The following is a 72,089-nucleotide window of genomic DNA, read 5'->3' on the forward strand; positions in this document are numbered from 1 at the left end:
CTAGATCTGGACGTGGTCGGTGACACTCCTCGTTTTCTGCCAGCGACGTCACAGACACCACCGGCTCGACGTTACCTAGTACAGTTCCACTAGGCACCTCCTTGTCCCGATTGGTGACATTCAGGACCCTCACCGGTACCACCTTCTGATTCGGGAGTAGGGATCTGGCCACATAAACCCCATCTATCGGAGTTGTTTGCGAATCGAGGAGCAGGTTTCTCTTAGGTTGTCCGTCCAGTCTTGCCGTCACCACCATCTCGCAGCCTGCTGGGATTGTCACTTGATTCTCGAAGGTGAGTCTGCCGGCCATGGGTTGGTCTTCGACGTCCCTCAGGAACACTTCATCCTGACCAAAACGGAGGATACGGCGCCGGACGTCCACCGTTGCATCGAAGATCCGCATGGCGTCGTGTCCCAGGATGACGTCTTCAGTGATGTTGGCGACGAACACCCACATCTCCAGTCTCCTCTTTCCCAAAGTCAAGTCCAGGAAAACCTCTTTTTGGATGGGCAGGTTCTCGCCTGAGGCAGTACGTAGCTCATACCGGCGCAGCGGCGTCCTCCCAGGTAGTCCACGCACGACTTCCGGTCTGGCGATAGTGAGCGACGCCCCGGTGTCTACCAGTACTCTGCATGGGCGGTCTCTTATCCATCCGTCAGCAATCAGCCCATCGTTGCATCTTCTGTTAACCGTCTTTAAAATCAGCCGAGGGGATGGTGATGACGGCGCCGACGTGCCCCTCATCGCATCGGCCCCTTTTAGTTTTCCTGTTTGTGACCAGATCGGGCACAGTCCCTCCTCAGGTGTCCAGGCTCGCCGCAGGACCAGCAGTTGGGCACTCCTCGTCTTCGTCGCTCGGGTGATTTCGGTTGACATTCCTCGACGTCTGCCGCCGCGACGCTCCTAATCCGGTGCGATGCCGAGACGTTCGCCGTCAACTTGGCTGCCTCCATCCTGAGGGCCGCCGCCAGAGCTGCATTGATGGTGCGATGCTCTGCCAAGAGTAGCTGTTGCTTTATTTCCGGGTCTCGAACTCCGCTGCCGAAGGTGTAGGCCGCCTCTCCGGCGATGAAGTCATTAGGTAGGCCCCTGAGCGCCTTATGGGCCAGTTGTTCCACCGCCATCGCGAATTCTTGCAGGGACTCGCCTGACTGTTGGACCCTCGTTTTTAGTTGGGTCCTAAATGCTGCAGCAAGTTGATGGTCACCATAACGTCCCTCCAAGGCCGCCATTATCTCAGCGGCTGTCCCATCTTCTGGAACGCTGTGAAGAATCTCCGACGCCTGTCCCTGAAGCGCGGCCAGCAGCTGAGTAGTTTTCTCTGCTGGCGTCCACCCATTGTGCTCTGCGATGGCCTCGAACTGGCGACGGAATATCGCCCAAGACGTCGTACCGTCGAACTTCGGCGTCTTGACGTTGTGATGTCTGGCTGAAGCCGATGGTTCCGCAGGGGCACTATATGGAGTCCTCAACTCTGTGGCCGCTTCTTGCATGGCACGTCGAACCTCCTCGGCAACTATCTGTTTATGTTCTCTAGCCTCGCGAGGATGTGCTTGTTTTCTTCAGCATGTTTTTCCATCACCTCACTCGTCTTGTCCAGCAATTCGCTCGTCTGCTCTTGACGGCGCTCGAGATCGCGGATTTTGCCGTCGAAATGGTCTACCTCCTGTCTCAATTCGGTTACTGTCTCGTTTATAGTTGTAAAATTCTTGTTTAGGTTGTCAAGGTCGGCTTTGAGTTCGTCTTTCACGATGGCGACAATTCCATCAACGTGGGCTGAAACGCTTTCAATTTGCGTAGTGACGTCATCTTTCACTCCGCTTATGTCACTTTTCATCTCCGTTTTCACTTCACTTATGTCGCCTTTCACTTCACTTATGTCCTTTTTCAGTTCCGCGATGGCTTGCAGGATCAGCTGCAGGTTCTCCATTGTCGATAATATCCCGATTCTGACACCAGTGTAAATTTTATTGGTAACAACAATGTAATTTATTCGTCACAACAATAATTCCTTTCTACAATTCACCTTAAACGCTCTCGTCAACAATTGGATCTTCACTCAACACAGTATTCGTTATAGCACTCCACCGACGACAATGACAATTTACTTGGACTATTACGCACAACAATGAACTGTGTTAATCTTAACTAATATTTACAAAGCACTATTTACAAATCAGAACTACCAGTTCTCAGTTCACAGTTCTTCTATCTCAGTCACTCGAGTTCACAGTATCTCGAACCACAGACCTTCAGAGACAGTTCACTGTACTCGAACTCGGGTCCCTCCAACTGCGGTCCACTGCACTCGAACTCAGGTCCCTCCAACTGCGGTCCACTGCACTCGAACTCAGGCCTTCGGATGCTGACGCAGATGCGGACGCACACTCGAGTCGAACTCCGGTACACAAGACTGGCTTGCTTTCTCACTGACTGGCTGACTAATCAACTGAAAACTGGAAACTGCTGTCGTTCCTTCGGGACCGTAATTTATAACCACAGTGACGTAATCTCGAGGGTTCCACCCGTCTCTAGAGATGGCATTCCAGAGAAATCCAGAGCCCTCTCCTCTCTACCAGCACCAGATGCGCGCGCAAACTCGTCGCGTGACGTAATACACCCTCTCTCTTCTCTCCACCGCGCGACGTCACTCAATGTTCCGTGCAGCCTGTGCGATCTGCTTTCATGTGGGACGCTGGTCGTGAGTTCGAATCTCACGTCGCTGTCACAATATATATATATATTTATTTTATTTTCTTTTCTTTTATTTTTTTTTATTTTAATGTACCGAAGTACATATGATATTTCCATGCAGATATTCTGCGTCATCATACGATAAAAGAGTAATGGAACGGAGAAAAATTCTCTCCGGCGCCGGGATTTGAACCCGGGTTTTCAGCTCTACGTGCTGATGCTTTATCCACTAAGCCACACCGGATACAACTCCGACGCCGGTTAGAATCGTCTCAGATTAAGCTCCAACTCTTGGGTTCCTTCTAGTGGCCGCCCTCTGCACTACGTCATAGATGTCTATGAACGCAGGACCGAAGTCCACACATGTGCTGAGGTGCACTCGATATGAGTGACTAGTTGGCCGGGATCCGACGGATTAAGCTTCATGAAACTTCATGTTCGGAATTTTTTACTTTGTTAATTGTGTTTTATCACACGCAAAAATAATATTTAATTACATAGGAGTCCGCTCCTTAGTTATCACTATCGATTGCAATGGTGTATTACAGTAACGGCTAGAGCGGTCTGCAGTTTGATCAGCTTTGTGTTGTGTGCACTTCGCAAGAGCCAAAAGGAGTCTGTGCTGGGGCATAATATACTTATGAGTCGTCACGTAGGCGGATTATGTCTGAGCTGAATTCGAACAAACAAGATTGCATGTTGTGACGCGGTTATAAAATTGACTTCTGTTATCAATCTGAACACTCGTGCATGTTATTGGTTTTCAGGCCATTTAGTTCTGCGGATCGAAAGCTGACATTCAAGAGAAACCCTTGCTGCCGGCTGGGGGTTTATAATGTCAAAAGAAACGTGCCCTTGTTAAACTATAAACGAAAGGAGAAATTGGAGCAGCAGTTCTGTTCGTTAGCAATAACAAGCAATGTGGGGCGGGCCCCGATCTAACGAAGGGTGTTTTCTGTTACTGTAGCATTCGTACAGAGATCACTGCGTCTGTAATGCTTGAATTGAAAGTAGATCACTTCAAACAATTTTACACTGCGATCATAATGTAGTTACAAGGGGAATTAACAGATTAGAAGTTATAAAATCATCAGATCATGTATGCACAGGATTACCATATTGTCTTCTTCATTTAATTATGGTTTCCCTTGTTTATTAGGTCTCATTCTGTAGAAGTGCTGAATCAGCTATTTTGATTTTTCCCTCAGTTGTCATATGAGTCGTATAGAGTCATGACTTCCATGCTCTAAATAATGAAAGATTGAGATAACGTTATATACCCATGCGATTATCTGCGAAGAATATGATTTAGAGCAGGCCTGCATAAGGTTTGCGCTCTCCGAGCCGGCTCACAGCTCATGAGCGGAATGCAGATATTAGCTGCGCTCTGTGTAGGGGTGGACTGGAAGAAGGGGCGATCTCGTACAAAATATAAACAAAAGGAAGTACTGTTACTAGTGTTTATGAAAAGAATTCCCATTCAGTGTTTGCAAAACACTCTTGGACTAATATTAATTAATAAAGAAATATTTCTTTGACAGAAATAATACAAATTCTATAGCTACTTAAATGTAAAATATCATTTTGTTATATTTGTATTTATCAGTACATCAAAACGAGGTTTTATGTTGTTGGCAGCTGAAAGGAACAGTAGCCTACTGATCGTAATGAAACACAGTTACAGATGTTCGATGTCTGCCTTTATTAAAGTTGATTATAGAAAACAATTGCTCACAAATATAAATGTTAAGCCAAACATAGCAATCATTTTCACAACCAGCCTGTGTAGTCGTGGATATTATTGCTAATGTTTTAGTCTTGTAAAACTCAACCAGGCTAGTAGTATTATTCAAACGATCCTTAGCCCTTAGGTCACATTGAAGATCAATAAGTTCGAACTGTAAATCGTTAAATGTTATGTTCCGTCTCTTAGATTCCTCCATGCTGTACTGTAGCAGTAGGTAAGCAACGTGAAACAGTTACTGAGAATAGTCCTACACTCTGCACTCCACTCTGCACTCCACTGAGTGGTCGTTTCCCTCTTCTCTACCTATTGCAAGTCTATGTCATTCTGACGTATCTTCCTCTCCGTTTCGGCGAGCGGTAAACACGGCTCTCCCGCTCTGTAGGAGCGCGCGCCCTCGTTGAGCGCTGTTTGTGCAAGTATGATTTAGAGGTTAATTTTTCACATTTCTTACATGATGCTTAATTAAACGGGCGACAAAGTTCCTGTTTCTGCCTCATGATCCACTGGATCTTGTGATTTCTGTTGTATAGCGCTTCTCGACCAATCACCGATCAGATTTTTCCTCCCGCTTCTCTACTTCTTGTTGTGTAGAATAGGGTTGTGGATGAGTATCTTGCATGTGCTGTGTTATTTTTATAAATATCAGTGAATTTAGATGCTGTAATTGAGCATTTTGTAAACGTAATATTATGGAAGAGACCTATCATGAGTTGGAGAGAGAGAGAACGACCACGGAAACGTACAAAAGTTCCAGAAATAATGAAAAGAAACCAAACCAAATTAGCAAGGTTGGTAGTCTTTTCTGATCCTGCCTGGGTCCTAGTTATTTATTGGTAAATTAATCTTGTGATATAAAGGAACGTAGTAAAGAAAATTTGAGTTTTGATAAAATTGTAAATACAGATTGTAAATTGAGGGGTCGACTCAAATAAGAGAGAACCCGCTTTTCTAAGAAAATTTAGTTTTATTCGTCTCTAGAAACCCGTAACAATGATAATGACCATCTAAATGCGGCCGCAGGCCATGTTTAACACAGTTTTACCGGACGATCAAAACTACATGGCTTAAAAATAAATAATGACTACTGATTTCTTTTAATTTTAATGTCTCCCTCCTGGAGAAAATATTGACTTCGGACCCTGATTATTGGTAACATACTACATCCTAAACCAGTCCACTCCTCCTGGACATAAAAACCTTAACTCTCCCTTCGGCATAGGCGGAGAGCGAACCGTTTGCTTGGAGGGAGGGGGGGCAAAGCAAAACCATAGAATTCCCATATAACGGGATTATGAGGGACATCATTTACCTCCTCTCCTCCCGTTATAGCTTGACCGTGGTGCAGTACAACGGAATATGATAATTTAATAAAGGTATTTTCGGGGGGTATGTTTCTTACAGTGTTACATACATATCCAAGATGTTTCGTACCGAGTTGTGTAGGGCTTTAACTCTAGGTATACTACTTACTTACTGGCTTTTAAGGAACCCGGAGGTTCATTGCCGCCCTTACATAAGCCAAATATTGTAGGTATACTACAAATTATAATAGGGCGTAACTTCAAACAATCTCCCTCTTTTTCTCTCGCGTACAGAAACACATGCATACATCAATAAAACTACGTAACAGTGCTGCATTATTGTGCAGTGTTATTCATATATAAAAAATTTGAAATTTATCCTTTGAAGAGGTAGAAATACCTGGTAGCAACAGTAACAAATATAAATGATACTCGGGAGGAAATTAAACGCAGAATAAATATGGGAAATGCCTGTTATTATTCGGTTGAGAAGCTTTTATCATCCAGTCTGCTGTCAAAAAATCTGAAAGTTAGAATTTATAAAACAGTTATATTACCGGTTGTTCTTTATAGTGGTGAAACTTGGACTCTCACTTTGAATGAGGAACATAGGTTAACGGTGTTTGAGAATAAGGTGCTTAGGGAAATATTTGGGGCTAAGAGGGACGAAGTTACAGGAGAATGGAGAAAGTTACACAACACACAACTGCACGCATTGTATTCTTCACCTGACATAATTAGGAACATTAAATACAGACGTTTGAGATGGGCAGGGCATGTAGCACGTATGGGCGAATCCAGAAATGCATATAGAGTATTAGTTGGGAGGCTGAGGGAAAAAGACCTTTGAGGAGGCCGAGACGTAGATGGGAAGATAATATTAAAGTGGATCTGAGGGAGGTGGGTATGATGGTAAAGAATGGATTAATTTTGCTCAGGATAGGGACCGATGGCGGGCTTATGTGAGGATGGCAATGAACCTGCGGGTTCCTTAAAGCCAGTAAATAAGTATGTTATTCATACTTCTCTAAGTGGCGGCCTGAACACCTGCGGACTTCTAACACTTGTGTACAGGCTGTTACAAAATCAACATTACAGTGGTGTCATTCCTCAAATGAGGTATAAGAATTCTTATACATTCAGAAATTTAAAATAAGTATTATATTCGGAATATGTATTATATGACTTTCTCGTGTTAAATTCTATCGTACCTGGTTTACATGTTTCGATCTGTTATTGGCCTTCTTCAGAACCAGGTACGATAGAATTTAACACGAGAAAGTCATATAATACAAATTCCTAAGTGATACAGTGTTAAAAGTTACCCCTCTTTGATTTGATTACCTGGTTGGGTTTTCCCCAACCAAAAGGCAAATGCTTGGTAATCGTTTGGCGAATCCTCGGACCTCACTTCATCTCGCTACATCTCGCCAAAATATTGTAAAAAATTGCACAAAATTGTAAAGATTGAAGAAAATTATTAAATTGCAAAACTGTAAAAATTTGTAAAAATTGTAATTGTAATATTGTAAAATTTTGACTTGTTCCACAACTTAAAGCTTCATTGCTCATGTAAGATCTATGGAATAAAATGAATGAATGAATGAAATGAATGTAATCAAGATGTATAAATATTATAGTCCAGACATGATCTGAAGACATTAATTCATCAATTTGAGCACAGAAACTTAATCATAAAGAAAAACAAAAAATATATTTTGAATTCAATATTTTCTAACGTTAATAAATAGAGAGTGCACACACGTTTGGTGCGCCAGTGCTCCCCATGCCCTCCCATAACTCCGCCTATGCCTGTCGGAGCCTACGTCATTATAATGAACTCCTTTTAAAGTCTGTTTGTTCACTTTAAATACGAACTATATTCACCCCAAGACTATAACTAGAATTCGAATAGAATTTAGTGTGTTTCCTAAAAATTCACAAAGTAACCCTACTTCAGCCATGGCGAGAACGTGGCCCGCGAGACATTGTGGCTCGCAGTGATAGCTGTGCATTTTGCTTGCTTCTAACCTCCGCCAACTCCCACCCTCTCACTCACTGGAGTCAAACTCCGTTCCATTTGTATTTGTCTCTGACCTGCGAGTGGCATATGTCTCTCTCGAAACCATGTACGAAAGTTCCAAGTAGGAAGGGAGGACGCATTTTTTTGCTGTCAATATGATGAGAATATTAAATGTATGGTTTGTTCACAAGTATTACGAGGAAAACGGTTGTATAACATAAAACGGCATTATACTACATGTTACTGATGAAACATTAAAAGGTTAAGTGTTATTATTGTTGTCGTTATCATCATCATTATCATCATCTCTGTACGTCGACCCTTTTTCAGCAGATGTACTGATAATGCGGTTAGCTCTTCAATTTGAACTCACTGATTTACTATGTGATATCAAATGAAAGCTAGATGTAAGGACTTGACAAATATTGAACTTCCAAATATTTGGCAAAAAATAAATATCCGAAGCTTCGTTCTTTCGCTTGCTCTGTTGTAGCCATGTTCGCTACAACTTACGTTTGTGAAAAATAATTTTCAACAATTAAAATAGTAAAAACCAAATTTAGATCACAACTGACAGACAAATACTTTCGTGATTAACTAAGTGACATAAATCCTGATTTTGAAACTTTGTCACAGAGACATTCTGAAGACAGTTAATTTTAGGTTGTGATATTGTTAATTTATTGTTCATTTCTTTCTTCGTTACACGTACTAAACATTAGTTTATGCTCGACCATGCCGAAATGTAATAATTATACACCTGGTAGCAGTCCTTTAATGCATGTCATTAAAGTACATCTATTAATTAAAGTTCAGGTTTTCGATCATTCTCGGATATGCAATCGAAAGACAACGAGGGAAATGTCACGGAGGCTGGAAATCCAATACTGTCGCAGAAGGTTATGTTCTGTTACTATAATAATTAGCGTTAATTGTAAATAATATTCAAATAAATTCAATTTGTCATCTCGTGTTTTAATGTCTAATTTAATTTCAAGGTTATATCAAGGTTAATATTTAGTTTACTCTGTAGGTTATAGGCTATCAAAGTCAATGTGGAGATCTGTTCCTGGGGAAAAAAATCAATACTTTCGCGTCTGCGCACATCTCACAATTTACGAGGTATTGCGCTCGTATGAAAATTATGAAACTCGCTTGCGCTCGTTTCATAAACATACTTGCGTCTTAATTACTATCATTATAGGGTCGTTGATAATGTACTATTGTAGCCTTGTACTGTATAAAATTATATTTAAGTACTTGACATAAGGAAAATGAAAATCCTTAATAAGTCAGACAGTTGCTTCACTTCACCTTGGGGTGTCCGCCTCCCTCCATAGGTGTTATGCACGTTGTAGGTTACACAGTGGCTCGGCGCACGATTACATTTTCGCCACCGCTGCCCTACTTGGATGATAAGCTTGAGTTGCACTGGCCTGCGCCAAAGACAATGCCGTGCACTTTAATAATAATTCTACAAATCAGTTTCAGTTCACTGAAGGAAAGTGACGTATTTTCAAGATGTTCTGTAAATACATTCATCCTCTGCGAATATAATGAAAAGGCTATTCTTGGATCCGTGCCTGTCACGTTGAACGTTTATTTCCAACATGAAATGAAACATATTGAGTAACAAAATTGAAAATTGAATACAGTTCAGATGGAATGAAAATAATGACTTTCTGTAACCTGTTAACACAAATGTGAGCGTCTAGTTTCACTGCCCCGTGTCTAAAATAAGCTTATATTTGAAGCAACGGATTGCTGTAATGACATTTATTTTATAGCGCTGGGATTTAATACCTTCATTGCCTTTCGTGATGCTAGAATTTTACTGCATTATAGAAGAGATGAAGGTGGAGTAATTTAACGGCATGAAACTAAGGCTTCTTAAGTTCCCCGTTACTTGTTCATTTATGAACTGCTACGTCTTAGAGCTCCGCATCATATCACGAGAGTTCAACTTCAAACTTCTGGCAAAATAAAATCGAGGAATATATATATATATATATATATATATATATGTATATATATATATATATATATATATATATATACATATTTTTACAACTCTTCCCTTCGTGTCTGTGTGGATGACATGATAATGTATAGAAAAGGGAGAGGGAAATGGAAGGTAGCAATCGTGATTTGTTGTCTTGTATTGTATTGTACAGGGACATAATTATATTTTTACTTCAATTTTTATTGTACCTGCGTTTCTGAATATACGGTACTTGACCCCCACCCCTTTCACTAATGTCCTTGCTAACGTCAGACACACAAACTTACGGCTGCTGTTGCTAGCAGTAAAACAGTACAGAGTACAGTGTGTTTCAGAAATATGTTGCATTGTCTATAGAAGAAAGTGCTTATATTATTGAAGTTTATTTTCACACAGGTATCGTGTGTAGCATAACTGAATTTATCTGTGTGGACTGAGCACAAGTGAAGATTAGAGTTACCGAAAGTACGTTACCCTATAATATGGTACGGTACTTAACAGCATTATTTAAACAAGAGTTTTGTTTTACTGTTTATAGGTATGAAGGGCGATGATGGAAACTGGAGTTACAATATAACCGAATGTGAATAACAGTTTTTTTCACAATTTCCTGATTATATCATTACGGAGTATTTTCGTAGAAATGTCACTAATCTGGTAGATACATTTAGAGTAACAGAGTGTACAGAAAGGAAGAAAAGTGTAAGATGGCCAGCAAAGGTCAATGTTCTGAAATTTGTGGGGCAAATCATAGATTTATACCTATCGTAATCCAAAGTATTTCAACAAATGGTTTTATTAACTGTGACAGAAGATGCTGTAGAGAAAGGATGCAGCGAGGTCCTAATAAGTCGGCCAGGAAGTTAGCTGTAGAAATTGGGGTTTCTTACGGAAGTGGTCACAAAATTCTCAGGAATAAATTAGGTTAGTAATATGCTGAATAAAGTAGACATTACATAATGAATATAGCTGTCTGAAGAGTTGAGTTTGTGAAAAAAAAAATACTATTCTACTGTTTTTTGATAAAATACTGTAAAAGTAATGATCAAACTGAAAATCGTAATATTGTATTTCCCTGTAACATAAATGGATACACTACTTTTCTCTCCTCCTATAGCTAGTAAATGATTTGTTTACATATTGCACTAGTAACACCAAACTCCTGTAATGGAAGGAGGTAACAGTGTTTTTGAGTATAACCAGGTTAATGTTAAAAATGTTGGTAAAAATAAAGTGATGTCCCTGTATTTATTAACATTCCATGGTATTCATACATTGCTTCACAGCTAGAATATGGAACAAGTCAAAAAGCTTAATACTATTATAAAGTCTTAATTTATAGTCACAGTCTAGATGAAATACAGGGTGATTCAGACCACCCGTAACAGTAATTTATTTCGGAAACTAGTGTATTCAAATTTTCGAGGCAAAAATATTTATCACTAAAGCACATGTGAACTTTCACTTGATCTTGATTTCATCAATCAATCTTAACAGGAAGTAGGTTCAGTGGCGTATCTCTTTAAAATTTCAAAGTCCACACCTGTGGAGTAACGGTCAGCGCGTCTGGCCGCAAAACCAGGTGGCCTGGGTTCGATTCCCGGTCGGGGCAAGTTACCTGCTTGAGGTTTTTTTCCGGGGTTTTCCCTCAACCCAATATGAGCAAATGCTGGGTAACTTTCGGTGCTGAACCCCGGACTCATTTCACCGGCATTATCACCGTCATCTCATTCAGACGCTAAATAACCTAAGCTGTTGATAAAGCGTCGTAAAATAACCTACTAAAAAAATTAAAATTTCAAATGGGAGTAGTGGTCATATATGGTACCAATTGATAGAGCTCTTCCAAACAAACAACTTTCAGAGGAAACATTTTTATTAATTCCTATTTTTTTTTTAAACGTGCGAAAAACAATGCCATCAATATAGAGAAATGTTACAATACGAAAAGGGGAAGGGGTAATTTACTTGTATTCACCCCTGCCGGCCCTCAGGTCTACAGTCAGCCAGGTAATTGTGCGTCTGTACTATGTTAATATTAAATGTACTTATCTAGTTTACATTTTCTTTTCGTAACATTACTCAGTGTTAATGACATTATCTTTTCGTACGTTTTCTCATTGAAAGAGTAGCAATTGTTAAAAACGTTTCCTATGAAAGTTGTTTGTTTTGAAGAGCTCTATCAAATGGTACCCTATTTGACCCGACTCCCAATTTAAATTTTAAAGTGATACGCCACTGACCTACTTACTTTTAAGGCTGAGTGATGAAATAAAGCTCAAGTGAAAGACCACGTGCTTTAGTTAAAAATATTTTTGTCTCGAAAGTTTTAATGCACTAGTTTCCGAAATAAATGACAACGTTGGTCCGAATCACCCATTGCTTTTTTGTACGTTTTCTCATTGAAAGAGTATGAATTAATAAAAACGTTTGCTTTGAAAGTTGTTTTGAAGCGCTCTACCAAATGGTACCATATTTGACCACTACTCCCATTTGAAATTTTAAAGTGATACGCCACTGACCCTACTTCCTGTTAAGATTGATTGATGAAATCAAGATCAAGTGAAAGTTCACATGTGCTTTAGTGATAAATATTTTTATCTCGAAAATTTTAATGCTCTAGTTTCCGAAATAAATGACTGTTACGAGTGGTCTGAATCACCCTGTATATACAGAAGAGATTTACAATATAGTCTACTAGTACAACACAAAGTTTTAGTATCAATTTCATGAAGCGTTATTGAATGTCATGAATTCACCTACAGAATAGAAGGCGTGAGAAATTAGGTACTTCTTTAATTTGGCCCTAAATAATCTTGTTTTGAGTTTCTTTTTTATATCGATAGGGAGGCTATTAAAAAATTTTACTGCCATATAACGCACTTCTTTTTGATAGCATGATAGACTTGCCGATGGAGTATGAAAGTCATTTTTTGACGTGTATTTATGCTATGAACTGTTGAATTAGTTACAAAGTTTTCACGATTACATAAGAGGAAGATTATTAATGAAAAGATATACTGACAAGCCATGGGCATTATTTGTAGTTTTCTGAAAATAGTCCTACAAGATTCCCTAGATTTGGCACCTACTATTATTCTAATTATTCTTTTTTGTAATAGGAATATACTGTTACTATCTGTGGAATTTCCCCAGAATATTATTCCAAAACTCATTACCGAGGTGAAAGTATGCAAAGTATATTGTTTTTAAAGTATTTATATTTACTATCTTTTGCATAGATCTAATAGCAAAACAAGCTGAATTTAGTTTGGGGGTAATTATTTTAATACGATTTTTCCAATTTAACACATTATTGATTTTTAAGCCAAGAAATAGTTATGCAAGTTATAGTAAGCTTACTGCTACTTGATTGGTCGATCAGATATTAAACCTTGAAAATGAAGGATGTAAATAACACACTATATACAGGGTGTCTCAGGAGGAATATAAATTAATGCATGATAATCTAGTTTTGGTTAACCTACATCGATCTAACCTAATATATCTATGTCTAAAATGTAACGGTTGAGAAGTTATTGATGGGCGAATTTTTAAATAGAGAGAGGTATTATAGATGTATATCTAAATTTTAGAACACTGTGATATGATGTATTATTAAAAATACTGCATGTTGTATTATTCCAATAAATTTATTTCATAATTAAATACAAACTCGGTAAGAAAATAAAATAATTACACAAGAAAAGTTACTTTTCTAATTAATTTATTTTTAATTTATTCAAACATAACGATTTAAAATAATGGAGATTGAGGTACAGAATGTGTGTTAGTAATAGTGTTATTTTGAATTTAGATCAAAATATGTAAAACAATCTTTAATGGAAATAGTTTAGTTTTATAAGAATTCATATTCTTTACTATTTTGTAATTACGTAAAAGTAAAAGAAATCAACAGATATTGTGGATATTAAGTAAGTTTCATGGTATTAAATTTAGAGTTAAAGTGGTTATAGCATAATAAAGAATGATTGAAACCAAACAAATTAAGTAACCAATTGTATGTATGTATTTATTTACACTGCAAGTGGGCAAGCACCCGGTGGCAGTGGTATACACAATATAAACAATACAAAATAAAATGATAAACAATACACAATAAAATCATAAACAATACACAATGAAATTTACAACACACAATACAATAAGTATACACAACACATTTTATCACAATAAATACAATTAATAATAAAACATAAATAAAATACCTAATTTTACAATACAACCTACATATGTATAGGCCCTACATAAGTCTCAATAGTCTTTCACTTTACTCTCATCTCACTCACTGTAGTGGCACTATGACGCATTTCACTGACACCTTAGGACACATTTCACTGAAACTCTATAATACATTTCACTGACACTATAGAACACATTTCATTGACGCTATAAATTATCACTGATCGGAACTATTCACTGCATTGTAAAACCATGACTTCACTGACTCACCACGCTTCACTGATACAACAGTTCAAATAAGTCAAATAATTACACCCCTATGCATACTTATAAACAGAACTACATTTAAGCTAAATATTTCTAATCTAAGGCCCTCTTACACGCTATTTTTAAATAATTTACAATTCAAACCAAGGAAGTAACTCGTCAGGCTAAATAAATACATGTCACCTTAAAAAATTAAATGTTAAATGTCACCTTAATTTTAATTTGCACTTTATACATAACTTTTAAAGTTATTCTTGAATCTCCTTAAGGAAGGACAGCCCTCAAAGACCGCTGCAGGTAGGTCATTCCAATCATTTATAGTTCTATTTAAAAATGAGAATTTACCTACATCCGTTTTCTGTTTCCTATATTTGATTTTAAAATCATGATCGTTCCTACCATAGTACGTTGGCTTTTCTAACCGAGCCGTTATGTCTACCCATGCTTTCTGACCTAGATGTGCTCTATACAATATTCAATAATTTATGTTCCTTCGTCTATAGCAACTTTATCGAAACGTATCTGATTAGACGTTTTTGTTTACATTCTCCTCTTAAAAGTTTTGCGGAGTGGATGATTGCAATTACATTCACCATCACTGCGAAGCAATGACAGCAAGTAACGTTGCAAAACTTTACATTTCGTTTGCTCAGAACTATTGGACATGTCAAAAAGCTTATTTGACAAAGCTCGTTAGCATTTATTTCATCTCTTACCACTCTGGATTAGTTTAATAGATTCCCTTGCATTCTGTATATTTCGAGACATTTTAAACTTTATTAGGAGTGTACAGACGTGTGTCTACGTAATATGGGGTCAACACTATGTCTCCACCTAAACTAACTTCTAGCATTACTTTCGTGACGCACAGACATTCATGAAATACGTCCCTGCAACCCAGTCTTCATGCAAATTCAGAACTGTGGCTTAAACTTCGCATACATTACGATCGGCTGTAAAAAGAATTACTTCAAGAACAGTATTCGAACTTATTGGCACTCGCAGGAGAAGCTTGATTCCGTTAGCTCGTTCTCCGACTACACATCAGTGTAATGTAGGGGGCCGTAACTTCCTTCGACTGCCACTACGATCGCTGTTTTGTTTAACGAGGTTTCTTGCTATTTCCGCTGTACGCACGCGTATTGTACGTACAATTTAGTTTAGAGGTGCAAAATTGTATTTCATTTTACTCTGCCAGCTAAATAACACAACTGGCGGAACTAAGGCAGGAGCATGTTTTAGATGAAGTGAAGGTTCTTCGGTTCCATCTTCTTCAACGATCTGAAAGTTTTTACGTTGACTATTTCGTTTATATGACGTCATTCCATTTTCGACCAATGGAGTGTAATGAAATTTTGAATTTCAACCAATCACAGTCAGACTTTGCGATAATTTCTGCAGCTAGATTTATCGCTATCAATTTATCGCATGGTCGTTCTTTTGTTTAGTCGTTGTCGCCAACTGTTTGCCCGTAAATTGATGATCATGAATACATTAAGATGAACTACACGGTTAAACTTTTCTTTCAATTTAAAGCAATGAATGCAAGATTGATATTTAATATTAATTAATATATTTACGCAGTGAAGACCACGTTCAAAACGGCGCACCATGTAGACACAAAATCTTTATGCATCTTAATTGAACGTACCTTTAAACTTGATTCTTTCAATAGTCTTTCCATAGTCATGAATACATTAAGATGAACTACACGGTTAAACTTTTCTTTCAACTTTAAAGCATGAATGCAAGATTGATATTTAATATTAATTAATATATTTACGCAGTGAAGACGACGTTCAAAACGGCGCACCATGTAGGCACAAAATCTTTATGCATCTTAATTGAACGTACCTTTTAAACTTGATTCTTTCAATAGTCTTTCCAGATTGCACGCATATGCGATGGAATATTGAACTGTGTAGATGCAGCTTTAGTTCCGTTAGACACTAAAGCGAGAATGCGTTTGTCGAGCTATGAAAAATGCTTTCGTGTAGCACTTATTGTAAGTAACGGTCGAAACAAGGCACAGCTGACATTGGTTCTGCTTCCACAGGTAGGCCCAACGTAACCTATAAAATTATAGCCTATAACATTTGTATTGAAATTAAACAATTAATAGACGTTCAAATTTATGTAACATCATCGCATATCAAACTCAAAGACCTTGCATAGTAATAATGTCTTTGATCAAACTGCCTTTCGTATGACGTAAAAAAATTCGTGTTTTAATTAGGCCTATCTATACAGAGATGGCTTCACTGCGTAGCAACATGTCTCGCTGTGAATACATAAGCATTGGTATATAGCTGTCCCCACTGTTACTGTTAAATTAAATTATGATTTCAGCAGATAATGAAAATGTATTTGTTATAATAATAAGAGAAAAGTGCAGTACATGCAATTAACATTGTTAAACCTGTATTTCGCTTTTCACAATTGGCATTACTTAATAATAACATCGAATTTCTTCATTGCAATAATCGATATTCATCTACGAGTATTTCAACTTCACAATGTCTGAATAGGTTAATATACAATTATTAACATTTTGTGATCGAAATTTAATGATATATTATTTAAATGTTGATTTTATTCACGAAATAGTCCTAATAAATGTCACTCGAGGTCTGAGATTTCCCAGATAAATCCACTCGCTTCGCTCGTGGATTTATCGGCAGATCTCAGGCCTCTCGTGACATTACTACGGATAGCATGCCAGTTTTATGTAACGAATGTAGAAAAGGTAAAGGTTTCGTCTATAGCAGGCCTGCACAAACAGCGCTCAACGAGCGCGCGCGCTCCTTCGGAGCGGGAGAGCGGTGTTTACCGCTCGCCGAAACAGAGAGGAAGATACATCAGAATGACATAGACTTGCTATAGGTAGAGGAAAGGGAAACGACCAGTCAGTTACCTAGTGGAGAGTGCAGTGTGTAGGCCTATTCTCAGTAACTGTTTCACGTTACTTACCTACTGCTACAGTACAGTATGGAGGAATCTAAAAGACGGAACGTAACATTTAACATTTAACGAATTACAGCTCGAACTTATTGATCTTCAATGTGACCTAAGGGCTAAAGATCGTTTGACTAATACTACTAGCCTGGTTCAGTTTTACAAGACTAAACATTAGCAATAATATCCACGACTAAACAGACTGGCTGTGAAAATGATTGCTATGTTTGGCTCAACATTTATATTTGTGAGCAACTGTTTTCTATAATCAACTTTAATAAAGGCAGACATCGAACATCTGAAACTGATGTTTGATTACGATCAGTAGGCTACTGTTCCTTTCAGCTGCCAACAGCATAAAACCTCGTTTTGATGTACTGATAAATACAAATATAACAAAATGAAATTGTACATTTAAGTAGCTATGGAATTTCTATTAGTTCTGTAAAATAAATATTTCTTTATTAGTTAATAATAGTCCAAGCTAGTTTTGCAAACACTGAACGGGAATTCATTTCATAAGCACTCGTAATAGTACTTCCTTTTGTGTATATTTTGTACGAGATCCACCCCTTCTTCCAGTCCACCCTCATACAGAGCGCAGCTAATATCTGCATTCCGCTCATGAGTTGAGAGCCGGCTAGGAGAGCGCAAACCTTGTGCGGGCCTGCTCTATAGAATCCACGAGAATGCATTGGGAGCAAGGATAGGGTGACCAAGTAATACAGCCCCTACAAACAGTTTAAGCACACCCCTCCGTAAGTGGTGTTTCACCCCTATCCTTATACTTATGTGTAGACAGTGGATGCTGGATGACTTAAGGAAAAGTGAAGTTGTTTCGTGTCAGAGTATATGGCACGTGCCGCGCTGTCCATCTTTTGTGTACCTGGCGCGTACAGCAGCGTACAGAACGAATGAACCCCGATCTGTTCATAGTAACATTGGAACGCAATGTGTGCAGTTGTGTTATCCTGCTCAAGTATTTAGTACGCGTTGAATATGTTGTGCTGATGCATTGATAATGGCAAAACGTTAAATTCGCTCAGAGATACGAAATGCAATTAAGAAGTATGAGGTCCACACCTGTGGAGTAACGGTCAGCGCGTCTGGCCGCGAAACCAGGTGGCCCGGGTTCGAATCCCGGTCGGGGCAAGTTACCTGGTTGAGGTATTTCGGGGGTTTCCCCTCAACCCAATACGAGCAAATGCTGGGTAACTTTCGGTGCTGGACCCCAGACTCATTTCACCGGCATTATCACCTTCATTTCATTCAGACGCTAAATAACCTAGATGTTGATACAGCGTCGTAAAATAACCAAATAAAAAAGTATGAGAGTGACATTTTATGTATTAACGAAGACAATATCGTGTGTAATGTATGTAAAATTGAAATAAAAACCAGAACAACTCAGGCTATAGAGAAACATTGCAACAGTACATCGCGTTGAAATGAAATCTGAGAAACCATCTACATCATCATCATCATCATCATCATCATCACCATCATCATCATTATCTACTTGTGCGGGTCTAACGACACGTGCAACATTATGCTCAGTACAAATATTCCTCTAAAGAAATTGAGTGATCCCCATTTTAGAGGTTTTCTTCAGAAATTCTCTCGATCCAAAAACTGTTTAAGCGATAGGCGAAGACGATTCAGCTTCGACAACTTACGAGAATATATCGTCGCTTACTGCAACGCTGGTAATTGCATCAATGATGACGAGGACTGAACCTTGCAAGGTACGTTATTTTTCTTTTCCTTCTGACTGTACGGAAATACAGTAGCATGTTGACGTCGTCTGTTGAGCCAATGGTCTGAATGAAAAAAATGTAACAAGTAAATGTGCACCTACATTCAACGATAACTGGATTGACTGGGGAGGTCCCACACCTTGGCCTGCTCATTCCTCAAATCTAAATCCCCTAGACGTTTGGTTATCAAGAACAACCAGGTCAATTTCAAAGAGTTCGTGATTCCTTACGCCGAAGGGCAGAGGAATTCATTGCCATAAATGGGTGACACATTGAGCACCTCCTATCAACAAGTGTTCAGATCTCACAAAGTATGTGTTGTAGGACCCATGTTTATTAGACATTTTTTCTTGTTTTGATGCATACTAGCATCTCCTAAAATATTGGATACTTTTTTCTTAATGCCCTGTATATGGTGGCGCACAAAAACGTAGCCAGGGTCAGTAAAGAGTAAATATACCAATTTTTAGTCAAGTAGTGGCTGCCGATGTACAATATAAGGGTTCTCAGTCGCCCAATGTTGATTTCTTAGAATTCTGAATAATCCTCGGCGAATGTCGTCAATAATTTCTGGCGTGCGAACTGAAGGGGCTCTTTGTTTTTTATGCGCACATCTCATAGAGCTCCACTTTTTAACCAAAGCCTGTATAGCTCTCTTCTTATTGGCTTCTGCCCGGAAACTTGTCCCTGAAAACTTGTTTCCTTAAACAAACCAGTTCTGACAATATGCTTCCACCACAATCCAGTATACAGTCACGAAGCTTGAGTTGTGAGGGTACTAGGAACAATAGACTGTGCCGATATCAGAGGTCTGCATCGGACGTTTTCGCTCGAGCTCCAAGTAGTTCATAGCGTAATTCGATAGGTAGCGCACATGCATGATGGGTAAAATTGTCACGAGCGATATATCCTCGACAGGTATAAGCCGAGCATTAGACATTCGTAGGTTATTTTACGACGTTTTATCAACATCTTAGGTTATTTAGCGTCTGAATGAGATGAAGGTGATAATGCCGGTGAAATGAGTCCGGGGTCCAACACTAGACATTCGTTCTTGTTACAGTGATGAACTGTGTAGTAACATCATAGATGTTTATCATTTCCAAACTTTGCAGTGTTTAACTAACCTCTCCATAGTACAACTACAAAACTTGCTTTAAAATGTAATATAAATGTTGTAGGTAAATGTTTTTTTTTCTTTTTTTTTCCACAGAGGAGTGATTTTGTTTTTGCCACATCTGATAGCTGATGTTATTGGATGTAAATGTAATTATTATAAACGGAGAACACAATCACGATAATGCAAGAACTGTATCAAGTTTTCTAGTAGTAATAATAATCTGTAATAATAATAATAATAATAATAATAATAATAATAATAATAATAATAATAATAATAATCTCTAATAATAGTGTATCAATCTTTGGGCAGCATGATTATTCGTTTTATTATATTTTCTGTGACGTTATCTCTTTACTAATATTGTTATTAACCCTCAACTGGTATCGCTTTTTAAATGTACATTACGATATCAAGCAATATAGGTCTATATTGACCCATAGCTACCAGTTGAGGGTTAATCTACTCTTATATCAATAATATTTTGTAAAACGCTTCTACATTGTCACAGTATAGGCGGAACAGTATGTATGGACCTATCATATTATACAGGGACATCATTTTATTTTTACTTCAATTTTTATTGTACCTGATTTTTTTAAGTACTTCACTCCCACCCCTTCTACTAAGGAAGTTCCAACTCCACACAGAACCAAGACCGCAGATAGTAAGCAGTACTGAGTTACTGAGTATAGTACGTTCCAGAAATATGTTCGCGTTTTCCAGTGACGAAAGAGCTTTCAATATTGAATCATATTTTCGCACAGGTACTGTACGTTTGCCTACGTCGCATCCCGATTTCCCCCACCTGCTTCTGCTCGCCCCTCTGTAATAGCTGGGCTGTCTTAGCTCTTTTCTGAAAACATTAATTTCTCTTAGGAATTGGACGTTTACGTAATATTATACAGCTGTTTAATTTAACTTAAATAAAAGGGCCTCGTTAAGTAATTAACTGTCACGTGATTTCCTCCCTTTCTACAATCCTGCGGGATAACCACTCGGACGGACAGTAGATAGCATGTCTGAGTAATTTTATATTTTCGGGTCGGGCAGAAGGGAAGATTGAATTTACAGTACGTAGATTAGGTACAGAATTATTTCAACATGAGTTACTAGTACGAAGGACGAAATTGGCAATTGGAATTAGATGCAATAGTATATAGTGCGATAATATGCGCAAAAGAACTGAAGCCTGTATCGAAATGAACGGCCACCGTTTTCAAAATTGTATTTAAATATTCATATTATGATTATTTTTCAATTTAACTTCTTTCTCTATATTGTACGCTAATGTGCTGTAGACAGTATAATATACACTGCAAAATGAATACGTTCGCATGGATAACTCACTTCGTGAGTAAAAATACTTATTCTTAACACAGTACTGTACTTTGATTAAAGAAAAACCTAATGAAAATTATCAAACTCAAAATCGCGATATTTCTTAGTTTACGTAAATGGGTGAACTAGTTTTCTTCCTTCCTATACCTAGTAGAGTGATTTGTGTTTTACGCCAGTATCATCGAACTCCAGTCTTGGAGGGGGGAACAAGCGGTGTTTCCGGTTCTCTATAGGTATAGACAGGTTAATATTAAAAATGTTAGTAAAAATAAAATGATGTCCCTGTATATGTGGTAAATCAAATATTGAATAATTATTAATTAGCAATAATAACTGTATATCGAAATTTTTCATGCTATTTTATTTATGACTTTATGTTCCTGTTTTTGTACGTTCCATTGACTGATCCATTAAACGTTTGTCATAAACGCAGAAAATAAAGCCTTATTTTTACCGAGTGAGCAAAACATATGTGTATCTTATCTGTCGCCTTCCATACAAGATAAGACATGTCGGTGAGATGACCTTGTACTGTGCTTCTATTTATTACGAGCGTATCACGACCGATCGTATCTCACTCGAAGGTGCGACACTCGACCGAGTTCAAGCGAGCTATTTAAACTCCAATGCAGCACTCTGACCGATACTATTTCGCATTGTCTGTGATGAGGCGATAGTAGCGATCCTAGTGGTTAGCAACTACGAGTATCTATGGATGCATATTTACTACGTATTGAGCTTCGTGACTGTATATACTAGTCTGTGCTTCCACAATTTGCACTCATTCTTCTATCGAGTAAGTCATCTTACAGAATTCGAATACAAACGCGTGATTCGACTAATGTAATGAAATAAACTACTGACAGAAGACTGCCAACTATCGATTATTGCATAAAACTGACCATTGCTGCAGCTGTTGACACAATACGATACGATAAAGAGATTTCCAGCTGTCAATTATATTCATTCAAATGAGAGGCGGAATACTTCTTCGTGCGCCGTCCAGTACAAATACGCACTTCTGTCCTTGTATCCTAATAGGAGAGTGCTTAGGGTTTGTTGCAAGGCTAACACCAGATAATGCTGCTCCAAGCTGGAGTTCCTTCCTGAAAATAAGCGGCGAGACATATTTTTAAAGTGGATCCATACAACACGGGTCTTCGTATTGATCCGTATGGCGTAAAGACGTAGGACGACCTGGAAGATGTTGCGAAAATCCTCTTTGAAGGCAAGTAGGCCTTCAAGCCACCTTTAAACAAATTATCGTAAATTTCAAAGGTTATACATACTTCATTGTCTTCATTTCCATACTGATTAATCCTGCATCGAATTCATCGTGTGAATAAGAATACTGCGCCTCAGTTTGGAAACTCTAATGGACAGTTCAGATACTTCGAAAAAAATGGAGTCCTTAATGAGATATTAATGGGTTAGGTGCAGCTTACAGCAGTACAATTTTGGAAATATTAAACATTTTTTCTTCATTACTGTATCTTGTACAATAATGAAAATTCATATTACTAACACAAGATTATTACAATACAATATTAATAATACAAGACGAAATGAAATTCTTAAATTAGTTGAACCTAAATGTTTCACATCTGCTGCTTTACTACACAGTACAAATTATGGTCCACGTCTATATACAGTAGCGTGCAAATTAATCCGAACACGACATATTTTTACATTTCCTGTCATTGTTGGCCTCACAGCTGCTCATACCGCTTTAATTGACATCTGTAGTACGTGTAATTCCATTGTTAAAGGTCTGTCGTTATTATTTTTTTATAATATGTGACATTTTGCCTGTCGTTTTGTACTTATAAGCATTTCAGTTGTGTTGAAGACTTAATACTGCAATCCTGTGTACATTCTGTCGTCTTCACAAATGGATACAACTCCACGAAAACGGTCTAAAATTATAACATTAGCAGAGCATTCTTCTATGACACAGAGGCAAGTTGCTGCAGAATGTCACATCGGTTTGGCTACTGTTAATTCGATCATAAAACGATACAGGGAGACTGGATCCATCACACCCCAGAAAAAAGGAAACTGTGGCCGGAATAGGAAGTCTTCACCTGCAGATGATCGTTTAATTGTCAGGAAAAGTAAATTAAATCCTAGACTAACTGCTGTCGACATAACCCGCGAGTTAATGGCTACCACTGGGGCGAATATTCACGTCACAACAGTGCGGCGTAGGCTTTTGGAAGCTGGACGAAGGGCACATAAGCCTATTAAGAAGCAACTGCTAACCCCTGGTAGTGGGCAAAATTACATCAACACTGGACAGTGAATGACTGCAAGAATGTACTTTTTTCCGATGAGTCTCATTTCGAGGTCCACGGCCACCGTGTTTCTTACATACGGAAAGGATCCGAAAAAGTAACAGCAGCTCATCTCCAACAAGCACCCAAATATCCCCCTAAAGTAATGTTTTGGTGTTGTTTTACACATGAAGGGCCTGGAGCATTAATACCTATCAAGGGAATGATGAATTCTGACAAATATATTCACTTATTGGAAACCAGAATCGTACCCCAGCTGCAAAAATCATTTCCGGATGGCAGAGGTGTGTTCCAACAAGACCTGGCACCATGCCATACGTCTCGAAGAACTACAGAATTCTTCAACAAGAAGAATATTCAGGTACTCCCCTGGCCAGGCAACTCACCCGACATCAACCCCATTGAGAACTTGTGGTCAATTTGCAAAAGAAGAATGCAAAAAATGGATTGTTCTACAAAGGAGAAGATGATTTCTGCTCTCATTGGTGTATGGTTTCGCGATGAAGAAATGAAGAATATTTGTGGGAAATTAGTGGAATCCATGCCAAATAGTCTCAGAGCTGTTATTAGGACCAAGGGAGGCCACATAGATTACTGAGGTATGTCTTAGATCCTTTTTTTTTTATCCCGTTTGAGTGTTTTTGCATAAGTAATTACGTTGTTCGGATTAATTTGCACGCTACTGTAATTCGATAATAAAATTTCATCCAGAATTGATTACTTTAAGCAATGAAATTTTCAGATCCAGGATTAGAAAAATTATATGACAGACTTCCCTATATTTATATTATGTACCATATATTGTAAAACAAGTTTATTTCTATCCTAACTATATTTTTTCTATCTTATCTTGGTTACTACAGCAACGTGACCTGCACTAATTATACTACTAATAATAATTTAATATTAATCCATCAATCTCAACATCGTCTCATTTTTCACTCAGTTATTACTAGTATTCTTATTTAGTAATTTTATTATCATCTTTATGTGGCCTTTTTTCTTAAGTATTTTGTCTATAAAGTATGTATATCTATGTAACGGAACTGTCCCCGAACACGAGCTTGGTATTTTAATGTAACGTTTTTATTTATATGTTATATGTTTAAAACACTGTCTTCTGCTGTATGAAAAAAATATATTTACATTTTTTTTTTCAATTCAGTTCACTGTGCAGTGATGAAGCGTTTCCCACATAACTCAAAACCTATCCAACATTCTGTGATGACATTTTTTGTGTGTATTCATAAATGTCATATCTACAATATGATGCAAGATCATTCTTCTACCTTTGATAGATTGTCGTATAAAAAATAAATTCTTTAAAAAATTGGTCAAATATCAGTATTTTCTTCTAACACAAAATAAAAAAAATATTATTTATTAAGGAATGTGGCTGAAAGAACATGATATTGTAAGAGGAATAAAATAAAAGAGAGAGAACATGAAAAAGTTCACAAGTTTATGAGTTATGAGGGAAACGCTTCATCACTGCAGAATAAACTGCCACCAATTTTAATTTTGAAAGTATTTGTAAGTATTTTTTAATCGTAAATATATTCTTTTTCATATTGCAGAAGGACAGGGTTTTACACATGCCAATTTTCATTATTGTACAAGATACAGTAATGGAGGAAAAAATTTTGAATATTTCTAAAAATTTTTGTGCTATAAGCTGTACCTAACCCCTTAAGGAACTAGCACGTGATCATAGAGAAGGAAATAATTACAAATTTATAATATTTATAATAAGTCCGTGGTCTGTTGGTCAGCATGCTGGCTTCCAGATCGGGAGGTCCCGGGTTCGATTCCCGGGCAGGGCTCACGGTGAATTTTTCTTGAAGAAGAATTCCCCTGGGTGTCTAGAGTCTGGAAATTTATATGAATTTGAGTGTGATTGTGAGTGTGCCGGGTTAATATTAATTAACCAATCATAACATATATAAAAATACATCAGGACTGTCGTTGTTCAGTAACCTGAACACGTTTCAGCGTCACATTGTTGGCAAGTAACTCCATCTGTTAGCACAACCATAAAGCATATAAATAGATGCTATAGAGTTACCAACAACGAAAAAAAAATAAAAACAAAGAAATAAGTTATTAATATGATTTGCTGTGTGATTGCGAGTGTGCCGGGTTAATATTAATTAACCAATCATCACATATATAAAAATACATCAGGACTGTCGTTGGGCAGTAACCTGAACACTCGTTTCAGCGTCACATTATTGGCAAGTAACTCCATCTGTTAGCACAACCATAAAGCATCTAAATAGATGCTATATAGTTACCAAGATCGAAAAAAAAAAAAAAAGTTATTGATATGATTTGATGTAACTTGCAGATGAAGGATATTGGGGGAAGTCAAGAAATGTCAATTTTTAGCGATTTTATAGTATACAGCGCACTCTGTAAGTGGAAACTGGGACTACAGAACTGTCCACTCACAGAAAAGAAAACATTAGAATTGGAAATATTAGTGTAACATAACGTTGGACATTTGATACACTGATTAAAAACCAGGAATGTTCAGGCATTACAACTTTTTTTTTTTCGATAATGTCTCTGGTTTTTCTGGTAGACCTACGACTTAAAATGATCTCAGAGATAAAAATCAAAGGGTGTGAGATCTGGGGAGCGGGTTGGACACATGGAGCACACTCTGTGATATTTTTATTTTTAACTTTCATCTATATATGGAGACTTTCGGGATATCCCGTAGAGTCATTCTAACGTGAAAACTGTAAGGGTGCTATTCATAGACATTTCGCTAGACCGCGCTACGAGCTTGCTAAACTAGCCTCGGCTATCAACTGATTACTTGTACAGGATTCATATCATATCACATCGCTAACACTGGTTTATGAATACGAAAAACGTTAGTTCGCTGATCATCCACCGGAAGCTCGCGCTAAGAATGTCTGTGAATATGACCATAAATGACTGTGAATGGATGATGTATGGCCACAATATTAGGTAAAAAAAAATTATCTTCTATCTATATTGACAATACATGATATACAGAGTGATTCATGGGGATTTACCGTCATTTACGGAGCTTATTTCTGAAGAAATTTTGAGCAAAAAATGTCATATAAACATAGTTCGTATTCTCAATATTTTCAGAGTTACACTAATTTAAAGTTGTTTGTAAAATACGTTTTTTCTTTAGTGTGAAGATAAAATAATAATACAAATAAAGAATGAACCATTCAGAAGTATCATTTCTTTAATTGGCAAATATTAGTCCCTCTAGTGGCTACCCTCTGCACTACGTCATAGATGTCTATGAACGTAGGACCGAAGTCCACACATGTGCTGAGGTGCACTCGTTATGAGGGAACCTAAGAGTTGGAGCTTAATCTGAGACGATTCTATCCGACGCCGGGGTGGTATCCGGTGTGGCTTAATGGATAAAGCATCAGCACGTAGAGCTGAAAACCCGGGTTCAAATCCCGGCGCCGGCCGGAGAGAATTTTTCTCCGTTCCATTACTCTTTCATCGTATGATGACGCAGAATATCTGCATGGAAATATCATATGTACTTCGGTACATTAAATTAATATATAAAATATTATGAAGCTGAAAATGTGCTGTGAAATCCTTAGTTGCTTCGTACAGGCATTTTTTCTGTTTTTAACTAGGAAAATTACATTATTCTTACACACTTATCACAACAATTATTACAAATCACACCACTTCCACCGACTTAATTATTTGCAGTTCAATTTCGTATCCTAATTTACAGTCTTGAAGAGTTTACAACACATTTGAAAAATTGTCGCCGTCCGCTAGAGTACACTTGGCCGCACGCTTGTGAACGGCACTCGTCGCTCTACGTAACTGCATACGGCTATCTTTGATTTCCGTAGCGCTCGCGCTGGCTGCTGACTGCACGCTGACCAAGATCACGCGTTCACAGCAATGCGTTCCAATAACGAAACGTAACTATGTAAATATTGAGAATAGAACCCATGTTTGTATGACATTTTTTTGCTCAGAATGTCTTCGGAAATAAGCTCCACAAAGGACAGTGAATCCTCGTGAATCACCCTGTAGAATACAATACGAAATTGTACACATAATGCAATTCAGTTTATAAAGGAAATCATATTGACCTTTTGAGCTGTAATGGGAGAATTCGCTTATGTTTTAAGTTCGTTAAATAGCTCTAAATTTGAATGTCATGTTATGTATTCTTTTGCGGATTTCCCGTTGATCATCAACGGATAATAGCCATTGCTTCATTGAATGATCACTAAGAAGGTGGAAAAGTTCTTTGTATTTCAGGATTTTAGTTTCATAAGCAAAATAATTTAACAGTATGCTGTTGGTTTATTTCTAACGTACTGTCGACAAGAAAATTGTATTTATAGACTCAACCGAAATTTTTCAGGGACCAGTGCTTTAGATATGTTTTCAGCACGTGACATTTTTGCTATACAGAACGTTAGGACAATAATAATTCTCATTTGCAACATCTGACTAGTAACGATTACTGCATTACGTAATGTTATAGAAGGCTTGCCGTTATTGACATTTTTATTTCTTGGAAACTGTGTGTTATTCCTCTTTGAAAAAATCGTATGCTACGGGAAATTATGTTGTTTTAGCTTATACATGGGTGAAAATAGTACACAATATTAGTAAAAAAAAGTTCTTGCCGCTGGATGAAGAGGGATGTAACTACATTGAATAGAATAATGTTTTGAGTAACATTGCTTACATAAAAGTAAGACAATAAGTACATACTCTGTATAAGTTATGAGTCTGTTAGAATCATAACTCGTTTCAAAAATGAAAATTTTTACAAATGAGGGAAAACATATTTGTAATACTTGGAGTCCATTTTCTTCACAAGAAGGATAATAAATGAAAGAGCAATGATTCAAAATTTCTATTCAGATTTGTAACCGTATTTATTTATACAGAAATAAAAGTTATTTAGCTTTAAATTATGGATCATACGAGTTTTGGCAATGACTAGGGATAGGATTTTGAGGAAATTACATATTTTTTTTAGTAAGCTAGAAACATAGCTGCTTTAGTATTTATATGTTATGTGATAAACTCAGTGTTTTAAGACATATTGGTCAGAGAATTTTTTGCATTTTTCAACTCATAAGAGCATCTTTTGTTTTATTCGGTCATTTTTTAGGCATTTTCATTTGATTTTGGCCATAAATCCCCATTATTAGTGTAAAATAATGTCTATTTCCTTTGATATTTTCTTTACATATTTTGTCCATTAATATTCATTATTTTGTATAATATTTTAATCGTTTTTCTACATAAATATTGCCATTTTGACGTAGTACACTCCATGCAATGGATCAGTCCAACCACTCCATCAATATAGACTCCTCTATATCTGCCAATTCCGGATAAGAGTGGCCTTGTGGTAGACTACACGGAAACTAAAAGTAAAGTAAATCCATGGTGCTACAGCCCATGAAGGGCCAAGACCGACCAGCCGACCTCACGTCAACATGCCCACACAGAGGTGAACGATCATATATGGAAACTACATCAGATAAAATAATTACAGTAATTAAAGTGTACTACTTAAAAAAATGTGAAATTTAATTTAATTACTAGTCTAAATATTAAGTAGTACAAAACCTCTTTTCCTACTAAGACAATTATGTAAGTTAAATTTTTAGGGCATTTTAAGGGCATTTTTGGAAGATTTTTAGGTCATAAATGCATTGTTTTTAGGACATTTTTTCATGATTTATAAGTCATCAAAATCCTAGCCCTAGCAATGACCTTTGGATCATGAGTGCTCCGTTTGAAACATGAGAGTTTAGAAAGTTACCAGTTGGGATCATGTGGGATTTGACAGTAACAAATTGAAATATTACACAAGAACATTACTCAAGCATAAATTCAATATAAAAAAATAGGTGTTCAATTATTAAATTCTTCAGATGAGTACATTTTACGAAATAACAAAGTATAATGTACAAGTCACAGAGAAGAATGCCACAAGTCTTGGAATAGAGAAATTAAGTATTCTGAGAACAGTCTGCGAATTCCAGTAAGGTAAACTATTGCCAGAGTTATTGAAATTATGACACATCATTCTAGAGACGAATGAATATCATCGAAATGATAGCTGTCCAAATCTTGGATTTAAAATATCGGCATCCTAATCAATTCAAGAGAACAAAAAATAAAATGTAAATTAATGTTAAAAAAATACATAACGAAATTTTAAACAAGAATATTCTGCGACAAGATTTGGTAGCTATCAAAACGATAAAAATTTGTTGAAAATAAATAATATACATTGAATATTGTAAAGATGAATAGAGATGATGATTGATGATGTTCAATGAAGATTTTAAAATGGTTGATGCAATTGTCTGAAGAGTCTTATCAGGAACCTTTAATTTTCTGAGGATCTCCAATGTAAATTTGGGAATTGTTCCTCGCGCACCAATTTTAATAAATTTTCTTACAAAAGCGGGTTCTCCTCTTATTTGAGTCGACCCGTCAATTGACAATCTACAAAAGAAATACTGATTATAAATTTTATCAAAACTCAAATTTTTCTTATTACAGTCTTGTATATCACAAGATTAACATCTGCTTCCATCAATTCGCACATATGTTCAGTATTGTCCAATTGATTATTATTCACGGCACCATCAATGAGGTTTTTTCCGAGGTTTTTTTCAAATCTTAAGGTGAATGCCAGATAATCTATGGCGAATCCTCGGCCTCATGTCGCCAAATATCATCTCGCTATCACCAATCTCATCGACGCTAAATAATTTTGTAGTTGATGAAGCGTCGTTAAATAACCAATTTAAAAAAGATCAATGATATACATGTAGGACTTGGATATATTATAATTGTGATAAAACACTCGGCCCTGCTTAATTTACCAATACATCAGTAGGAGCCAAGCAGAATCAGAAAAGAATATTAACCTTGCTAATTTGGCCTGGTTTCTTTTCGTTATTTCTGGAGCTGCTACACGTTTCCGTGGTCGTCCTCTTTCTCCAATCGGTAATACGTTCTCTTCTATAATATTACGCTTACAAAATGCTCAATTACAGCCGCTAATTTCACGGATATTTATAAAAATAACAAGGCACATGCAAGATACTCATCCACAACCCTATTCCACACAACAAGAAATGGAGAAACGGGAAGGAAATACTGATCGTTGATTGGTCGAGAAGCGCTATACAACAGAACTCACAAGATCCAGTAGATCATGAAACTTTTGACAAAAACCGGGAAGTTTGTCGCCTGTTTACACAAGCATCATGTAAGAAATGTGAAAAATTAAACCCTGAATCATGTTTTTCGCAGATAACAGTATGGGAATATAACGGTATATCAATTTTTTATATTTTTGGAGCATGTGAGTTATGACTCTAACCAACCCATATACTTATATACAGGGTGAAAGGGGTATAACTGCATTCATTTGAACTAATAAGACATCATCAAAAGTAGTAGATAAGTTCGAATAACTGTTTTTCTATCTATAATGATTATGGAAAAAATAGAGTTTCTCTTGAAACTCTTAGATTGGAAGTCAATATGTTGCAACAGCGCATTGCTTTGTTTAAAGCTGCGAAAGTACGAAGCCTAATGCAGTAGCAATAGCACAGTCTAGTATATACAGTCACGAAGCTCAATACGTAGTAAATATGCATCCATAGATAGTTGCTAACCACTAGGATCGCTATTATCGCCTCATTACAGACAATGTGAAATAGTACATGCACAGTCTATTGTTTCTAGTACCCTCATAAACTCAAGCTTCGTGACTGTATATACTAGACTGTGGTAATAGCTAGACTTCGGATTTTAGGTTACATGCCTATTTTTTCTGTAGTGATAAATTAAACTAGTTCAATATCTTCAAATTTTATATAAATTATGAACGTTTGAAAGCGGTTTTATAGTGCCTAAAAGTGCCTATTTTATCAATTGCTACCTATTTTTAAGGGTTTGGATCATAAAAGACCTATTTCCATTTGTTATTTATATATTTTTAAGTTTTCGTGTAACACTGAAAGAAAGTTTTGAATGTTATGGAATGGGTATGGTTCAAAATATCCTGTAATAGTTTCGTTTGTAAGAATAAAAAAAAATTCTGGAAGGTGTCTGGTTTTGTTTATATGTGATAAATCGGGAGGACGTAGTTCTCCCTAAAGAAATCAGCATGGAAAATATTGCTAGATTGAAATATATTTCAATTGCTTCGGTATCATTGGGAATATTTTTTTTCTCTTACAAAATAGTTCTTTTTAATAAAAGACTGAGTTTCACAATAGAAAATTAGAGAAACACCTTGTATATATTTTCATTAATAATCTTCCTCTTATCTAATCGTGAAAACTTTGTAACTAATTTAACAATTCACAGCATCAATACGCGTCAAAAAATGAGTTTCATACTCCATCGGCAAGTCTATCATGCTATCAAAAATGAGTGCGTTCTATGGCAGTAAAAATTTGTATTAGCCTCCCTACGGATATAAAAATGAAACTCAAAACATAAGATTATTTAGGGCAAAATTAAAGAAGTGCCTAATTTCTCACGCCTTCTATTTTGTAGGTGAATTTATGACATTCAACAACGCTTCATTAATATTCACGTGTTGTATTAAGTATTGATACTAAAACTTTGTGTTGTACTAGTAGACCATATTGTAAAACTCTTCTGTATATATTTCAACTAGACTGTAACTATAATCAAGACTTTATAGTAGTATTAAGATTTGCTTTTCTTTTCGTTTGACATGTTCCATATTCTATGTAGCTGTGAAGCGATGTACGAATGCCATGGAATGTAAATACAATACAATAAATTGAGGGAAAGGAGACGAAGGACGGACATTGGAAAGTTTTCTTTTCTCAATCGTACTATCAGAAACTGAAATGCTTTACCTGCAGACTTACTAAAGGCTTTACCAATAACCAAAAATGTATTTAAAAATAGGCTTAAGGACGTTACTAATAGACGGTAGTATATTATGCACACTATTTAAAGGGTGTGTTTGATGCTGTGTCAGTGAAGTGTGTTGTGTCAGTGAAGCGTGTTGTGTCAGTGAAGTTTTATAGTTTCTAGAGGTATAGCAAAGTATTTGAACAGTGAAATGTTTTTGAAGTGTTAGTTAAATCAGAAATGTGTCGTAGTACCAGTGAGTGAGTTGACAGCGAAATGAGTGTAGTGCTGAAAGGTACTTGTGCAGGTGTGAACATATCATACTTGTGGGTTTTAGTTCGAACTTAAGGGGAGAGGATGTTTTTTTTTAACTTTTTTCCTATTTGGAGTAAAATATTAATTTTTTGTACGTAGAGAGTTCATAGCTGTAGTAACTCAACCAAAAATAAATATTAAAAAAAATATTTGGGGCCCAGATTTGAAAAAAAAAAATTCCCAATGCAGGATTTTTCTAAAACCTATATATCTGAACCATTTTTAAAGGTAGATTCTTCCAGTTTTTTGCAATGTACTTGCAAAAGCATGTTCTACAAACTGTCTGTAACAGAATTTTGATATTGGTGCCTACGTTTGTAAAATAAACAATGAAAATTTAATAACACTTTTCTGATTTCCTTTCTTGCAAACAAACGGACGTAGTTTTAAAATGAAATCAATTTAAAAAAGTCTGTTACAGAGAAAAGTTTTCTAATAGTCTAAAGAATATGTGTTCTAAATTTCATGCATGTATCTTTAATAGTTCAGAAAGTATATCCATTTTTGTCTGGCAATGTAGCAAAAAAATGAAGTTACTGTAAACCGATAAAAGGGGACGAGTGATTTAAAAATCCATAGCGCAGGAAGTTTAAAAATGGCGCCTCAACATCCGATAAGGGAATAAATACACACGAAATGTTATACAATGCATTCCACACATATCAAAGGGTATTTTAAAGGAAAAAAAATTTTTTTTTAGAAAATTCGATTTACAGGAATCGACAATAAAAAGGGGCGAGTGATTTAAAAATCCATAACGCAGGAAGTTTAAAAAAGGCGTCTCAACATCTGATAAGGGCACAAATACCCACAAAATATTATGATATGCATTCCACACATATCACAGAGTATTTTAAAGATTATTTTTTTAAATTTACTCATTTTTTACCAAAAAATACTCCTTAAGGTTAAGATAGATTTACTTTAAATGTTATTTTAAGTGATCATGCTTCATTTAATTTAGGATGCTCTTTGTTAATTTTGTTATACTGTTGTTATCATTTATTATTATTATTGTTATTATTATTATTGTTATTATTATTATTATTATTATTACTAGCCGTACCCGTGCGCTCCGCTGCATCCGTTAGAAATAAATATAAAGTAATTACATAATTAAAATAGGACGTTTGAGCCAGGGAACATTCGTGTTTGATGGAAGGATAAATCGTTTAATATGTTACTTAATTTAAATTGCATCCAAATAATTAAAATGCGATCATTTTGGTCCAGAGACACTCATTTGGTGCAATGACAATTCCTTTAACATGTTTCTTAATTTTTATTACATGCAACCATAGTTTAATGAAGATTGACATCATTTAGATTTAATGTGTATATTTTATTTTACTTGTTATAGGTTTCCATTTAATTATGGTAATAACTTAATTTTAACCCTTCTTTTCTACGTATTCAGTAAATGGCGCTTGGCCCACTATGGTTCTGAACACTTCAAATAACTTAAATTATATTATATATTACATATTATATTATATTATATTATATTATATTATATTATATTATATTATATTATATTATATTATATCAGAATTTACTGTAATAACATTATAGCATTATGTCCATCTAGAGAAACTACACTTTCCAATGGTGAAATAATAATTAATTATACAAATCGGTTAATTTAGCTTCGGATATTACTTCATACAAACACAGAAACATTCTCTGTAGGCTATCTTTCATAGCTTTCGATTGTTGCTGTCCAAGGCCCCTTATAGACGAAGTCATTTGTTTTTTAATTCATTACACGGCCTTAGATGGCAGTTATTTTAATTTTAAAACTCATTTATCTCATTAAATATCAGTCATATCAAAATTTTTCAAGGAATAAAACTTATCGCAAATTAGTTTTAAAGAAACGTTTGTTATGTAACATATTTCACAGAAATCAATAATAAGCGAGATATTTCGATTTATTTAATTCAGGCCCCCTTATAACCCCCCTTTTAAATAATGTATTTTGAATGCCATATAGCCTAAAATCTAAGTTACAACGAACTTAATTTATATCCAATTTTCATCGAAATCCGTTTAGCCATTATCGCGTGGAAAGGTAACAAACATACAGACAGACAGACATACAAACAAAAATTTCAAAAAAGCGATTTTCGGTTTCAGGGTGGTTAATTATATATGTTAGGACCAATTATTTTTGGAAAATCGAAAATTACCAGAAAAATGTCGGCTACTGATTTATTATTAGTGTAGATTATTATTATTATTATTTATTATTATTATTATTATTTATTATTATTAGTCGTATTATTATTAATTTACTATTAATTAATTTATTATTAATTATGTTTAATTATTAATTGTCATTAATGAGTGTAATAGTTACCACTGCCACCTGGTATTCACCCATTTGCAGTGTGAATAAATACATACAATACAATATAATAGCATCGTTACCGTTTCGTTAACCTTTCGTTACATGAAATCCATTTGATATTTATCTTCGTACTTTAACTTTCGATATTGAATTTGTACACAATTCTCTAATAGCATAATAATGTTTGATTTTATTTCAGAGTTATAAATTTCATAAGTTTATAAGGTAGTTGTTCTTAGCAACGCTCGTAGCCAGTAGCCAGTGGTATGTGATATAAATTACTGCATAACATAAAGTTGTTAAATAGGTCGCCTCTCAGGGAAATGCAGTAAGGAAAGCCGATTGGCCTGATTGCAGTAGCCCTGCTACTTGGATGATTTCTCTTCACGTGAGTAGCGCACGGAATGCTAGGTAGTCACCTCGGGTGAGACGGCGCGTAGTGGTAGGGAGCACTCGGCAATCATCGGCTAGTTGCGAAGTCCGGCCGGAGAGGCACGAACAGGATACACCATACCTTGAGCATAGCGGCGTACACCAAACAGACGCCCGCCTGGTATTGCTTGGATCAGGTCAGTCAGTCTAGCGCCGGTGTCCGTTTGGTGGTTAAAACGACGTCCGGGACAATCACAATTACTTTCGTTGCGTTGCCTGGCGATTCGTATTTCGAAACAACAACACCTCTCTCCTGACATCTTCACAGTTATTTATTTTCCGACGTGCAAGCGTGGTTTTTAATTTGTTTTCGGAAATGAACGTTAAATTAACGTTGGTGATTATGATTTAAACAGGATGGAAACAGATTAACTGACGTTGTCAAGACAATGTAGTGATTTAGTGTCAAAATAGGTGGTTTATCGTTGTTATAGACGAACGTCAAATAGGTTTAGGTTAGGTTATTACAACTCTGATGGTTTTTGTGTTAATTTTAAGGTAAAGAACGTGGTGAGAAGAGGTACATTCTGAACTGAATACATTGGAAGACATCACTTGTGAAGAATCAGCTGTTTCCAACGCAGTCACCGGCTGCTGTCGTCATTCATCTTTAACGGTGAGTACTGCACCCCATTTGACATATAATTTAAACGAGTGTAAAGCGGATGTGACGATTTATATGAAGTGATTTAGGGGACTTTATCTGATTTAATGACATCGTATTATCTTGCCTATCGGGCGAAAACGTTAAAATGCGTAACTATGGCAGCTGGGGGGAAAATATGGTGCGGCATTATTTGACGAGTTTGATGGCGAACCTGAAAGTTTATGAAGCATATAAAGGTTATAAATTATTCATATTTTATATTTATTTCCATTTCATTTTGTATTTTATTGTCAATGACTGTTAAAGAGTTATAGGCATCTGTCACAAACGTCAGAATAGCAATTTATAATGCTCTTCTGTGGATTATCTTTTCGATAACAGCGTATGTATACTTTTTGTTAATTATTAAAATTAAATCAGTGCGCAGTGGTACGAAAATAGATACTACGTGTAAAGTGTTACTTCGATATCGTTCGTAAATTATATTTTTTCTTGTATCTTTGAACTTAATTGTACAAAATACGTAATAATACTCTGTGATTAATCTTTGCAATTATAATAATAGGTATACTTTTATTAAATATTTAAGTGATGTGAATTATATGAAATTTAATACCTTATTTTTATTATCCTATAACTAGCATAATTATTATTCTTCTTTATTCATTGAGCGTCATTGTACAACATAAAATCGAAGTAGATACAACAATATAGTGCAGACCGGTAATACTAATGATAATAATAATAATAATAATAATAATAATAATAATAATACTTTATTTGTAGAACAAAAATAGGCTACACATAGTTTTTATTACATAATAATCATTCTCGTACCCCCAGAAAGAATAAGTTAAATATTCGTGCTCAGGGGGCATTCCACATAATTTTAAGACATTTTATTAAATAACAGAATAAAAATAAAGATATAATAATTTTTGTTGATTATTACAATTAAGTGAGTTATTCGAAAATTAATACCATATTTTTAATTTCCAATTGCTGGCATATTTATTCTATTCATTGTAATTGAGGACCGTTTTTGCAAAAGTTGCCAACTGAAAAAACTAAATTTTATAGGAGAGACAAAAAACTGAATGAAGACAAGTAGGTTATAGGTGCAACTATCATACTTTGACACACTATAATGAAGAGAAATAATTCAATTTTACTAAGATAACTTTAACATCGTGTAGAGGCCTGCTTTATGTTAACGAATCCACCAAAATCTCAATTTTGCAAATTTTGCAGTTAGCATGTTTTGCAAAAACGGTCCTCAAGTTTTAACGACATTGTAGAAAATAAAATCTAAGTACAATATTATATACGTTTTGCTAAATATTAAAATGAAGTGAGTTATACGTTTATTTTTCTATCGTTGGCGTATTTATTCTTCTTCTTGTATCTTTGAACGTCATTGTACAAAATAAAATCGAAGTGCAACAGTATACATATACTTCTCGTTAATTATTAAAATGAATTGTGTTTTACGAAAATTAATACCATATTTTTAATTTTCTATCGCTGGCGTATTTATTCTTTTTATTGTAATTTTTAACGACATTGTACAAAATAAAATCGAAGTACAACAGTATACATATACTTTTCGTAAATTATTAAAATGAAGTGAGTTATAAGAAAATTAATAGGCCTACCATATTTTTATTTTCTTATCGCTGGCGTATTTATTCATTTTGTTGTATCTTTGAACGTCAATGCAGAAAAAAATCTAAGTACAACAATATACATATATTTTTTGTTAATTATTAAAAGAAGTCATTGGTACGAAAATGAACGATGTTTTGCTATCCTTAGAGTATTTATTCTTCTTATTGCATCTTGAAAGTCGTTGTACAATATGAATTTCAAATAATTATTATAACAAAATTGTTACTTGAGATAATAAATTACTCAGTTTTTCTCGTAAAATAACCCTTACTAATATGAAGTTATATAAAATCTTCTATTCGAGGATTCTAACGTGACTCAGTTAATAGTATTTGAGGTAATACATGTACCACTCAGGTGTCATAATGCGGAGGATTGCTACGGGTTACGAAAAAGGGAGGTGTTGTGATACAACATTCGTATAGTGATTTTCATTTGTTACATTTAATTTCTGACGAAATCACGTCCATGCTGACTTCGCAAATACCCGGCACAGTTGCGAATATATACAGATTTTGTTTCAAAACCGCTTGTAGCATAAGTGATTCAATTTTGTACCAAGAGCTGCTGGTTTTATGAATTAACTTTCAAAACTAATTTTTATTTTCACGTGCTCAACGCTGTAAATAAATGAGAGAGACGCCAGAATATAAAATAACATAAAATTGTTTGCGAAAGTAGTATTATAAAATATTAAATTCATTTCTGTTATGCATTTCACGTTTCCTGGACGTGGCTAGAACATGTAGCAAGCCTGTCATTTGTACTACAGACATTTAAATATTCTTCATTAAAATCGCAATCAAATTTACTTTGATGAAAGCACACACATTTCAGTTGCGACATTTAGCTACTGCACAGTTGACTGATTTTATTTTGAGCACCACAATTCGTTTGTCATGTGGCGGAATATGTTTTGCTCTCTGTAATTATGCTTGTTTGTAATTACCTTTCATAGTTTCACGACCGGGTTGTATCCCCATGGTTATAATTTCGGTTACCTGTCAGGGTCTGTCATTAGTCCATCAAATATTCTTCAAACACGTCCGTAAGAGTGCGACGCTTCTATCGTAAGTAACCACAGAGCATTCATTAGCATTGCATGTAACAATTCCATTACAGAACACGTTGTTGCGAAAGCTATGCTTCGTTGAAAGTAGTAACAGAAAATTATTTCTGCAGAAATACATAAATAAATAACAATATCTTCCGTACAGCATTACTTCATGGGAACCTAGACTTGAGTTTCGAATCCACTACAACATTTTGTCACCGATTCAGTTTTGTCACCAAATCACTTTTGCCACCAATTTAATTTCCTCATCACTATTCGCCACCACATTTTTTCCCCCTTCGTACCGCTTCTTTTGGTGATACCTATATAAAATTATACTTAATATGAAACCTCGTACTTCATTGTTTATTTCATTTCCAAGGATACATTCATTTTTTGGTTTCGAAATCTTCAAGTTAGAGAATTCATTGTGTTCATATTGTTCATTTCATTTCCAAGGATAAATTATTTTTTTGGTTTCGAAATATTCAAGTTAGAGGATTCATTGTGTTCATATTGTTCATTTCGTTTCCAAGGATATATATATTTTTTTTTGGTTTCGAAATCTTCAAGTTACAGGATTCATTGTGTTCATATTGTTCATTTCGTTTCCAAGGATACATTCGCTTTTTGGTTTCGAAATCTTCAAGTTACAGGATTCATTGTGTTCATATTGTTCATTTCGTTTCCAAAGATACATTCATTTTTTGGTTTCGAAATCTTCAAGTTACAGGATTCATTGTGTTCATATTGTTCATTTCGTTTCCAAGGATACATTCATTTTTTGGTTTCGAAATCTTCAAGTTACAGGATTCATTGTGTTCATATTGTTCATTTCGTTTCCAAGGATACATTCATTTTTTGGTTTCGAAATCTTCAAGTTACAGGATTCATTGTGTTCATATTGTTCATTTCGTTTCCAAAGATACATTCATTTTTTGGTTTCGAAATCTTCAAGTTACAGGATTCATTGTGTTCATATTGTTCATTTCGTTTCCAAGGATACATTCATTTTTTGGTTTCGAAATCTTCAAGTTACAGGATTCATTGTGTTCATATTGTTCATTTCGTTTCCAAGGATACATTCATTTTTTGGTTTCGAAATCTTCAAGTTACAGGATTCATTGTGTTCATATTGTTCATTTCGTTTCCAAGGATACATTCGCTTTTTGGTTTCGAAATCTTCAAGTTACAGGATTCATTGTGTTCATATTGTTCATTTCGTTTCCAAAGATACATTCATTTTTTGGTTTCGAAATCTTCAAGTTACAGGATTCATTGTGTTCATATTGTTCATTTCGTTTCCAAGGATAAGCTTATATTTATTTTTTGGTTTCGAAATCTTCAAGTTGCAGGATTCATCGTGTTCATATTTTTCATTTCGTTTCCAAGGATACATTCATTTTTTGGTTTCGAAATCTTCAAGTTGCAGGATTCATTGTGTTCATATTGTTCATTCCGTTTCCAAGGATACATTCATTTTTTGGTTTCGAAATCAAGTTGCAGGATTCATTGTGTCCATATTGTTCATTTCGTTTCCAAAGATACATTGATTGTTTGGATTCGAAATCTTCAAGTTACAGGATTCATTGTGTTCATATTGTTCATTTCGTTTCCAAGGATACATTGATTGTTTGGATTCGAAATCTTCAATTTACAGGATTCATTGGTTTCAAAATCTTGAAGGTGAGGTATGGCGAAATTATTTCGATTCGTAAAAAGTAATAGATGAAAAGATAAGTTAATCGACATATAATGGACACATGTATACATAGCACAAAGTTACGAAGACCGGGATTGTATGGAGATGTGATCAGCGCAACATTTGTAATTCGCTGATGACTATTTCCTCAGATAAGAAAACCATTATAAAAAAACCTACAAAGCTCAACTTCAGTGGAAATTTTGGTTGGAACTCCATAAGAACAGGATGAATGTATGCAATTCAAAAGCCATGTTAATACAGAGTATTATAATAATTATACAGTGATAGTTTTGGTCTCATAATAAAACAGTCTAAATGTAATTTTCTTTATTATTTTGGTGACGGAAGCCCCTCAGTATAAAAGAAAATGATGACAAGATGTAGTTATATGACGACGAAATATGTTCGATGACAAAATCTCCTAAGTGAAAAAAACATAATGTCAAAATCTATTTTATGACCAAAAAAACTAATGACGAAAAATAGTTGATAAACTATAACAGTGACGAAATTTCCGGTTACGGAATACCCTAGACCCCGTGAGTTTTCTACATTTTCAACATACTGTATATAATTCTTACTTTTTTTTTTCATTTATATCTACATACCATTTTTCATGTAAATTTAACATAATAAAGTGAATAAATGTTGAAGAGTACATTGAAATTGGTTAAATAGTTTCATCACAGTGAAGATCTCAATTCTAGACAAGAATTTAAATTGAATTAAAATAATGTTGCTTTAAAGTACCAATATCTCTGGATATATTAATCACATGGGAGAATTTCTCATTTCCTTGTATCAAGAATGAGGAGAAAATTAGGATTATACCTAAAATTATTATTACTGATATCATTTTACATGAAAAATTAATTAATGAAATTGTATAATTATTAATTAATAAATTTAATAAACAGTTCTGGAATGCAAATTTTTACAGCTACATTTTATAAAACTGACGAGAAATGAAAATTTTATCATTCTCAAACGTCATGCAAAATTTTTTAGCTGTAGATCCATGGATTTTTGAGATATTGGTACTTAAATGTAACGTTGTTTTAATTTTTGTATACATTTTTATCCAAATTTCAAATTTATTTATTTAATACACAAGGTTTACACAACATTAGGCATTGCAGACCGAAAGAGCAGAAACTCATGCTCGGGCGCAGTTCAGTCTACTTATATAAAATTGAAGAGTCTTAATTCAGCACAATAATATTAATATATAGCAAAATACAGACCATATAATGACGTATACAAATATAGAAAATACAAAGTACACGTATATTAGATTACAATTTTAAACTCATATGCCTTAAGAAAAGACAAAACACTGAACTAATTAATCTAATTTGTCTCTTAAATCTATGTGTGTTGAGTGTACTTAGTTCAGGGTAAGCTCTAATTGATGGCATTATATATTCTGGGTCCAAAATTTCTGCCGTGTTTTAATCCAGCAGTTCTGTGGCATTTGGGAGTGTTTAGAAAGAAACTGTAGTTTTGTCTCGTATGGTATTCATGAGGATCAAATTTAAATTTATTGTGATTTTTATGGAAGTAAATCAGCAATGTTTGTTTGTAAATTTGTTCTATATTTGATACATCAAATTCCTGAAACATTAATTTCGTTGGGTAATCAAAAGGTTTATATAGACAAATTTTGACAATTCCGTTTTGGAGCAATTATAAAGAATGGAGAGTCGATTTTGCCTTTCCTCCCCAACCTAAAATACCATACTGAATTATTGATTGAAACAGAGCTAAGTACACAGTACGCAGAACATAAACAGGTAAATAAGAACGTAGAATTGAAAATTTGTGGATTGTTTTATGCAATCTGTTACATAGGAAGGAGATATGCTTGTCCCATTTTAAATGTTGGTCAATAATAATGCCTAAATATTTAACTTGTGAGGTTATACTCAAAGCGTTACATGAGCAAGTAGGTAGGTTACAATCCTGTATTGTTATAATTAAGGTTTTTAATGTAATCGAACTATTTGACCAATTCCAATCTACATTTCAATATTTATTCGTAATACTATGATAAATTTGTGTGAAAATTTTCATAAAGATTTCTTTAATATTTCCAGAGAAAAATAAGAAAGTATGTATTATATTATATGTGTTTAAAATGTAGAAAACCCACGTCTGTGTCCCCTTTAACATCATCTCAAGTTCGTTTTACATGGTATAGTCTTTATTTAACAAAAGTTTGGGATTTCAGAAAATATCCAATAATTTTTAAAGTTGAACTAAATGAAATAAAACATTTAAATTCATAGTACGTGTAACTTATATGTTGTTGATAAGCATATAGCAGACAATTTTTGTTTTACTTTATTTAACAACGCTGTATCAACTACTAGGTTATTTAGCGTCGAGGGAATTGGTGATAAGATGGAATTTGACGAGATGAGACCTAGGATTCGGCGTAGATTACTTGACATTCGTTCTACGGTTGGAAAAAAAAAACCTCGGAAAAAACCCAACCAGGTAATCAGTCCAAGCAGGAATCGAACCTATGCCTGAGCGCAACTTCGAATCAGCAGGCAAACACGCAACTGCCTGAGTTGCTTTATTTAGAGTGGGATTTATTCTTTAATATGTTATGAACTAGCAGTAGTCAGCAAGACTTTTATGCAGCACAGTTCATATGAACTAAAAAGGAAATTGTGATATGAAGAAGGAAGGTGATTAAATGTTAATTTATTATTACTCAAATTGCTGAATCCCAAACTCCTGGTGCCAGTAATGAATTAATATCATCGCTAAATGTATTATTAATGCTTGAACAGGACTCTGGTCGCATTGCTTGATGAAGCGGAATGATAAAATTTCCAGCGTCGAAGGAATTTAATTTGATAGATCCATCTCGAAATCTGACCGACATAGAAATTATTCTTGGCAGATATTTATCCAGTGGAGTGAGGAAAAGGTCGAAGAGCAGCAGAGAAAACGGTGCGGATGTTCCATTTCACCCTGCCACGACAAATTAATTTTCAGTTATTAGATGCAGTCGGTGCCGTCTCGCCAATATCGTAAAATTAAATCGTGTCTTTAAAGCTTTAATCAGCACTAATCTTATAAATAAATCCCTCAATGAAATGTATAAGTATATTATATTTCAAAACTTCGCGGTAATTAAGTTGACTTAAGATTTTAGTTATTGGGAATTTAATTTCTTCACTTTTCCGGAAATATTTATTGGTTCGTCCCCAGGATAGTTTTGTTAGAGTTGTAGATAGTAATTGTAATTGATTTCGGTTGTTTAAATTATAATATTTTAATATCAGCTTCGACTTTTAGGGTGCTATTCACAGACATTTCGCTAGCCCGCGCTACGAGCGTGCTAAACATGATTCATATCATATCATATCATATCATATCATATCATATCATATCATATCATATCATATCATATCATATCATATCATATCATATCATATCATGTCATATATCATATCATATCATACCATACCATATCTCATATATCATATCATATATCATATCATATCATATCATATCATATCATATCATATCATATCATATCATATCATATCATATCATATCATATCATATCATATCATATCATATCATATCGCTGACACTGGTTTATGAATACGAAAAACGTTAGTTCGCTGGTCAACCATCGAAAGCCCACGCTAACAATATCTAAGAATACGGCCCTTGATTATTATACTAAGATTTAAACATGTAACTTGTCGATTTTTGTTATTCTATGATATGTTATGTTGGTTGTATCCAGAGTTGTTGGATTTTCTTGTAAGGAATCCAGGATAGGTGATGATATTTTCGTACCTTGACATGACTAGATATTTGAATTAATTAAATTTGATTTATCTAATTTATTTAACTAGCTAGCTAAATGACATTTCATACAAGTTGAGAGGATGCGAAGGCATTTCTTTCCCCTTCTACTTGCCCTGAGTCCGTCAGTATAACAGACTGGTAGCTGATACCTCTTATACCTGCACCCTCCAAGTTGTACACACAAGAAAATAAAATATTAAATAAAATACATAAATGGATATAAAATACAGTAACACAGATGTGTGACAATTACGTATTTCAGTATATTTAATGTCGTTCTTACAATATTTTCAACTAATAATTAATTGAATAAAGGGATGCTAGTTTGTATTATGAAGTCGGGGGGGGGGGGGAGTGACATAGTGCAGATTGTTCCGTCGTTTATGCTGTAGAGTAGCAACTAGCAGTGAAGAAAACATTTATCATCTGCTGTCGGTAGCTTTTTAATGTGCCATTTGGTATAAACAACAATAAAATTAAATATAAGCGCTTAGTATAGATTTTCGAAATATAGATTACCGGTAAACGTTTTCAATAATAAGAATTTTCACTATGTTCAAAGTCAATTAGTCGAATGTTAGTAAGATAGCCAGTAGCATCTTCCCCGTCACGGATGGTAAAGAGTGTGAGTAGAGGGGAAAGCCTATCAACCAAACTGAAATGGGGATTAGTGAGTACAATTTAAAATTATAAAACAAAAATGTTTCTAGCCACTACCGTCAGAGCCAGGCTCGTGTACGGTGTGCTCTTAGCCAATAATATAACATAAAATTTACAAGGGCAGTTTACTAAATACAGTAACTTAATTCAAACCAATAAATAACACACGAAGTACGTACCTTAAGTGGGATTACTACTAAAATGAAATGGTCTGTCCAGCTACTTTTTAACCACATCAACACACTAAAACTTTAATCTAGCGCTCTACAAAATATTAGTGCTACATATGACAGAAAATATTATTAGATAATAATACTGGACTAGTATATATTGTATTATAATATAATAGTAAATATGATACATATTAACTATATATACTCTATATACAATATATGCTATTAATTCATGTAACAAAATCAGTGCCATTACGGTGAACAAAACATATATTCTGAGATTGTGAAATTCTTATCTTTTACTATAATTGTCAGTAAGATATTTGTGTAAGCTAAGAAAATGTTTTTCCTACGTTACATGACGTTACAGTGATACAATTATAACACAATCAGTATACAAATTACACAATATATATAAATAATTCATTTATCATAACCTATACCCGTTGCAGTGAACGAAAACGTACATTCAGAGGTTATGAAATGCAAATCTTTTACGAACGTCACATAAAATTTGCTTAAACTGAGAGAATATTCTTTCTACGTCACATGAAATTACAGGGCATAGACCTATTTATAATACATCACAGCACAGCAAAGATAATCATTTCACATAAATCACAGTATGTTTCCATTTCTTATGCTGAAATAGTCCTTCCGAAATTCGAATATAACCAACTGTAACGTAGATGTTGATGGAGGTATTCTTTTGAAACAAAGAAAATAAAGAAGAAATAAATATTGTATATTTTACAAATTAAGTTAATTTAGGCTCTAGCGACATTGCAATGGGACAAACGTATATTCAGAAACGAGCTCGCTTAGAAAGTTATTTAAAAAATACACATCAAAATTAAACACAATATAACATAGGAGAAAATCCACAAACGATTAGGGAAAACACGAAAATTCTACTTGAAGCAAGTAAAGCGATAGGTTTGGAAGTAAATCTCGAAAAGACTAAATATATGATTATGTCTCGTGACCAGAATATTGTACGAAATGGAACTATAAAAATTGGAGACATCCTTCGAAGAGTGGAAAAATTCAAAATCTTTGAGCAACAGTAACAAATATAAATGACACTCGGGAGGAAATTAAACACAGAATAAATATGGGAAATGCCTGTTATTATTCGGTTGAGAAGCTTTTGTCATCTAGTCTACTGTCAAAAAATCTTAGAAAAATATTTGAGGCTCAAGCGGATGAAGTTACAGGAGAATGGAGAAAGTTACACAACACAAAACTACACGCATTGTATCCTTCACCTGACATAATTAGGAACATTAAATCCAGACGTTTGAGTTGGGCAGGGAATGTAGCAGGTATGGGCGAATCCAGAAATACATATAGAGTGTTAGTTGGGAGGCCAGAGGGAATGAGACCTTTGGGGAAGTCGAGGCGTAGATGGGAAGATAATATAGAAATGGATTTGAGGGAGGTGGGATATGATGATAGAGACTGGATTAATCTTGCACAGGATAGGGATCGATTGCGGGGTTATGTGATGGCGGCAATGAACCTCCCGGTTCCTTAAAAGCCAGAAGTAAGTAAGTATAACATAGACTTATAAATTAAAATAATATTAACACAAAAGTCTGAATTAAAATTAAACTTACTCAGTTTATTAGAATCAGATGACAGTGTAGTCGTAACTTGATGTTTTACATAAACATCATTGACGATGGAGCGTCTGTATTGTACCACAGTCTAGTATATACAGTCGCGAAGCTCAATAGCTAGTAAATATGCAAACATTAGATAGTTGCTCACCACTAGGATCGCTAATATCGCCTCATTACAGGTAATGCAAAATAGAACCGTCACAGTCTATTGTTTCTAGCACCCTTAAAACTCAAGCTTCGTGACTGTTTATAGTAGACTGTGATTGTACTATGATTTACAGTCTATGCGTACCTGTTGGCAATTCTACCTTGCTTATGAATCCACGTGACGTAATAGATACACAAGAAGAAACTACTCGATCCGCTGTACGTTTGGGAACACAAAAGCCTGGTTTTTGGCATGAAATATTAAAATAAATACTCTCCGGTGCAAAAAGAAGGCAGCTCCAACAATTTTATTGTGATTTTGACACAATTGTGTAAATGAAGAAATTAAAACACATCGTGAGAGGATTGCGTTTCTTGCTGAATTACCTCAAACCAATGCAAGAAATTTGGTTAAAATATCACATCCTTTCACATTTACTTTTTTGTTAGTCCTGAAAAGTTTATTAAAAATGGAGTACCCCCTTTTTTTGCACCGGTGTCTTCAATTCGTCATCGTATTAAAATTCAGAAAATGTATTGTCATATCGCCCATTATTATAGTTTTGAAGTATTCACTTTATGAAGAACTTTGGTGGCAGACGAATGGGCTTTTAAAATGCGGCGTAATTTTATTCCAGACACTTGGAGGCATTCCAATCGTCGTCGTAAATAAAATTAATGCGTCGCCCTGTCTCTCAAGGGTTGTAATAGGTAAATTTAATTTGTTCTTTTGGTTCACCACGACAGTTTTAAAGTCTTGAATTGAAAAGGAGGTGAAGCTGTACAAATTATTCATATCTCTACGAGGCTGCAGTGCTATAAAGTTGTAATCGGAGGCCGTAGGACGTTTTTAGTGTTGTGAGAACCTAGAAAGCACGCCTGTGCCGGTATGAATGCGCACATTATTTTGGTGATGTTTTTATAAAAATTGCTTAATCTTAAATTACTGCCAATTATGGTCTGCTACGTTTAGTCTATCAGAGCTATTAGCGTTTTTGTAGCTATTAATTAATTAATTTACCATATATATTCATTTGGGCACAATTAAACTCCCGCGTAATTAAAGTTACACTAGAACACGCGGTTTTATAACAGCTGCCATTAAAAATAATACCTGAAACGTTACTTGGGAAATCTATATTAACTATAAGAGAAAACAGTAAAGGGATAGTTGTTAACGGCTTTTTATATAATGAAGTCCGTAAAATTGAGTTTGCTTCAAAATTAACTGTTGATCCTACCCGTAAATACATTTACTTTGTAACTAACGAGCTGTTAATGATAATGTATTACCTAATATCAAGTTTTGTTCCGTATGAACGGAAAATAGTTTTGCTTGGCTTTTCGGCCGCATGCTATCTGGGACCGTGAAACAAGCTAGTCCGTGTTCAAATCCTGGTTGGGGCAAGTTACCTGGTTGAGGTTTTTCCGGTGTTCTCCCTCAACCCATTGAGAGCAAATGCTGGGTAACATTCGGCGTTGGACCCTGGACTCATTTCGCTGACATCACCTTCATCTCACTCAGGCGCTAGGTAACTATAGCAGTTGATAAAACGTCGTAAAATAACCAATAAAAAGCAACACTAACACCGTAAACACTACCACCAACACTATCATTATAATAATCATTCAGGATTGACACCTGTCGTTTGTAATGAATTACGTAATGACCCTTAATGAAGGCTTATAATTCAAGCATAGCGCTTCGTGTCCATTAGCAGGCTATTTCGTTAATGCATATGCGTATATCTACTAGAGTTGTCTAGCGGACACAATGCTGACCGTTGGATTCAAGAGTTCAAACCAAGACTAGATCGATTGATTTTGGACGATAAAATTCTACCATGCCTTCCTCAAGGACGGAAATTAAACTTGATGGACCATATCGTGAATTCAGGTACTTACAGTTGTATATAACTTTTATTATACGTATTGCTGTCGAAAGTATTTTGTGAAATTCCTTCAGATATTGGTGTGTATGAATATCAAATCTACGATCAAGGCTTCGAGATGTGCCTCTCCTTTTAAGAACTATGCCAGTGTAGATTTGTTCCTTTGATATTTTTATTATTATGTCATTGAGTTCAAAAGACTATCGACAGAGTAAAGAGTAACAAGTAAAACACAAGGAATGCAGTCACAATATTAAAACGCTAGTCTAAATCACAACATTCATTAATGCTGGAATATGCCTTCTAGGTCAGCCAATCAGAAACAAGTCGTTTAACGGCATTGTTTTAAAAATAAACAAAATTCACTAGGCAACTTATTGCAAATTCTAAGAGCATTACTCGAATAATTATTCATTTCTCTGACAGTCTGCATTTAGTAATGTCAAAGTAATCCTTCTTTCTGAGATCATTAAGAATGTGAACAGCTTGTAGCCTCATTATAATTTCTCATTTCTTAGTCATATATAACTGCTTCAAGAATATATAATCCAGTTACAGCCATATTTTTTTTCTTTTGTAAATAATAGTTTACGGTGAGCCGTAGAGAGCGAAATATTTATGGCTCTTATTGACCTTTTTTGAATTAAAAACGTCTTCTGTATGTGACAACTATTACCCCAGATTAATAAAACATATTTCATAATGCTCTGAAAATATGCAAAGTAAGCTTTCTAAGTTGGTTACGAAACTTGAACTCTTACTCTGAGAGAGGAACAGAGGTTAAGGTTGTTTGAGAATAAGGTGCTTAGGAAAGTATTTGGGGATAAGAGGGATGAAGTTACAGGAGAATGGAGAAAGTTACACAATGCAGTGCTGCACTCATTGTATTGTTCACCTGACATAATTAGGAACATTAAATCCAGACGTTTGAGATGGGCAGGGCATGTAGCACGTGTGAGCGAATCCAGAAATGTATATAGAGTTTTATTTGGGAGGCCGGAGGTGAAAAGACCTGTGGGTATGTCGAGACGTAGATGGGAGGATAATATTAAAATGGATTTGAGAGAGGTGGGATATGATGATAGAGACTGGATTAATCTTGCTCAGGATAGGGACCGCTGGCGGGCTTATGTGAGGGCGGCAATGGACCTCCGGGTTCCTCAAAAGCCATTTGTATGTAAGTTCTAAGATATTGATGTGGAACATAACGTTTTAAATTTTTCAGTAAATAAATCATCCTTGATAATTTGACAGAAGTATAGTTAATATGTTCTTTCCAGATTAGTTTGGGGTCAAGAACAATCCCCACCACCTTCACTCAATCCTTCACCCTGATTACATTCATGAATCAGCACCGAACTCACTTTATCACCCAAGACGACTGATAACATACAGGATGTTAAAAAAATTCAGTATTCTCAGAAGTGGTAAAAGATGTCTAATAAATATGGGCCTTAAAATTAAAACAACAGTAGTGGATGACTGATGTAGACAGCAGGACGTTTGCTTTCCTTGACGTCAGGTTTTTGAAAACTGGATAGAGTGCCATGTATCTTTGAAATGCTTTGTCTCTTATATTTTGAATGCGATGCCTGTAAGATAAACGTTTGTGTAGAAGTTTTTATTTATTTATTTTTTATTTTATTGGGTTATTTTACGACGCTGTATCAACATCTAGGTTATTTAGCGTCTGAATGAAATGAAGGTGATAATGCCGGTGAAATGAGTCCGGGGTCCAGCACCGAAAGTTACCCAGCATTTGCTCGTATTGGGTTGAGGGAAAACCCCGGAAAAAACCTCAACCAGGTAACTTGCCCCTACCGGGATTCGAACTCGGGCCACCTGATTTCGCGGCCAGACGCGCTGACCGTTACTTCACAGGTGTGGACTTGTGTAGAAGTACTCCAAGATATTTAACTGATGTGGTAAAAAGTATTTTTGGTTTTGAATAGTCAGGTGGTTTATAATCCGGGGAAAACGTTTAAACTTATGCAAATTTGCTTGGTGCTGATTATTATCAGGGGTTTTCTGCACTAGAGGGAGACAGGGTAATGGACCGAAGTTAGCATAAGGTTTTCAGTTGGCCTATATTGTTAATACTGGACTGTAATGACGATTGACATTTATTGAAAGAAAAGAGCTAGAACTTTAAGATACTTTATTGTTACTTTCACAGCCATTTAGCATGCCTCACTTTCTTGTGTTTTCTCTAGACCATACGTGCACAAACAGCGCTCAACGAGCGCGCGCGCTCCTTCGGAGCGGGAGAGCGGTGTTTACCGCTCGGGGAAATGCAGAGGAAGATACCTCAGAATGACATAGACTTGCTATAGTTGGAGGAGAGGGAAAGGACCACTCAGTTATCTAGTGGAGTGCAGTGTGTAGGCCTATTCTCAGTAACTGTTTCACGTTGCTTACCTACTGCTACAGTACAGTATGGAGGAATCTAAAAGACGGAACATAACATTTAACATTTAACGATTTACAGCTCGAACTTATTGATCTTCAATATGACCTAAGGGCTAAAGATCGTTTGAATAATACTACTAGACTGGTTGAGTTTTACAAGACTAAACATTAGCAATAATATCCACGACTACACAGGCTGGCTGTGAAAATGATTGCTATGTTTGGCTCAACATTTATATTTGTGCGCAACTGTTTTCTATAATCAACTTTAATAAAGGCAGACATCGAACTTCTTGTAACTGATGTTTCATTACGATCAGTAGGCTACTGTTCCTTTCAGCTGCCAACAGCATAAAACCTCGTTTTGACGTACTTATAAATAAAAATATAACAAAATGATATTGTACATTTAAGTAGCTATAGAATTTCTATTATTTCTGTAAAATAAATATTTCTTTATTAATTAATAATAGTTCAAGGTAGTTTTGCAAACACTGAACGGGAATTCATTTCATAAACACTCGTAATAGTACTTCCTCTTGTGTACATTTTGTACGATATCAACCATTCTTCCAGTCCACCCGTATACAGGGCGCAGATAATATCTGCATTCCGCTCATGAGCTGTGAGCCGGCTCGGAGAGCGGAAACCTTGTGCAGGCGTGCTCTAGATGATGATGATGATTATGATGATGATATGATTTATTCTGATACTAATCTATTTGGTCGTGCTGGCCCTTCATATTTCTGTATTTGGGCTAGCATTCCTGTTCTTACACTATTTTACAACCTTTACACATGAAGACAGTGACAGACGCAGATTCATCACTTTCTTTACTCATCAGCTATGTCCTTCCATGTCCATTCATTGTATATTTCTACATTTATTATCTACCCTTATTAATACCTTAGTTCTATCTTATTCAATTTCATGTATCTTCTGAGATGTAATTGTTCATCAACACCATAGGATATGCTCAATGCGTCTTCAGTTCATTGTATTATATCCTTCTGCCTTACATCTTAAGGACTCATACTTTGTTTTCCTTTTGTTTAGGCCTACTGCATTTTCGATATGATAGTACTGTACCCCACAAATATTGATGAAATGACTTCAAAATGCAGTGTTGCAAGAAACCACAGTAGTGATAGGCCCTGGAAACTCAGGATAAATATAATATGAAATTAATTTTATCGCAGTATCAGGCATAATAGTACATTATGCAACGAGCCTATAATGAAGGTAATTAAGAAGTGAGTATGGATATTTATGAAACGAGCGCAAGCGAGTTTCATAATTTTCATACGAGCTTCTTAATTACCATTATAGGCGAGTTTCATACGACTTTTTATGCTCGACCATATTTCTAACTTGATATTATTAATTTTTTAGCAATGTCCCGTATGTTGTGAGATGTGCGCAGACGCGAAAGTATTGATTTTTTCCGAGGAACAGATGTCCACATTGACCTTGCTAGGCCATAAGAACCTACAGAGATAACATTGAAATAAAATTAGACATTGAAAAACGAGATGACAAATTGAATTTATTTGAATATTATTTACAATTAACGCTAATTATTATAGTAACAGAACATAACCTTCTGCGACAGTATTGGATTTCCAGCCTCCGTGACTTTTCGCTAATTCTCTTTCGATTGAATATCCGAGAATAATCGATACTTGCGGTTTTATAACGGTAGAAAGCTGACCTGTCATTGGCTGAACAGTTGTAACCTGAGTCGTCATTGGCTGAAAGACCTGACCTTTAATGAGTAGGTGTACTTTAATGACATGCATTAGAGGTCTGCTACCACGTGTATAATTACTACATTTCGGCATGGTCGAGCATAAAACATATTAATTTTCATTCTTTCTAAACGTTCCGCCTATAATGTCATTTATCATTTGCCACAGAGTGAATTTCAGTTTTGTTCCTACTGTACAGACATGAGCGGAGTTCCTTTCAAGTTAATTGCGTCTCAGATTCACTCTACCCATCCCCAAAATTACCTAAATATGCCGTTTGATAAAACGTCGGTTCACGTGCGGTACATACCTACTCACTTTAACGCTCACGGTTTATGACTAAACACATTAATCATTAAATGTGCGTGTCCAATTACATGTAGCAGAGATCAAACTGAAATGTTGCAATTATATGGGTTTGGACTCTTAGTCAAAACCCGTTTTTATGCAGGAACGAAATGACATTTTTTTTCTTTGAATATAAATTTCTTTTTTAGGTCATAATTTCTGCCCTCAGAAAAAAATAGCGTGTGTTAAGTGAGCTAATATCTATCTGAGAGCAGTTCCCATATTCGTGAGATTACCGAAACGAATGTAATTTCATCAGATTGCATTGCTCGGTTGTTCTTTTGTTCCTTATTTTTTTACTGGAAGCTGAATTAAACACTTGAACCTCTACGTACAGTAGAAAGAAATAAAAAGATTTCTTTATGTATTGCTACGACTTACATTTCGTTGTAACAAGTTACAAATCTTCTCACCCTCGTAGTAAGACATGAAACCCCAGACATTGAATTATTGCTAACACTCCTTGGTATTACTTGAAATATTACAGTAATATATATCAAGTTTGGCTTAAGCACGTTATAGATTGTAGCGTTTGATGCAAAGACTGATAAAGGTTCCATATTTTAAATGCCGTAAATATTGACTTGTCCATACATCATACAATACTCTACAAATGGTAAGTCTATGTGTGAAATAAAATGTTAATATTAGATGTTATAAATTTCAGACGTCTATTTTTCATTTATATCCGTTGTCCATACTACGTAAAATATTCTAAATTCATGATTAATTCGACAGTGTTCGGGAAAAGGAGGTTAAGTCATTTTTTTGTACAAATGGAGTTTTGTTCCCCAGGTGAATACACAAGTTGAATTATATAAGTGGGTGTGGAAAAAACAAAATAATACTAGCATTTGATGTGTTTTATATGTGAATCCTACAGATTCAAAACCCCCTATGGATGTATTAGAAATATTTGAGTAGGCCTAACATGTCGTAAATAATACTTTATTTTTAAATTTAGCAATGGAACATACTTAAGAGGTTAGATACAGCTTAAAGCAGTAAAATTTTGGAAATATTCAACATTTTTTTCCCTCTATTACTCTATTTTGTACAATAATGAAAATTCGTATGTGTAATACACTGTACTTCTGCTATATGAAAAAAAATATTTTTACAATTAAAAAAATATTTACGTATTTTTTTTAAATTCAAAATGATTGCAGTTCACTGTGCAGTGATGAAGCATTTCCTTCATAACTCAGAAACGTTTTAACTTTCTCATGTTATCGCTTTTATTTTATTGCTGAAACTCGTGTTTACAATATGATGCATTTTCAACTACATTCCCTAATAAATAATATATATATTTTTTTATTTTGTGTAGAAGAAAATACTGATATTTGACTATTTTTTTAAAATGAATTTATTTTTTGTCAGATAATCTATCAAAGGTAGAGAAATGATTTTGGATCATATTGTAGATATGACATGCATAAGTAGCCTACACACAAAAAAGTTCATCACTGGATGTTGGATAATTTTTCAGTTATGAGTGAAACGCTTCATCACTGCACAGTGAATTGCCACCATTTTGAATTTACAAAAAATGTATTTTTTTTTTAAATTGTAAAAATATATATATATTTTTTCATATAGCAGGAGGACAGTGTTTTACACATACCGATTTTCATTATTGTACAAGATACAGTAATGGAGGAAAAATGTTGAATACTTCGAAAAATTTTACTGCTGTAAGCTGTACCTAACCCCTTAAGTAAGTAAGGGTTTTCTTCTTAACTAACGTAAAAAATTGAATAACAGTATTAAGAAGAATAAAAGTTGTTGCAATGCAACGGTTAGCTCTTAATAATAATAAATTATAAATATTGTTAATTAGGGCAGGGGTTTGGTACTAAAAATTACATATAAAATTAGGAATTAATAAATAAATAGGACTGAAGGAAATATGTGTGAACTCAGTAACAGTAATCGTAATCTTTTTTAATTATTATTAGAATTTTCCTACAATACAGTAGTTATCCTTCACCCAAAGAAACTTTTCTTCTCTATATACAGCAGCGGCCACCAAAACACTGCACGCTCGGGCTAGCGTCCCTTACCCACGGACAAGACACAGCCCTAGCGTGCAATCGTCGCTGCTGTCGGGTATCCTGTCTCTCTATCCCTTGTGCACGACGGAGCATAGTTCCTCACCCTCCATGCACTCTACTCAATTCAGCGAGTGCTGACGACCACTGATCTACAGCATCATATTCAACTGGATGTTCATTTCAAAATGTGTCATGACGTCACTGTTGTGAGTCAGCGATTTGAAGCGAGTTTCAGCTTTTATGTCCGAGAAGTTGCCTATTAATCAAGGCGTTCAATCTGAACTTGAGAACGTGTACGGTATAACTTGAACGTCGTAGCGACAGATGGCGGTCTGTAAAGTCTGTGTGCTACCATAACCTCTTTCGAACTATGTTTTGCGCGGGCAAGTTGTACGCAGGGTATTTGTTATCATCCGTTGCATACCGCAATATTCTACAACCCAAATCAAATACTCCGTGTCCATGTTGACCGTCGAAGTTAATGTCAACAAATACGTAAGTAATCGTCTTAACCCTCTCGCCATATCCCGACAGTAAGAAAAAAACTCACCTCAGTACATGTTTCCAAACAGTTCACATTCCTGTCACTAGGCGTTACCGCACCTATCGGTACGTACTTCCAGAGTCCGTGGGTACCCACGGACTCTGCGTACTTCAGAATGAACGCCGCACTTGCTAGGCAACTTCTCTCGCATTTAGGTAATACGCCTCTGCGGGAGTGTAGGAAGATTGAATTCTCTAGGCTCACTGGCTAGCCACATGACGATATATAGCGAGCCATGACACACTTTGAACTGAACACGCAGTAGTCATACTCCATGTGACACCATTCATTCGTTATTCTCTTGGTTTCCTCTTTTTCACCTTTCCTCCGCGGTTCACTCCAGCATCGTCTTCGGTATTCTTACTTTTATCATCCTCTTCACTTTTCAAAACAGTTTTATCTCCTTTCTTCAGTTGCTTCTAAAACGTTTCCTACCTCCATACGTTCTCTAATTCTTTGATATGTAGTTTTTTTCCCTTCTTTATTTTCTTGTTGTTCTCTGTCAGACATACAGAGTTTGGTGCAGAGGTCCTAAATCACCCTGTATGTGTAGAAGAGCTAATTTGTTTCTTAAAGGGTATATTCAGTATTATTACAACGAAACTGTTTACGCAAAACAAAATATATATATAATAATTTCCAGCATCTTGTAGTGTATTATGTGTATAAATGAAAAACAATATTGCAAGCAGGTCTCTGCTCTCGATTTATTACGATCAATATACTGTACTTACAACTTACAAATGGCTTTCAACCACTTCCCTGGGTTAACTCGGGTTGCTACCTTGTGTCAAAATTTATTAACCCGAGTTAACTCGTTTGAGTCCCATTTTCGCTGCTAAGGATTATATCCGGAATATATAAGTTTCCATTCTTTCATTACGCTTTTCCTCAATAGATGGTTACAGAAGTTAGTGATATTGCTATATCTGGTGATGTTTTTTGTACTTCTTCCTTGCGAGTGGAATTCTATGCTCATATAGGGCTAGCATTCACACACAGTAGTGAGTAGATGCTAGTTATTTTTGGCGGTTTCTGTTTGTGTTTAGTGTTTTTGTGCTGTTTTGTGTAAAGATGGATCAAGTTAGTGATTCCGAAACTTTTGATCAGGAATATATTCCTGTAGAAGATTAGGAAATGAAACATCGGTATCAGAAGACGAAGTTATAGACTAACAAACAAATTCAGATCAGTTGATGTCGCGTCTTTTGGACAGTGGTTTGAATAGAAGGCATCTGGTACCATTTCTTCTGCACCTCCGAGGTCCCCATTACCTGAAATTTTAACATTGTTTCTGATAACGATAATTCTCAATTTTTTACATTATTCTTTAATAATGACCTCATCAACATTATATTCGAGGAGACGATTCGGCATGCTAATAAGTGTTCACAGAATGCTGAAAATAATTCGTGGCGGCCTACTACAGACTCTGAAGTACGTGTACTTTTGGGCATAGTGATACTGCAGAACATTATTCACAAACCTGAAGAACAGATGTACTGGTACAAATATTCAATGCCTGCTACACCATTCTTCCCAAAACGCTCTCATACAGGAGAGCAGATACTACTGTCCGGAATGCAATGTGCCACTGTGCGTAATACCCTGCTTTCGAGTCTATCACACGACAAACAACATTTAACGCCTTGATAACAGCACTGGTATTGTACCTCATAAATTAATCCATAAAAAAAATAATTCAGGAGAAAATCAAAGTGGGACAACTACCAGAGCTGGAATCAAGGTGCACGAGATAATTCGGGATAATAATTCAGGTATGAATGTATATCTAATTCATAGTGATTTTTAGGCATGTAAGAAAATTAGTGATGTACAGTGATTCTGCAATATTAAATGACCTCTTTACGAAAATAAAATATATGATACTTTTTTTCACAAAATTGGTAAAATATATAGTAAGGGAAGAGGTTAAGGAACTCAGAGGTTCACTACCGCCCTCACATAAGCTCGCCATTGGTCCCTAGCGTGAGCAAAATTAGTCCAGACTCTACCATCATATCCCACTCCCTCAAATCCATTTTTATATTATCCTCCTATCTACGTCTTGGCCTCCGCAAAGGTTTTTTCCCCTTTGGCCTCCAAACTAAGACTGTATATGGATGTCTGAATTGGTCCATACGTGCTACATGCCCTGCCCATCTCAAACGTCCGGACATTACGATCAATATACTCCACACAGATAATTGCATAAAAGTCTCTAAGTCAATTTATATGAATACATTTAATAGTGATAATCTACATAAGAAACACGCTGCTATTTTCTATGTTGCCATATGTGTACCATTTATAAGCATTCATTACATTATAGTCTATGTAATGTTATGGAAGCATAATTTTAACTGGCATTAAATTGAATTTTTTTCTATTGAAGTACAGGCTGAGTTACCAATACAGCTCTAATTTCAAGTTTGATGGCATGTGCTTCTTTATTTCGATGACAAGCTCGCGAAAACGTGAAAAGAAGTCGTCGAGCTTTAATGAGTGTACTTAGCTATATTCCGTCAGTATATAGAAGGAAAAAAAAAGTAAAAGCGGACGCTAAACACAACGAATGTATAAATAAAGAAAACCTCGTTATACCCTTAAAATTCACGTATATACTCACATCTAGAAAGCAAAGTATGTTTGGCTTGAAACGGAGTGCAATTATTTCACTACAATTTTAACTGATTTCATTGGTCTTAATCCTTCTTATAAGTCATAATTACCCAGTGTTGCAACCCTGTGACACATTCTTCTGAACACTTTTAAAACAGTGCTACTCTCAATACACCAAAATTCTTTATTTTATTGCAATTTACTCTATATCATCCAAATTTTCGTTTTATTCTCCATCATCTGTCGCCAAACTCTTCAAATAAGGAAGTTACTTTGGAAAATTAAAACAACAATCTGGATCTGAATAGTCAGCTTATCTGTCAGGCAGATGTCTCTCTTTCTTTGTGAGAAACTACTTCACATACAATAACAAATATTACACAAAAAACCGAAGGCCTACCCATGGGATCACCCATTTCCAGCATACTAGTAGAAATATTCTTACACCACATAGAACAGACATACATACTAAACAAAGACAACAACAAACACGCAGACAACATCATATATTGGCACAGATATGTAGATGACATACTAATACTATATAAAGGAAACAAAAGACAGATCCAATACCTACATCAACACATAAACAAAATACACCCAAAGCTACACTACACATTAGAAATTGAAAACAACAAATCCATAAATTTTCTAGACATCACAATAACAAAATTAGACAACAAACACAGATTCAAAGTATTCAGAAAACCCACAACAACAACAACACACGTACACAACACATCCAACCACCCTACACAACACAAATAAGCTGCATTCCGAACAATGGTACACAGACTACTCAACATACCAATGAACCAACAGGAATACAACGAAGAACTAAACACAGTCAAATACATAGCACAAGAAAACAGATACAACCCCAACATAATAGACAACATAATACGTAAGACAAAACAAAACCACAAAAAACAGAAGAATACAACACAAACACAAGAAAACAAAAAAATACATCACACTAACATACGAAAACAAAAGCATACATAAGATTACAAGCTCATTCAAGAAATTAAACTACAACATCGCATATAGAACAAGCAACACTCTACAAAAACATCTCAACACACAAACAACACAAACAAACAAATAAAACCACACAGGCATATACAAACTCAAATGTAACACCTGCAACAACTTCTACATAGGACAGACAGGCAGATCATTTCAAACACGTTACAAAGAACACATCACAGCCATAACAAAATTACAAAATACCTCCACATATGCAGAACACATCACAAATGCCAACCACACCTACAGAGACATCAACACAGACATGGAAATACTGCACATCCAACCAAAAAGCCAGAAACTCAACACACTAGAACAATATGAAATATACAGACACACGAAAACACACCCCAACGATATTCTCAACACACAACTCAATTTCAAAACACATACACTCTTTGACTCTACACTACGAACGCACCCACACAGGAAACAAGAGGCGCCAAGACCAACAATGACCAGTTCCGAAGATGACCGAAAATAGGTCGAAGCATGTTAACAAGGTACGTTAATAATATTTAACACAAGAATGTTCTTATCAACATATTCCGAAGTGATGCAGTGTGAAAAGTTGTGTAATCAAGATGTAAAATTATTATTATTGTTATTATTATTGTTATTATTATTATTATTATTATTATTATTATTATTGACGATTTTCTAGTTGTTAATTTCTCAAATGTTTAGGATCTCCTTCAAATTATCCAAATATCTAAGCCTAGGTCTTTCCAAAGATCTTTTCCCTAAAGGAGTTTCTATGAATACCCTTTTTACTCTTAATCTCCTGCAGCTCTTAGTATATGTCCAATCTATCACAGTGTTCCTGCTTTAATTCTGACCATATTATCATATTCATTATAAAAATGGTTATTTTCTTTATTTTATAGTTTCCTCTGTCTGTTCCAAATTTTCGTTGCATCTCAGAATGCTCCTAATATACACACAATTGCATGGCATACAATTTTTGTGCACCTTCATTGTTTTTAGAACATCAAATACTGTATGATTTTTACGATAATGTTTGCATTGAAAATGTCGAGTAGTCTTATTTTTGAAGGGATTTGCGTGTTGTTTCATTGTAGGCCAATAGGTAATTATTTGTTGATGTTCGGCCATTCTTTAAGGTGGTATTATTTTGCTAAAAAGATTGGTAAAAGTTGGTGTTACAATATATCTGGTATAGCAGCTAAGATGTTTGAAGACGATGATCCCGATTTATCCATTGACATAGATATTACAGTTATTGAAAACTAGCTACATGCAATTCATTGTCACTGCTATGCCCAGTGCGGGTATTTAGGGAGATCGCGAAAATCACGACTTAATAGGTATAAAATAGTAATATGCGTTACAAGAGCGGTATGTTGAAGTTTTCATGTTCGAGGAAAAGTTTGAAAAAGGGAAACGTAGTTGAGCTTTTTTAATTTCCGAGAATTGAAAGAAAACATAACGCTCGTGTATCGTACATTATTTTGTGCGAAGATCGTTTATTACATACCTGAAAGAGGAATTTCTAATTAGTTGCAATGAAATCTCCATCTTGGTTTCTGTTCAGTGACGGCAAATTTGCAAAACAAAAATATCTATCTTCAACATTGTTGCTTTAAAATGTTTCCTGTATTTACTATACTCCAGCAGGCCGTGATATTTCTGTCTTCCCCCCCCCCCCAGTCTATAAATGCGAACTTAAACAAACGGTAAGGTTATGTAATGATTTATTTTTCATTTAAATATTTTAACAATATTATTTATATAACATATTGCAGTAATAACATCGGCGTCTGGAATCTTGTTGATCTTTTCACGGCTTCCTTAATGTTACTTGCATCACGAATCCAGTAACTTTTGTGGTGTTGTAGAGTTTACTTAATTTTTGCAAATATTTAAAAACTATAATTAACAGAGCAATTTAGGTGAAATTGCAGTGGTAAGTTTGCAATTTATAATTATTACTATATTGAACATCTCTAAAAATAATATGTTAGAAGCCTAAAGCAGTAAAATCAATATGTCACTTAAGCGATAAGAAGAGGGAAATTCTTATGTGTGTTAGGTTGGGAATATTGAATGTGGAATTTTAGACTTACCGCGGATTGGTTTTTTGCGGAAACCAAGCAAATACGCACGATCTCGTTCAATAGATTTTTACTAATCTTTACGGATTAAGTGATTCTGATTAATAATATGCGGATAAAATAATCGCGACAAATCGCGAAATAGAGTTACAATAGTGAAATATGAAGACACTCGCGAATTATTATTAATGCGTCGTTTTATAGCGAATTTCATATTCTGAGTTTTTTCCGGATTTTTTTTCACTTGAATTTGTTATATATCCAAGTAGGCTACATTACATGCTATTCCAGATGTTCTGATTACATCAGTGAACTCAAAAGAGGGAGAATTCAATATTTCACTAATAAATTTGAAAGTGTTAATTTGAGGGCTGCAAGTTTGTTTCGTTTTTAATGAATGTGTCTTAAATACAGTCTCAATCCAACAAATATTATCTATTGGCCATACCGCACCTTTATCAGAATCCAACAAGGCTTTAACATTAATTATTTGGAAAGTAATATTCATACTGAGTTAATACTCCTATTCTAATATAATTGTATTTTCCAAAATTTCCATTAATCTCCACCAAGAGTACGAACCAATCTCCAATAATCTCCGCCGAAACCAGTATTAAGAAACATAAATGATAAAATTAATCTTCATAAATACCTGCTTCTGTCTATGTCCTATAACAACACTAGTGCTGTTATGGGTTGTAACTAGTGCTCTTTCACTAGTAATCAATTTCCGTGCCGTAAATACAACTAAAAAGAACTGTTACAATAGCGGTAATCAAAACAAAAAAGCACTATCTGGCAAACAATAGTTTTCATTGCCTTAATCTAGAATTCTGCAGTGCTTGGGAAAAGTGGCATAAGTCAGTTTCCATAAACATTTTTTATTAATTTATTGACAACTTACGGAACATCTGCTCGCTTGGGAGAAGAGACATATGTATTTCTCCCATTACAATAATTTATACAGAAGAAAATCAAATCGACATAAACCACAGTGAAGACAGTTTTTTTTCCTTCTCCTGTAAAATTAACGATTTTGACTTGTGCCATTTTTCCCGAGCAGTACATAATTTATCATTGAATTGAAGTCAGATATTGCTTTTAAATTTTTATGCTCGACCATGCCGAAATGTATACACCTGGTAGCAGCCCTTTAATGGACCTCATTAAAGTACACCTATTCATTAAAGTTTAGGTGTTCCACGAATCAGAAAATACCATTGTAGCAATATGAAAGCGCAAGTATCGATTATTCTCGGATATGCAATCGAAAGACAACTAGTTCTATTACTATAATAATAATTAGCGTTAATTGTAAATAATATTCAAATAAATTCAATTTGTCATCTCGTCTTTCAATGTCTAATTCAATTTCAAGGTTTATCAAAATTAATGTTTATTTTACTCTCTAGATTATATCAAGGTCAATGTCGACATTTGTTTCTCGGAAGAAAATCAATACTTTCGCGTCTGCGCACATCTCACAATTTACGAGGTATTGCACAAGGTCAGTTCCGCTCCTCAGTCAGATACGAATAACATGAATACTTAGGAATAATTTCAAGTTATAAATATGGTCGAGCATAAAAAGTCGTATGAAACTTGACTATAATGGTAATTAAGACGCTCGTATGAAAATTATGAAACTCGCTTGCGCTCGTTTCATAAATATACTCGCGACTTAATTAATACCATTATAGGCTCGTTCATAATGTACTATTTTTGTCTCTTACGATCAGAATGATAATATTTTAATATAAATAAGCTGTTATCTAATATTGAAAGATTAAGTGTTGCTCTAATACTCATGGGAAAACTACTTCTGTAGGCTACACACAACGCGTCACAGGTTAGACCTTGTAAGTCCTGTGTTCTATATCTTCTCCCGGTTCCGGTACGTGATTGGAAAGTCAAAGCTGTATTTTGTGTATGCCGATGCCAGAGAATTCTTAACCATTTATTTTACAATTTAAACAACTTTATCTGTAAGAAATATTATAAAGCTAATTTTAACCAATACTAGGACCAAATTCTCGAGTCTCCAATTCAGTTACTTCATAAATGAGCAGAAGAATGGCTTAGGTGAGTGAAAGGTTGACAATGGGCAGGACACAATAATCAGCATCTGAATTGAGAGATGTGGAATCCATGAGGGACTTGGGGGACACATTGAAAGGAGTCGGGAGATAGAAAAGCTGTGGAATGCATTGGGGACTAAGGAATGGAGTGGATGGCCATTGTAGGGAGTCTTATGAAATGGGGTGTTATGACAATGACGATCATGATAAGTAATAAGAGTGATGGTGGTGTATTACCATTATTACTAGTCTGGGTAGCTCAGTTGGTAGAGAGTTTGGCTATGGATTCTAGCGTTGTGATCACGAAAGCATGGGGCTCTTATTTGCATTCATCCAACGAACCTCATGGCGTGTGTAAATGGGATAACTTTACCTTCTCCTGTTACACTATTGGTACAATCATTACTACTCAGTATTATAGGCCTATACGATATTTGTTATTGGATTCAGGAATTGCAGGTTCAAACTCTAGAGCAGTGATTGCCAAACACCACGAAATTGTGACGTAATAGAAATGCAACCCGCACACCACTATCGCAGGGAGAGGGGTGGAGTGGGTGTCTCCTCAGGTAATGTAGTGAATAAAAGTGCAGAGACGGACTGTGACTGAAAAACGAAAGCAATATAATATTCTTCTACTTATTAACTATACATACTTTTTTGCATGTTAATTTTTTATCCTCCTATTAATTATTTTTGTATTATTAATAAAATAACATAAATTTATTTTCTTATTTAACATAGAAAGAGCGTGTACTTTACATCAGCAGTAATTTGAAATTAGAAAAACGTACCAGGCTGGTCACGAAGTTGTAAATTACACTACATATTTAAAAAAAAAACGTTGAACTATTTTACTCCGATTAAGACATAGAAGCCGATATTTTTTATTGTTTATTTATTAATGAAATATTCAAATTACACTCATACGTAGAAAAAAAATGTGGTAGTATTTTACACCGATTAAAACATAGAAGCCAATACTTTTTATTGTTTATTTATTAATGAAATATACAAATTGCACTACATACGTCGGAAAAAAAACGTCGAAGTATTTTACCCCGATTAAGACATAGAAGCCGTTACTTTATATTGTTCGTTTATTATTCAAGTTACAGGTAAGGGCGTGGTAGTCTTCATAAGAAGAAAAATAATGACAACGTACATTGTTCTTTTATACTTCGTTTAAAATTTTACAATAAATTAAGTATCTCATATTTTTGCCATCTGCACAAAGTAAATATTTTTCCTTCCATGCTACTTAAAATTAAGTTTTTACTTACTATCTGTTTTCGAAAAGACATCGAAACATATTTTGTGCGAGATCGTGCGTATTTGCTTGTTTTCCGCACAGAACCAATACGCGGTAAGTGTGAAATACCACATTCAGTATTCCCAACCTAACACACACAACAATTTCCCTCTTCTTACCGCTTAAGCGCGACATTCATTTTACTGCTTTAGGCTTTTAACATATTATTTTTAGAGACGTTTAACATAGTAATAATTATAAATTGGAAACTTACCACTGCAATTTCACGTAAATTGCAATGTTAATTATTGTTTTTAAATATTTGCAAAAATTAAGTAAAGTCTACTACTCCACGAAACTTATTGCATTCCTGATACAAGTAACATTAAGGAAGCCGTGAAAAAATGAACAATATTCCAGATGCGGATGTTATTACTGCAATATGTTATACAAATAATATTGTTAAGATATTAAAATGAAAAATAAATCATTACATAACCTTACCGTTTGTTTTAAGTTCGCATTTATAGACTGGGGGAAAAAAAAAGACAGACGCATATCACGGCCTGCTGGAGTATAGTAAACACAGAAAAAATTTTACAGCAACAATGTTGAAGAAAGATAGTTTGGTTTTCCGAAGTTGCCGTCATTAAGCAGAAACCAACATGGAGATTTCATTGCAACTAATTAGAAATTCGTCTTTCAGGTATGTAATAAACGATCTTCGCACAAAATAATGTACGATACACGAGCGGTATGTTTGTTTTCATGTTTTCGGAAATTAAAAAAGCTCAACTAGGTTTCGCTTTTTTAATCTTTTCCTCGACCAAGAAAACGTCAACATACCGCTCTTGTAACGTATATTATTAATCCTACACACTTGTAACATTATATGCGTACGTCCGCTGCTGATAAATGTCTTTACTTATATCGAAGTGATGGTTGTTAACAGAGGGTGGGGATATGATGTCATGGTTACGCTGGAGTGGAGACAGGGGCATGTGTCGCGACACAGCTTTTGGCGATCACTGCTCTAGAGGGTTTTAGATTTTTAACTCGCCAGCATTTGCGCGTGATTTTATAGCGTTAGCACACGCTTTGGGTATCTTTTACCCCAAAATACAGAAAGTGTTACCAACAACAAAATGTAATTATTACTGAAATTCATAACATTTATAATTATTATTAGGAACCTTTTAAAGTAAATTAACATTACTTTTGTGTAATTTAAGGAGTTAGGTACAGCTTACAGCAGTAAATTTTTTGGAAACATTCAACATTTTTTTCCTCCATTACTGATAGGCTATGTGTAAAACACTGTCCTTCTGCTATATCAAAAAAAATTATATTTTTATGATTTAAAAAAAATTACTTATATATATATATATATATATATATTTTTTTTTTTTCAAAATTAAAAATGGTGGCAGTTCACACTGTGCAGTGATGAAGTGTTTCCCTCATAACTTATAAACTTGTTACCTTTTTCATGTCCTCTCTCTTTTATTTTATTGCTGAAACTCATTATTTACAATATCATGCTCTTTCAACTACATTGCATAATAAATAATATATTTTTTTATTTGGTGTTAGAAGAAAATACTGATATTGACCATTTTTTTTAATTAATATATTTTTTCTCAGACAATCTATCAAAGGTAGGGGAGTGATCTTGCATCATATTTTAGATATGGCATGTATAAATACACACAAAAATTTTCATCACAGAATTTTGGATAGTTTTTTAGTTATGTGGGAAATTCTTTATCACTCCACAGGACTGAATTTTGAAAAAAAAAATGTATATATTTTTAATCGTAAAAATATTTATATATTTTTTATATAGCATAAGGACAATGTTTGAAACATACCAATTTTCATTATTGTATAAGATACAGTAATGGATAAAAAAAAATTTGAATATATTTCCAAAATTTTACTGCTGTAAGCTGTACCTAACTTCTTAAAAATACAATTTAATTTAACATTTTGGTCTGACTCGTCCTTCCAAAATTCGGAGGTCGGTAATAGTGAAGCTTAGAGAAGAACTACGCCATAGAGTCATAGAGAATATGAATTATGGAGTAAGTTACTTGGAAAGGGTAAAGGTATCGCTTTATTTAGTGACTTACAGAAGCCAATAAATGTGTCGCCAATAATAATCCGAGTTAGCCTATCTATTTCGGAATGGATATCTTCTTTGAAGTTGAATGTAAATATGTTGAGAAATAATTCAACAATTGCTGTAAATATTCCAATAAATTTTTCCATGAAATTTTGTTCTCCTTCTGTAAACCTCCCCAGGGAAACTTACTTTCTGGACGGCCCTCATAATTTCGCTCGAGTGGCCAAAATTTGTATAAGCACACGTTTTGACGTTATTAACAAGACAGAAGAAAAAATTAACTTTTTTTTTATCTGATACTATGAGAATGTTTGTTTCTTTGTAAGTTGGCATTGGAGTCGTCCTACAAACTTTGATGAAGAGGATAATATGTCGCCTCAGTATGGAATCGAATCCTCGTCCCTCTAGTCGTTTCCAGTCCCTTTACTAACTGAAGCTAATTTACCATTAAATTAGTATCTTTAATTATGTTGTATTTTGTCTGTAATTTCCTGATGAAATACAGAATCGGAGGCTTATATAAAGTTGCTATTGCCATTAAATATTAAACACGGAAGAACTTTCCAATTTATTCACAACTTGTCTAGCAGTCCCAGTTGCGAAGTTTCATTAAAACTCATTTCAGTGACGGCAGCTTAGCGTGTTGACTTAAAATTTGGAACATCGATTCTTGGTGCCTGGAAATCTTGAAATGCATTTGAATGATATACTCAAACCTCTTCAAGCTAATTCCCATGCATTTAATTTGAAATCATTGGCCGTAGAATTATTCCTACTGTTATTATCTTTGTATTCCTTTATTTTATTTTCCTTGTAATTGAACTCCAGTTGAAAAGCTTTTAACAAGACATATACACTCATCGACATAATCGTATTATTAGAGACGAAAATTTCATGCACTATAAAATCCCATGCATTCATGCACTATCAAACTATGAAACATGCACGATCAAGTGAATAATACAGTAAAATATACACTTTCATTTTTGTTCCAAATCTCTTATTTCATTTTTTTTTTGTAAAATTAACGACAAACAACATTTATAAATTGGTTTCTGTGAGTTTCCTGCGCTTGTCAGTCAATATGTTTTTGTAGACAGAGAATGGCCTCTCTACATCGTAAGAGGTTATGGATGCAAACTTAACTGAAAATATTTGTGATAGTGTCAGGTCAATTCTTCATTCAAGTTTTCGCCACAAATAACCTAATTCGAGAACAAAAGAATCCGTAGCCCAGGTTCGCGTTTATGACCCTGTCCAGTTTATTTTAAACAAGTTTTGTAATGTTTTCCAAAGAACTGTCACAGAAAATATTCGGAAACAGAATTGCAGTGCTTACCTCTTTACTGAAACAATCTAAGAACACGGCATCCCTAAATAATCTAATAAAATCCTTTCCTTTAATCCATTGTGCAAAGAGTACACTTTTGGAACCTCTAATTGGAGGCATAATAGAACCACATTAACACACGCAAACAGAATAAACAAACACATTAACCACTTACGAGGTTCACACACTGCAAAGACAGTTTAGCGAATGGTTCCAATTTTAGAACAATCTAAATTGCTACTGGTACTGGAAAAGACAGTATTTACAATCTCCCTGAAAAAGGGTACTTTCCTTTGACCCTCTATTTTTCCTTTCTAAAAAGATAAAGATAAAGATAAAGTTAGCCTATTGTGTCCCATGAAGGGCAAAGGCTTCCTTAAATAAGCTATATTTCTTAAAGTGATGAGCTAGTTCACGTTATACGTAATATTTAAGTCTAAGAACTTGAATTTCCTTAACAATGATTCTCTCACTGCCTTTCACAACTTCCTGTCTCTCGAGTAGTTTCCACTTTCTTCTGTCTCTTGCCTCTCTGGACCACTGTTGACCTGCCTGTTCTCTGAAGAAGTCTGCCCATCTGCGCCGAGGTCTGCCCTGAAGTCTCCTTCCTATGCGGGGGTCCCACATGGTAGCTCCGTATGTCCAGCTGTCGCCTGGTAGCCTGGCCACGTGTCCACCCCATTTCTATTTGGATGTAATGGCTGCATGTGTGATGTCCTGTGTATCTGCTAGTTGGTACAGTGTCGCATTTGGGATTTTCTCCTTCAGTGAACGCCCATAATTTTGCGCATAATTTTCCTTTGACACGTTTGTAGTTTTTTCCTGTCTTTCCTTGTTAGCGACCATGTTTGGCTCCCATAAAGTAATACAGGGTAAACACAGGTCTCCAGTGCCTGTATTTTAGTTTTTCTGCTTAAGGTTTTGTCAAGCAGAATGAATTTAAAGGCCCAAAATGCCTTCCAGGACAGGGAGATCCTTCTATTTATTTCCTTTTCTGTTCTGTCCTTGAAAGAGATTAGTTGTCCCAGATAAGTGTATTCATCCACGTATTGAAATGGTTGTCCATTCACTGATACTGGGATTTTTGGTCCGTTTGACATTACCTGCGTTTTTAGCATTTTCCTTTCTACTGTTCTCAAAATATCCAACGTAATAAATCCATTTATGACACGCATTCTGTAGAGGGTCGTCGGTGAATTGTTGTAAAAGTGAACTTCCATCGTCGGTAAAGTGTTGACCTTCCGTCCAGGGAAAGGTTCTCTAACATCTTACTGTGCAAATCTTAACATTATATTTCATTTTTCTGTTATTTAGTTTTTTCTTTTCCTTCGTCAATCCTGACTCCTGAAGCTAAAATAAGGGACATATAAATATCAGGAAACTGAGGTGTCCACTCGAAACCATTAAACTTAATATAATGTATATTATATGCATGATTAAGCTAAAAATTGCTTAACCCTCGAGGACTGCCTCATGGGTATTTTTGACCCGAGCCATATACAGTGCCCTATTGTATCTCATTGGAAAATCCTTCTTTTCTGTAACCTTCAGTACCTTCCAATAGGATCCTCTATTAAACATTGCATGTGTTCACAAGTCTCTTATGTTGACAGTTCTTTGATAGTAAGAGTGGGTCAGTTTTCCCATGGCGCCAGTCTTCGCGTAGAGGTTTAGTGCAACAATGATTTGTCGTGAACATACCACTCCAACTTGCTACCAGTGTGCAGAAAAAGCTAGTGGCGGTGGCGACTGAAACAATAAACGTTGGACATCCATTCCTGGTTTATGAATTGATATTATAATTTTTGTAATTGACTGTAAATATACTATAATATTTTTGCTAATGATTTTTATTTAATGTTTTCGTAATAAATGTGTGATTATCCTTCATTTCATTCCAATTAATTTTAAGAGCAAACTTTACGTCGAAAAAAATTTTAAGTTTTTAAATCCATGGTAAAGTTGTGTATTAAGTGGAAAAAACACATATTATAGTTATAGATACATAACCATAACTAATGCAACCACTATTGTTTAATTTATGTATTTAAAAATTAATTAATTATTAGCATTAAATGACGGGTCAAAATTACCTGGCGCCAGTCCTCACGTTAAATTTCTTCGCGCCAGCTGTCGAGGGTTAAATATGCATCATGCATATTTTTATTCCCAAAAAGACCAAAACATGCAAATATGCACGGAAAAAGAACTCATATTTGGAACCGCAAAGTAATGAAATGTGTAAGTGCTAAGTTTGAGCTATGTCCTATCCAAGATCACATATAGATTGCTCATACCTATGTTAAAATCGGTTGCACTTTGAAGAGAAAAACCGCAAGGATCGCCACCCGTCCGCCGTAAACGAACACGAGATTGCAGTACAGTCGCTAATGCAATTAAAATGGGAGTTATGACATGACTCCTTATGTAACAACTAGATGGCAGCATAGTAAACCTGACAAAAGTTGTTACCGTCAAAGCCTGTAACGCCGAACAATCTGGGTATATATGATCTAGGGTCCTATGTTCCTACAAAAACATGCATTTGCATGGAATTCTTGTCTCTAATTATTATTATCATAATTCTGATCATTACGGCCATCGTCATCATAGCTTCATCCACCCGTTTATTCACTTTTTCTTAATATTACTTGTAATCGAAAAATTCTAGAGAAAACATGCGATCTAAGGGACAGTGTCTATAAAAATACTTTTTTTGTTTTTTTTTTTTTTATTATTTGTAAGCGATTTAAAGGTACTGGGTAGAGCTGTTAACAATATTTTGGCGTATAAATATAAATATACTTATTTACTTATTTACTTATTTACTTACTTACTTACTTACTTACTTACTTACTTACTTACTTACTTACTTACTTACTTACTTACTTACTTATGGCTTTTAAGGAACCCGGAGGTTCATTGCCTCCCTCAAATAAGACCTCTATAGATCCCTATCCAGTCCCTACCACCATATCCCATCTCCCTCAAATCCATTTTAATATTATCCTCTCACCTACGTCTCGGTCTCTCCAAAAGTCTTATTCCCTCCGGCATTCGAACTAACACTCTATATGCATTTCTGGATTCGCCCATACGTGCTACATGCCCTGTCCATCTCAACCGTCTGGATTTAATGTTCCTAATTATGTAAGGTGAAGAATACAATGCGTGCAGTTCTGCGTTGTGTGACTTTCTCCATTCTCCTGTAACTTCATCCCACTTAGCCCCAAATATTTTTCTAAGAATCTTATTCTCAAACATCCTTAACCTCTGTTCCTCTCTCAAAGTGAGAGTCCAAGTTTCACAACCATACAGAACAACCGGTAATATAACTGTTTTATAAATTCTGACTTTCAGATTTTTTGACAGCAGACTAGAAGAGA

This window comes from Periplaneta americana, chromosome 7, assembly GCF_040183065.1.
Source record: "Periplaneta americana isolate PAMFEO1 chromosome 7, P.americana_PAMFEO1_priV1, whole genome shotgun sequence".
NCBI classification, from domain to species: Eukaryota; Metazoa; Arthropoda; class Insecta; order Blattodea; family Blattidae; genus Periplaneta; species Periplaneta americana.